The 60,948-nt window shown below is 52.2% G+C and overlaps 1 protein-coding gene across 1 annotated transcript; it reads left to right on the forward strand.

Annotated features, from left to right (window-relative positions):
- The first annotated feature begins 26,111 nt into the window (after positions 1 to 26,111).
- Positions 26,112 to 57,752, forward strand: BEND4 (BEN domain containing 4). Its single transcript, XM_075997852.1, has 5 exons — positions 26,112 to 26,541; positions 34,646 to 35,227; positions 45,787 to 45,878; positions 53,263 to 53,503; positions 57,501 to 57,752. Exons 1-5 carry the CDS (start codon positions 26,112 to 26,114, stop codon positions 57,719 to 57,721), a joined length of 1,566 nt encoding a protein of 521 aa, XP_075853967.1. The 3' UTR covers positions 57,722 to 57,752.
- The last annotated feature ends 3,196 nt before the right edge of the window (positions 57,753 to 60,948 follow it).

Here is a 60,948-nt window from a genome sequence, read left to right on the forward strand (position 1 = left end):
CACTTATCAGAGGCTGCTGTCATGGGAGAGCTCTCTGAGCATCCGGTGGGGCTGTTTTCCAGGAAGGCTTCCTGGTATCTCAAAATCTGCGAGCTTCCCTGTGTCTTGAAAGGCAAGACAAAGGCAAACGTGGCCCACAGGATGGGAGCCGGGGACAGTGAGTGTGCTTTGCCCAGAGATGCGCCCCGGTGGTTATAAACAACCTGTTTTATTACAGATGGGCTTCCTGCTCTCTCCTGTCTGTCTACCTTGAAGTCCACCATAACTAATCAAAGAAATATAGAGAGTCACTATATCTCTTTTGTTATACCTTTGTTAATTGACAACTACCTCTTAGAACTTAGAAGTTAGCCCCTGAAAGACTTCGTACCTGTTTGTTCGCCTAGATGGATCAGAAGCCCCCCTTGAGAGGAATTTTGACCCCAACCCACTACCCGTCTCCCCTAGCAACTGCATTCCCTGGTATGCGAATGTGTTACCCTGACAACTGGTAATTGATGTCTGTGATCATGAAAACCTGTGTGAATCTAACCATATTGCTGGACGTTCATGGGTATATGTCCAGTCTCCTGAGTAACCCCTGCTGTGACTATATCTGACCTTTTTTATATAAAACTATAAACCGGGTTTATATAAAACTATAAACTATAGGCCAGGCGAGGTGGCTCACTCCTGTAATCCTAGCACTCTGGGAGGCCGAGGCGGGCGGATCGCTCGAGGTCAGCAGTTCGAGACCAGCCTGAGCAAGAAGCGAGACCCCCTTCTCTACTATAAATAGAAAGAAATTAATTGGCCAACTAATATATATAGAAAAAACAATTAGCCGGGCATGGTGGCGCATGCCTGTAGTCCCAGCTACTTGGGAGGAGGCTGAGGCAGGAGGATCGCTGGAGCCCAGGAGTTGGAGGTTGCTGTGAGCTAGGCTGACGCCACGGCACTCACTCTAGCCCAGGTGACTGAGTGAGACTCTGTCTCAAAAAATATAATAAATAAATAAAATAAAACTATAAACTATACGTGAGTCTCCGTGTATTCTTTTATTTCTCTCTGTCGACTGTCGATTTCCCTGTCCTCTGTGGCGACCCCTATCTTAGGGACTTGGCTTTGCCGGGGAGAAGCAGCCGATCTCCTCTGGGGGCCTGCCTCCACTACTCCCCCCCGGGCATTCCCTCCTCCCTGTGCCATCGATCCTGGCCGGGGGCCTGTGGTCCCACTGCTCAGCCCCAGGAACCAAGGGAGAGGGGGGGGCGCACTTTTCCGAGAACTTTGCCCCCCCAGCCCCCTAACCTGGCTCGAGCACCTCCACAGCTCGGCCACTCCCGAGTCCCACCCCCCACCCCACCCCCGGGCAGGCTTGACCCTCCGAAGTCGAAAGGCCAGAAGAGATCCCCGGAGGCGTCCCCAGTCCACGCTCGGTCTCCAAAGGGAACATGCGGACAGACTGCCGGGGGCAGAGGTCCAGCGCTCAGTGGGAGGACCGGGCCCTAACGGGGACTAGAGAAGGGGGTGGTGACAGCTGCCTCCTCGCCTAACAACGCCAGCGCCCCGGGCCCTACACCCTTGGTCCTGGGCCTCATTTCCCCGGAGCCTGGCCTGCGTTTCGAGCTGTCTGCACCTGTTCCCTCTGTTGGATAAGGTATCTGCCCCCTCCGTCAAAATATCAGGGAGAAAAGACCGCAATCAAGGAACCCGCTCTAAGTCGTCAGAGACTCGAAACAGGTTAATATTGTTCACTCACGGCCCTTATTAAAGACTCGCCCATGGCAGGGAAGGGGGTGTTGGGGGAGAGAGAACGGCTGCCTATCAAGGACACCAAATAGGCCCGTTGAGGAAGGGAAGGGAAGAAGGACACAACAAAGTGATTTTTTTGTTGTTGTTGTTTTTGGGGTTGTTTTTGTTTTTTTGAGACAGAGTCTCGCTTTGTCGCCCAGGCTAGAGTGAGTGCCGTGGCGTCAGCCTCGCTCACAGCAACCTCAGACTCCTGGGCTCAAGCGATCCTCCTGCCTCAGCCTCCCGAGTAGCTGGGACTACAGGCATGCGCCACCACGCCCGGCTAATTTTTTCTATATGTATATTTTTTTAGTTGGCCAATTTATTTCTTTCTATTTTTTAGTAGAGACGGGGGTCTCACTCTTGCTCAGGCTGGTTTCGAACTCCTGACCTTGAGTGATCCACCTGCCTCGGCCTCCCAGAGTGTTAGGATGACAGGCGTGAGCCACGGCACCTGGCCAAGAAAGTGATTTTTTTTTATTTCGGCATATTATGGGGGTACAAATTTTAAGGTTTCAAAAAATGCCCTTTCCCCCCTTTCCCCCACAAGTCTGAGTCTCCATCGTGACCATCCCCCAGATGGTGCACATCTCACTCATTATGTATGTATGTACCCGCCCCCCTCCCCCCTCCCACCTGCCCAATACCCTATTACTGTAGTACCTATGTGTCCACTTAGGTGCTGCTCAGTTAATACCAGTTTGCTGGTGAGTCCATGTGGTGCTTGTTTTTCCATTCTTGGGAAAAGAAAGTGATTTTTGATGGACGCACTTGAAGCTCTGACTCGAGGGGGGGGGAATGGGCAATATACGTAACCTTAACATTTGTACCCCCACAATGTGCTGGGAAAAAAATAAAAATAAAATAAATAAATAAAAGAAAATAAAAGAAAGTGATTTTTTAAAACTTTTTATGGACATATATAAGAAAACTGTGCATATGCTAAGTATACAGGTGGACGAGATTTTTAAACCCTGAGCACGCCCATGTCCTCAGCGCTGAGATGAAGAATTTGAGTGTGCCTAGCACACACCCCGGTCCTACCCCTTCCTGTCACCCTGCCCTCCCAGGTGCTGCCACTTTCCCAAAGCCTCTAACGCCATTGATGAGTGTTGCCTGTTTTTGACCCTTACGTAAACGAATCATGGCGTGTGCTCTTTTGTTTGTCTATTTATTTATTTTGAGACAGAATCTCGCTCTGTTGCCCAGGCTAGAGTGAGTGCCGTGGCGTCAGCCTAGCTCACAGCAACCTCAAACTCCTGGGCTCAAGCGATCCTCCTGCCTCAGCCTCCCTAGTAGCTGGGACTACAGGCATGCGCCACCATGCCCGGCTAATTTTTTCTATATATAATAGTTGGCCAATTAATTTTCTTTCTATTTTTAGTAGAGATGACAGGGTCTCGCTCTTGCTCAGGCTGGTCTCAAACTCCTGCCCTTGAGCCATCCTCCCGCCTCGGCCTCCCAGAGTGCTGGGACGACGGGCGTGAGCCACCGCCCCCGGACCACGTGTGCTCTTTTGCATCTGGCCGCTTTGGCTTGGCGTTAGGAGCGTGAGATTTGCCGGTGCTCCTGGGGGCCGTTACAGTCACTCGTTGTCATTGCCGCCCAGGGTCAGAAGTCATCCCGTAAATGTCGATATTCGACCCTCAGGACTGAACCTCAAGCCTGCTCAAAGAGAGGAGAAAAAAAAAAAAGAAAAAAGAAAAAGAAAAAAAAATATATATATATATATAAACTCATCCCCAGAGTAAAATGAACTCCCTCGGCTGAAGTCATTTCTATTTTGCTCGTTGAGCAGTGAGCTCCTCCTGCACTCTCTTAAGACTTTCTCATTTAATTTGAAATTTGCGTCTGAGCTGCTCCCCAGCGTCAGGGACACAGACAGATGAGTTCGAGTCGCGACCCTTTTCTCAGTACCAGAGGAACGAAGCCAAGCTTGTTCCCTCGCTCCAGTTTCATTTCTTCTGTCACAAGTGAGGGCGCTTGAAGACACTCCAGGAGCAGCTGCCAGACACCCCTGCCCCGGGGGGCTCACCCAGCGCAGCACAGCCAGCCGGTTGCTGGCATTTGTTCTCGGGCGGCAACGACGGAAAGTGCTTGCCACCAGCATCTAGGCGGCTGCAAGCCTGGCAGATGCATGCACACAGAGGCGCGGGCTCCTGCCGTTGTTCCCTGACTCCCGAGTGTGCGCGCTGTCTGTCTGTCTGTCCGGCAGCCTGCCTCTCCGGAATAACGTGCCTCTCTCTCTCTCTCTCTCTCTCTCTCTCTCTCTCTCTCTCTCTCTCTCTCTCTCTCTCTCTCGCATCACACACGCCGACGGGAATGCTGGCCTGGGACCCAGAGGCTCCCGGTTCTGCCTGGACTGCAAGCCATGCCTAATTCTTGCTCGCATGACAGTAGAATGTAGAAGGAGACGACAGGTCAGACGTTGGTATCGGTTTGCCGGGTCTTGCAGGGCGTGGCCGTGGCCAGCCTGTTCACTCTGTATTTCCAAGACCAGAGGTTGCAACACAGCAGAACGTTTTCAGGGTTGTGTGATACCTTGTTTCCCCGAAAATGAGACAGGGTCTTATATGTATTTTTCCTCAAGAAGACACTCCTAGGGCTTATTTTCAGGGGATGTGTTTTTTTGTTTGTTTGTTTCTTTTTAAGCACGGTACAACCATCTCCATTGATTCAGATAGAGTGAAGTCGTCTTCTTCTGGAACATCATCCTCACTCTCCAAACCCCGAATCCCACCCTGAATGTCTTGCGACTCTGTTTCCTCTAGAACCACTGGCCCCGATCTCTCCTGTGGAGCACTAGAGCTCTCACGGGGCAGATGAGAAGGGCTGCGCGTGTTCTTTCCCGCTCCGCGACTACACGCATGGGTTGTGCAGATGCGATGCGCAGCCACGCCCGTCACTAGGGCTGATTTTCATAGCCACGCCCATCACTAGGGCTGACTTTCATAGCCACACCCATCATTAGGGCTGATTTCCATAGCCACACCCACCACTAGGGCTGATTTTCATAGCCACGCCCATCATTAGGGCTGATTTTCATAGCCATGCCCATCATTAGGGCTGATTTCCATAGCCACGCCCATCACTAGGGCTGATTTTTCATGGCCACGCCCATCATTAGGGTTGATTTCCATAGCCACGCCCATCACTAGGGCTGATTTTCATAGCCACGCCCATCACTAGGGCTGATTTTTAATAGCCACGCCCATCACTAGGGCTTATTTTCGGGATAGGGCTTCTATGGCGCACATGCTCAGAAATCCTGCTAGGGCTTGTTTTATGGGAAGGTCTTATTTTCGGGGAAACACGGTACCTATTATTTACTTTTCTCATCTTTCTGCATTAGCTAGTACCTTCAAATCAATGTAAATAATTATGGTCACAGAGGGAAGCCCTGTTTCATTACTGGTTGAAAACAAAGTAACTTCCTCATCTGATTGCTTCTTATACTTCCTAAAAGAATTTGATAATCTCTTCATGTTTAAGTAAAATTCCCTATATTACCACTTTGCTTACAGTTTTATCAAGGATGGCTACTTAATTTCACAAAATTATATTATGGCATCTAATGATTTAGTCCTATGATTTTCCCCCCCTCTTTTAGCTTGTTAATTTAAGGAATTATCTTGTAGATTCTCTGATATTAAAATAGCTCTATTTACAACAATAAATCCTACTTAGCTATGGTGTGTCATTTATTTTATACAGTGCAAGGTTTCAGTAAACCAATGTTTCAGTTGGGCTTTCTGCATCTATATTTGTAAGTGAAATCAATATATAATTATCAGATTTCCCTCGCTTCATAAAATGAATGAAGGAAATGTCCTTTCTTTTCCTATGGTCTGACATGATTTAAAGAATACAAGAATTTTCATTTTACTTTATAATAATTTAGAGAGGCATTATTAGATATTATTTGAGAAGATGTTATTTGTGTGCACCATTTTTTTTTTTTTGAGACAGAGTCTCACCGTGTTGCCCGGGCTAGAGTGAGTGCCGTGGGGTCAGCCTCGCTCACAGCAACCTCAGACTCCTGGGCTCAAGCTATCCTCCTGCCTCAGCCTCCCGAGTAGCTGGGACTACAGGCATGCGCCACCATGCCCGGCTCATTTTTTCTATATATTTTTAGTTGTCCAGTTAATTCCTGTCTATTTTTAGTAGAGACAGGGTCTGGCTCTTGCTCAGGCTAGTTTCCAACCCCTGACTTTGAGCCATCCGCCCGCCTCGGCCTCCCAGAGTGCTAGGATTACAGGTGTGAGCCACCGCACCCGGCCTTGTGTGAACCTTTGCAGCACAACTAGGAGCTGATGGTCAAAAAAGTGTGTAACTGGACTAAAGTCAGGCAACTGCAGCGGGGCAAAGCTGGAGCAGAACTCTGGGCTTGTGAATCTAGGCAGGGCGCTCAGGCTACTACCGTGTTTCCCCGAAAATAAGACCCACCCATAAAGTAAGCCCTAGCAGGATATCTAAGCATGTGCACAATAGAAGCCCTACCCCGAAAATCAGCCCTAGTGCTGGGCGTGGCTATGAAAATCAGCCCTAGTGCTGGGCGTGGCTGCGCAGAGCGTCTGCACAACCCATGCGTGTCGTCGCGGAGCGGGAAAGAACACGAGCAGCCCTTCTCATCCGCCCCGTGAGAGCTCTAGTGCTCCACAGGAGAGATCGGGGCCGGTGGTTCTAAAGGAAACAGAGTCGCAAGACATTCAGGATGGGATTTGGGGTTTGGAGAGTGAGGATGATGTTCCAGAAGAAGACGACTTCACTCTATTTGAATCGATGTGGGTTGTTGTACCATACTTTAAAAAAAATAACACATCCCCTGAAAACAAGCCCTAGGGTGTCTTCTCGAGGAAAAATAAATATAAGACCCCGTCTTATTTTCCGGGAAACACGGTATTTACCACATCATCTCTCCCAGGATGATCCCGTAATCCTGAGCTAAACACAGGTTCTCGTGTTCTTTCCCGCTCCGCGACGACACGCATGGGTTGTGCAGATGCGCTGCGCAGCCACACCCGTCACTAGGCCTGATTTTCGGGGTAGGGCTTCTATGGCGCACATGCTCAGAAATCCTGCTGGGGCTTATTTTATGGGTAGGGCTTATTTTCGGGGAAATACGGTATACCTTAAATGCTCCCCGCTTGAATGCTAGGTAGAGAGGACACCCTCTTTCCCTCGGGGTGGTGGGTCCCGTGGCCCACAGATCAGTCATCTCGCCGTCTGCGGCTGCCCCTCTAAATACAAACCGGGCCGTACGTTGAAGTCCGAGGTCTCCAGTATCAATCTTGCACAATCACTTTATTTGACAGCGACATTCTTTTTAGAGGCAAATCAGTGTGAACTCCCGATATCCCAAATTAGATCAAGCGCACACGTTCGAATGAGTTGGACATTAATTACTCACCACCGCCGGCCTAAGTTTGAAGCCACCAGCTCTCATTTTTCACGGGGCCGACATCCTGAAAGGCACCATTTGTCAGGAGCCCTGCCTTGTATTTTGCCTTTTTCCTCCATTGTGTCGCCGGATTAACCAAAGCAATATTAAATAAGTTGCTAAATACCGATATTAGTTCATTTGTAGCTAATTATGATAGGTAAATGGTGCAGTAAAATGAAGCACCCTGCACCCTCCCTCCTGGCTTTCTTTTCTTTTCTTTTTTTTTTTTTTTTTCAAGCTTTTGTGATGTTCCCCAGGTAAACCCATGCATAATGTAAGAGTGGCAATGTTGTTTGCATAATAAGCTATTTTCTACCACAGAAGCAGAAACATTTTATCGCTATAGAGAAAGCTCAAATTATGAATACATTTTCATATAAGTTGATTTATGTGAAAATTACAAATAAATGCAAAGCCAGGCTGCGAGTGAATTGTTCGTTCCCAGTTCAAGGAGTGGCGTTATTTGAAATTAAAAAAGAAAACAACCCCACCACCGCATCCTGCTAAGAGAAATATTTTTAATGTCATTCAGTCCGAAGCGCGTACACACCACGCGGTCCAAGACGGAAGAGACCGACCCGGCCTGGCCGTGGGATTTGAGGTTGCAGAGACTCACACGAGCTTGTCCGCCGATCTCTGAAACCGTTTTATCTGCGCTATCGTATACGTATTTTTACTGGGACTTGGACTGCACAGATTCTCAGCAAACCATATAATTATTGCTTTCATTCGTCGAGGGAAGTTGAGAGAATAAATGGTGGCCCATGATCAATCGCCTCTGCAAGGGTAGGAGCTAAATGTGTGCTACAGACACGGACATGGTTTTGTGCAGGACTCAAAGCTTCTCAGGCTCCTGTGATATTCTCAAAACGCGGGATGCACGTGTCTAACTCCAGGCAGAAGCACTGGGAATAGAGAAATTACCTTGCTAGGACCCCCCTAACTAAGCACACCAGGGACGCTGTTTGGCAACTAGATGGTTGATCTACAGCAAGGGTTTCCAGCTGGCCACAGAGCTCGGGCCAGTGTCTAAGACGTGGAGGAAGCAGGTTTGGGGGAAAGGAGATAGCACCACTGTGGATAGTCTACACCAGGTGGCCTCAAACTTTTAAAACGGGGGGGCCAGTTCACTGTCCCTCAGACTGTTGGAGGGCCGGACTATAGTTTAAGAAAAACTATGAACAAATTCCTATGCACACTGCACATGTCTTGTTTTGAAGTAAAAAAAAACAAACTGGCAAAAACGCCCACATGTGGCCCGCGGGCCGTAGTTTGAGGACGCCTGGACTCTACACAGTCAAATAAATGCAATCTGTTTAGCCATTTGCACGGTACGTGTCTGTTGCATTTCTAGCCCTTTAACCCTGCCCCGATCACCCACCCCTGGGCCGTGATCGCAAGCTATTGCCCCAGACTTCTGCCTTCTTGTGCTTGAGCTGCTGCTTGCGAATCTCTTGTCTTTCAGATTCTCAGTTCTATCACGTTTCCCTGAAAATAAGACAGGGTCTTATATTTATTTTTCCTCAAGAAGACACCCTAGGGCTCATTTTCAGGAAATGTGTTATTTTTTTTTTTTTAAGGACGGTACAACCATCTAAATGTATTCAAATAGAGTGAAGTCGTCTTCTTCTGGAACATCATCCTCACTCTCCAAACCCCGAATCCGATCCTGAATGTCTTGCGACTCTGTTTCCTTTAGAACCACCGGCCCCGATCTCTCCTGTGGAGCACTAGAGCTCTCACGGGGCGGATGAGAAGGGCTGCTCGTGTTCTTTCCCGCTCCGCGACGACACGCATGGGTTGTGCAGATGCTCTGCGCAGCCACGCCCACCACTAGGGCTGATTTCCATAGCCAGGCCCATCACCAGGGCTGATTTTCATAGCCACGCCCATCACTAGGGCTGATTTTCATAGCCACGCCCATCACTAGGGCTGATTTTCATAGCCACGCCCACCACTAGGGCTGATTTTTATAGCCACGCCCACCACCAGGGCTGATTTTCATAGCCACGCCCATCACTAGGGCTGATTTTCATAGCCACGCCCATCACCAGGGCTGATTTTCATAGCCACGCCCACCACCAGGGCTGATTTTCATAGCCACGCCCACCACCAGGGCTGATTTTCATAGCCACGCCCATCACTAGGGCTGATTTTCATAGCCACGCCCATCACTAGGGCTGATTTTCGGGGTGGGGCTTCTATTGTGCACATGCTCAGAAATCCTGCTGGGGCTTATTTTATGGGTAGGTCTTATTTTCGGGGAAACACAGTAATAAAGATCTCTATTCCCATCTCAAAGTCTGCACCTCCTTCACATGTCCCAGACTAGTTTACCGGACTTTGGGGTTTTCTTCAGCTCTGTTCTCTGTAGGCTGCCCAGAATCTGGTGATGCTCAGAGCCTCAGGCGTTAGGGTTAGGGTTCTAGCCCTGACCCAGATTGCTGAGCGCCCGCCGAACACCTCTCCCTCCCTCCTCTTGCCCAACCCCCACAGGGGACTGCCATTTGAGTGGTATAGACAGCTAATCTGAATATCTGTCTCGAAAGTCTGATCTTTACTGGCTATGTGTTGTCAAGTCCCTGACCTGTCAAGAGACGTTGCATTTGTGGACCTGACTTGTCACGAGACTTCTCTGTCATCTCTAAATCGGCAAGATCTATTGTAGGTTTTTTTCTTTTTTTTTTTTGCAAGTTTCTTCCAGTGAAAGCAGAGAAAGAAATCATGTAACTCGACCAGGCTCATCAGATGGGAAACCAGAGCCGGTCCCTCCACTGTGACCTGGATCCAGGTGCTAAACGGCCATCCCAGGGTCCCTGTCACATCCGTCCTATTTATATTCCTCATTTGCATGTGGCGGGGCGATTCTGTGCTTTCCCTCAATGCTTTGCTGGCAGCCTGTGTAAAACGTGAAAACAAATAATGTTTGGGCAGAACACCGTCTTAATTACATTGTCTTGGATTTTCGACAGACAGGGAGGAAATACGGGGTCCACCGTTTGAATCTCAGCCTGGCAACAAATCTTATACTTAGGGCTTAAAAGTCAGGAGCCTGAAGCAGATGATCTGTTGCATCTCTTCCTACTTCTATTAGTCTCTGATTCTATAAATATAAATAGGCCAAGAATAATCATATTTCTCTTTGAATTAGATGGGGGGAAAAAAAACCCTCACTTGAACAAATACTACCACGTAAGTTTGTGTCACTTGCTATTTCAGAAAGATAAAAGAAAAAGGCCTTTTTAAGGGACAAATAAATACAGTACGATTCCACTCATATTCCATACCTAGAGTCGTCAAATCCATAGAGACGGAAAGGAGAATGGTGGTGGCCAGGGTCTTAGGGGAGAGGGAAATGGAGAGCTATTTTTTAACAGATACAAAGTCACAGAGATACAAACGGATACAAAGTAACAAAGATGCAAAGGGATACAAAGTCACAGGGATACAAACGGATACAAAGTCACAGAGATACAAGTGGATACAAAGTCACAAAGATACAAATGGATACAAAGTCACAGAGATACACAGTCACAAAGATACAAACAGATACAAAGTCACAGAGATACACATGGATACAAAGTCACAGAGATACATAGTCACAAAGATACAAATGGATACAAAGTCACAGAGATACAAATGGATACAAAGTCACAGAGATACATGGTCACAAAGATACACACGGATACAAAGTCACAGAGATACAAATGGATACAAAGTCACAGAGATAGAAATGGATACAAAGTCACAGAGATACACACGGATACAAAGTCACAAAGGAGAATGGTGGTGGCCATTCTTGGGGTCTTAGGGGAGAGGGAAATGGAGAGTTATTTTTTTTAACAGATACAGAGTCACAATTTTACACCACAAAAAAGTTCTGTTTATGGCTGGTGGTGATGGCAGCACATTCAACATCGTGAATGTACTTAATGCCACTGAAATGCGTGCTTAAAATTGGTTAAAATGGTAAATTTTATGTTATGCGTATTTTACCACATACAAAAATAATAATAATAACAAAAGAGATGATTTCCCCCACGCGCTGTGATTTTCCTTCTCTGTGGCTTTTTAAATGCCACAAGTCCGTTCTTTGACTCCAACAAGGACCGTGACGAACGCATCTGAACGGGGACCCCACAGCCCTGCTTGGCTCCGTGTGAGAGCTCGGGTGCCGCCCTGTTCTTCGTTTCCTTCCTCTTCTCCTCCCCACACGCCGTGGTCCCGCCGGGCGAGCCAGACTCACATCAAAGTCGATTTGAATTCATTCCGTACGATCTCGACACATCCCAGTTCAAAAGGCTCTGCTAACTTCAAAAATAATATTCATTACCTGGCTGTTGGCGGAAACGGCTCTCAGGATAGCGCACCCCGCCATCCCTTAATTTGGTAATTCTATCAGGAAAAGCAATTAAGTTTGTCTGACATGACTTGTTTTTTTATAAATCCGTGATGCTTACTGCTCTTAATTTAATTCTCCTCTTACCACTTATAATTTCATCCTCATCTGACAGTTCATATTTTCTCTCTGAATGATTTTTTTCCCCCTTTATATTACTGATCACAGAAAATGCAATGAATAGCATCGGCCCTCGGGTGGGAAGGGGACTGGAACCCGAGAATGGTGCACAGGCTTCCCTCGGGGGGAGCATGGATTTGGCTCCCTGTGGTTTCCAAGCCCCCCAGAGCAGCAGCGCTGGGCACACAGACGGCGCTCAATAAATACTTGGCATCAGGCAGCATGCTGAGCACCGCAGAGACAAAGCAGGGCCTGACCCAGGTCTTCCCCAACTTGTCACGTTAGTTGGGAAAGCACAACATTGAAAGAAATAATTACAAAGCAATCTGGGAAAAAAAAATACGGTCCTATAACAGGATTTCCAGAGGCCAGACCTCACCGGGGTTTTTTTTGTTGTTGTTGTTTGTTTGTTTGTTTTGAGACAGAGTCTCACTTGTTGCCCAGGCTAGAGTGAGTGCCGTGGCATCAGCCTCTCTCACAGCAACCTCCAACTCCTGGGCTCAAGCGATCCTCCTGCCTCAGCCTCCTGAGTAGCTGGGACTACAGGCATGCACCACCATGCCCGGCTAATTTTTTCTATATATATTAGCTGGCCAATTAATTTCTTTCTATTTATAGTAGAGACGGGGTCTCGCTCTTGCTCAGGCTGGTCTCGAACTCCTGACCTCGAGCGATCCTCCCGCCTCGGCCTCCCAGAGTGCTGGGATTACAGGCGTGAGCCACCGAGCCCGGCCCAAGACCTCACTGTTTTACTGTGTTTTCAATGACGGGGAAATCTTCCACTGACCACGCAGCCGGCAGTCTCTGCCGTGTGGGCCGGGATCGGCTGTGGCGATGTACGAGCTCCGGCAGCACAAACACGCCAGGCGCTTGGCCACCGTCCTGGAGACCCGAGGTCGGGAGGGGCACGGGAGGAGAAGCCGCGGTCGGGTCTCCAAGGGCGCTGGGGTGGGGGGCAGGCAGGCAGGAGCGCGCTGCTGTGTCTGGGTGCACAGGCAGTGGTTGAAGGAGGTGAAGGGGGTGGGTCTGGCGGGAAAGGCTGGAGGGAACAGGAGGCAGTCCCAACGGGCGGGGCGGATGGTGACAGCAGGAGTTCGAGACCAGCCTGAGCAAGAGCGAGACCCCGTCTCTACTAAAAACAGAAAGAAATTAATTGGCCAACTAATATATATAGAAAAAATTAGCCGGGCATGGTGGCGCATGCCTGTAGTCCCAGCTACTCGGGAGGCTGAGGCAGGAGGATTGCTTGAGCCCAGGAGTTTGAGGTTGCTGTGAGCGAGGCTGACGCCACAGTACTCACTCTAGCCTGGGCAACAGAGCGAGACTCTGTCTCAAAAAAAAAAAAAATGAAGGAGGCAGGATCAATATCCCTAGTGGCTGGATGTGGGGAGGTGAGAGAGCGAAGAAACCAGAATGCTTTACCTGTTTTGTGAGGTGTAGCTGGCAGTGAATTTTTGTTTTTTTGGGTTGTTGTTTTTTTTTTTTTTTTTTAATCAATTTGGGGAATCATGCAGGATAGAATTGGAAACTAAAAAGAAAAAAGGGAAGACTTCAGTTGGAATATTTATGGAGGGCAGGGTCAATATTATGAATTCAATTTTAGACACGGTGAATTTGAGGGGCTCCTGGGGCCATCAGGTAGAGACAGACGCCTGTCATCCTGGCACACTGGGAGGCCGAGGTGGGAGGATCGCTCGAGGTGAGGAGTTTGAAACCAGCCTGAGCGAGAGTGGGACCCCCGTCTCTACCATAAATAGAAAGCAATTAGCAAAAAAATATAAATAAATAAATAAAAATACAGAAAAATCAGCCGGGCATGGTGGCGCATGCCTGTAGTCCCAGATACTCGGGAGGAGGCTGAGGCAGGAGGATCGCTTGAGCCCGGGAGTTGGAGGTTGCTGTGAGCGAGGCTGACGCCACGGCACTCACTCTAGCCTGGGAATCAGAGGGAGGGAGGGAGGGCTTATTGACTCTGCGCTAAAGATGAGGAAACAGGTCCAGGGTCTACCCGAGACACATCCAAGATAAGAAAAGCTTAGCAAGTTGCGCCCCCCGCCCACTCCTCACTCCACCGCCGAACATTCCCGCCTCCCAAACCCACCCTTCCTAGGCAGCCCACAACACCCAATAGCCTGTCTCCTGTTCACGACATTATTTATAACCCTTGGGCACAGTTGACATCGTCAAAAATAATTCACAAAGCAAATGAGGTAGCAACGCTCTGATAATGCATTTGCTCCCCAACCCCCCGAAAAAAAAATAAATAAAAGAAGATCAAGTTAACGAGCTGAGTTTCATCTCCCCGAATCCGTCTCTAGTTCTTCCCGATGAATATAGTTTTTTTTTTACCGGATCGACTCACCAATCTCACCCTAAAGATTCACCTGGCCTTCTGCAAAGAGGCCAAGAGTTAATATTCAGCCAAGATGGGAATCTTTTTTTCACTTTCGTCTTAGCGGAAATCAAGCTGTTAAACTATCGCCGGGCGTGGTTCGTTGCTTATTCGCTCCCCGTTTTTCTGCCCAAGCCGAGGAATTTGGAAGTCTCTGCATAAACACTTTCTGCCGATACCGTCAAGATTTATATGTCGCCTCCTTACTGGAACTGTTATCTCCGGAGCTCTGTGAATCATGCCTTGCGGTGTTAGATTTTATTGAACTTATGTAATGGAGAAGTGATCAATTAAAACAAAAAAACAAAAAAAAACCCACAATGCTTTCTGTCTCCAGCAGGCGGTATATACAGATGGAAAAGTCTACACTGAAGAGATGCAACCGGAAAACTGGGTGTGGCCCCCTGCATGGGACCTTGTCGGTTGGCAGGTTTTCCGTGTGTCCTTTTCTCTTTTTTTTAAGTTTTTTTTTTTTTTTTTTTGAGACAGAGTCTCACTCTGCTGCCCAGGCTAGAGTGAGTGCCGTGGCGTCAGCCTCGCTCACAGCAACCTCCAACTCCTGGGCTCTAGCGATCCTCCTGCCTCAGCCTCCCGAGTAGCTGGGACTACAGGCACGCACCACCACGCCCGGCTCATTTTTTTCCTATATATTTTTAGTTGTCCAGCTAATTTTTTTCTATTTTTTTTTTTTTAGTAGAGACGGGGTCTCGCTCTTGCTCAGGCTGGTCTCGAACTCCTGAGCTCAAACAATCCTCCCACCTCGGCCTCCCAGAGTGCTAGGATGACAGGCGGGAGCCACCATGCCCGGCTCATTTTTTCTATACATATTAGTTGGCCAATTAATTTCTTTCTATGTATAGTAGAGACGGGGTCTCGCTCTTGCTCAGGCTGGTCTCGAACTCCTGACCTTGAGCAATCCTCCAGCCGCCTCAGCCTCCCAGAGTGCCAGGATGACAGGCGTGAGCCTCCGCGCCCGGCCTCCCTGTGTCCTTGACACCATTTTCCTGCGGCCACGAGGCAGAACTGGGGCACTAACGACACCCCTCGGCCGAACCCCGGGAGTCGGGGTTCACTCAGCAGTGTCTGTCCTCCATCTCACTCTCTGTCTCTCGCTCTGTTAGTCTGTGCCGCTGCTGTACCAGGCCCACAGGCGGGGAGGCTGAAACGACAGCAACGTGCGGCCCCGCAGTTCCGGAGGCTTCAGGTTGGGAGTCGGGGGGGCTCGGCAGGGCCACCTCTGCAGGCGCCGGCTCCGTTCTGGGCCCCGCTCCTCGCCGCCAGGTGTGCCGGCCTCTGCCTGCTTCTCGGTCTCTCGTGTGCAAACGGATTTTCCTTCCCGACCCCCACCCGACGCCCCCCCAGGCCTTCCCCACCCCCACCCGACGCCCCCCCAGGCCGTCCCCACCCCCACCTGACACCCCCCAGGCCGTCCCAAACCCCACCTGACGCCCCCCCAGGCCGTCCCCACCCCACATGACACCCCCCAGGCCGTCCCCACCCCCACCTGACACCCCCCAGGCCATCCCAAACCCCACCCAACCCACCCAGGCCGTCCCCAACCCCACATGACACCCCCCAGGCCATCCCAAACCCCACCCAACCCCCCCAGGCCGTCCCCACCCCACATGACACCCCCCAGGCCGTCCCCACCCCCACATGACACCCCCCAGGCCATCCCAAACCCCACCCAACCCCCCCAGGCCGTCCCCACCCCACATGACACCCCCCCAGGCCGTCCCGACCCCACTCCCTTGTGGCCTCCGGCTCCCGATTCTGCGTGAGCTCACTGGGGTGCACGACTTGTTCTGCGACTACCGCCAACCCCGATAGTGCCCGGCGCATAGTAGGTGCTCAACGAACGCCTGCTGGCTGAATGAACGAATGAATGAATGAATGACACGCGTAGGTGGGATTCTCCAGGCGGCTCTAACCATCTGCGGGGAAGATGCGAGTTTAACTGTCCGAGCCCAGCCGGGCACACAGACCTCCTTTCACTGGGCTCCCCTGTGATGCGCTTCGGAGATACCAGCCCCGTTGTCACGTCTGTGCCGCGTTCTGGTGTTCCTGCACTACTTCGAGCTTTTGCACGGTTGCCGTGTCTGTCACGGGGACCTGTGGTCACCTGTGACACTCGGAGCCCTAGCATTGGAATTATTTTGGGGGTGCCAGGAACCACGCCCGTGCAGGATGGCGCGCTTAGCCGATAAACGCCCCGTGTTCCTGGCGGCTCCCCTGACCGGCTGCTCACCTGTCTCTCTCTTTCCCCGTTGGCCTCCCTATTCCTGGAGACAACAGTGCTTGAAATGAGGCTAGTTAAAACGCCATGACAGGGAGCAAGGGGAAGGCAGGTCCTCACGTCTCCCGCCTTAAGGCAAAAGCTAGAAAGGATTAAGACGAGTGGGCCGGGCGCGGTGGCTCACGCCTGTCATCCCAGCACTCTGGGAGGCCGAGGAGGGAGGATCGCTCGAGGTCAGGAGTTCGAGACCAGCCCGAGCAAGAGCGAGACCCCCGTCTCTACTAAAAATAGAAAGAAATTAGCCAAACAACTAAAAATTAGAAAAAAAAAAAATTAGCCAGGCATGGTGGTGCATGCCTGTAGTCCCAGCTACTCGGGAGGCTGAGGCAGGAGGATCGCTTGAGCCCAGGAGTTTGAGGTTGCTGTGAGCTAGGCTGACACCACGGCACTCACTCTAGCCTGGGCAACAAAGCGAGACTCTGTCTCAGAAAAACAAAGAAAAGAAGAGTCAATCAATGGAGCAAACTGCCTTGTTCTCTTTTTTCTTTTTTTTTTGAGACAGAGTCTCACTCTGTTGCCCAGGCTAGAGTGAGTGCCATGGCGTCAGCCTAGCTCACAGCAACCTCCAACTCCTGGGCTCAAGCAATCCTCCTGCCTCAGCCTCCCGAGTAGCTTGGGACTACAGGCATGCGCCGTCATGCCTGGCTAATTTTTTTTTTTTTTTGTATATATATTTTTAGTTGGCCAATTCATTTCTATTTTTAGTAGAGACGGGGTCTCGCTCTTGCTCAGGCTGGTTTCAAACTCCTGACCTCGAGCGATCCTCCCGCCTCGGCCTCCCAGAGTGCTGGGATGACAGGCGTGAGCCACCACACCCGGCCCCAGCTAATTTTTTTTGTTGTTGTTAACATTTATTAATTTAAATTTGAATGAGGATATTCGACATATCATGATCAATGTTTCAAAAATATGTTGTATATTAAATTAAAAAATAAAGTGGCTTCCAGTTAATTATTAAATACTTATGAATAGTGCAAGTGATTATAAGGATTTCTTTCTTTTTTTTTTTTTTTTCAAGAGATGGGGGTCACACGATGTTACTGGCCTTAACCTCCTGGCCTCAAGCGGCCCTCTTGCCTCAGCCTCCCAAAGTGCTGGGATCACAGCAGCCCTGACGTCCGGCGGTGGCCTTTGGTTCTAGAGATTCTAGGACAGCCACGGTCTCATAAACCGGCCCCCGCTGGCCCCACGAGCCGTCCGGGCGTCCGCGGAGACTTTCCCAGGAAGCTGCAAACAGGGGTGTCCGTCAGAGACAGGAGGAAGGGAAGGGAAGGGACGGCCGGACGGAGAGAGTTTCCACCTGGAGGAACCCACTCTCAGGGGTGACCAGGACAGGGACACAGGGAGGCCCGGGCAGGGCAGGGGCGTCCAGTCCTGGGCTGGTGCCGCTATCCCCTGCCTTCCCGGGCTGGTCATCCCGGTGGGACAAGGTGACTCCGGGCTGGTCATCCCGGTGGGACAAGGTGACTGCTACATTCTGTTTTCCATTTTCCGTTTTTGCCTGCCCACCGCGGAACACGAACGAAGAGATCGGCCACAGGACGGGGGGTGGGGGCTCCCCGAGGTGGCCAGGTTGGGGGTGGGGGGGACGGAGCCCCAGGATCGGGTGGGAGCAGCATTCCCGGGCTGCCTCGTGCCACCTGACAAATATGCAGAGTGCCGTCTCTCACCACGGAACCACCGAGGAGGCTAAAAACAGAAGCACACGCTGCATAATCTCTCGCCTGGGGGGGGGGGGGGACGGGGCAGAGAAACAGAGCCTTGCCTTGCCCATCTTATTCCCTCCTTAGGGGCCTTGTCATGAGTGGGGGCCTCCCCCCCGTCCCCACTGCCAGAGCCTTCACTCAATTCACCCGGCCCCGGCCTCTGAAATATTGAATTCCATAGTCACCTTATTTTTTGATTTTGATCTTGACTGTTTGGCTCTTTTTTCCATAAACATGAGCTGCCGAACCAACTTTTTTGTTTGTTTGTCTTTTGAGACAGAGTCTCACTCTGTCGCCCGGGCTAGAGTGAGTGCCGTGGCGTCAGCCTCGCTCACAGCAACCTCAGACTCCTGGGCTCAAGCGATCCTCCTGCCTCAGCCTCCTCCCGAGTAGCTGGGACTACAGGCGTGCGCCACCGTGCCCGGCTCATTTTTTCTATATATTTTTTTTTAGTTGGCTGATTCATTTCTTTCTATTTTTAGTAGAGACGGGGGGTCTCGCTCTTGCTCAGGCTGGTCTCGAACTCCTGACCTCGAGCGATCCACCTGCCTGGGCCTCCTCCCAGAGTGCCGGGATGACAGGCGTGAGCCACTGCGCCCGGCCTCCGAACCAACTTTAACCCTTTGCACTGGGATGTTGAGTGTGACTCGACACGGATAGCACCGGATGGAAAACTCCATACAATCACACCTCACCCTAACAGAAAACCCAAAGATCGTGTGGTTTGTTCTAACAGAAAAATCAAAGGAGGAGGAAGAGAGACGACTTATATTTTCGAAACATGTGAATGCAAACCGGGTCCTCATGTGGGCGAATGTTGCAAAAATTACCACACCGTGAAAAAATCATGGAGATTAAAATGACTCTTTGAATGTATCAAACAATTTGAAATATATATATAAAAAATCCAAATAAATACCTTTGTATGAAAAGAAACTCCAGTTTTTTATTCTACTGCCGCGCTTTGTAAAATCCGGGGCATTTAAAAAATTAGATGCCGAGTGGAATAAAGGAATCGAGAAAAAAAGCAAGCGAGGCCAAAGGGTTAAGTGAAATAGCTGAGGTCAACACCCAGGAGCCCAAGGAGGGCCTCGCTGATTATATGAGGGACAAGAATAAAAAGTTCCCAACGTCTGTCTTTGGACACCCCCGTCTAAGATTTTCTGAGGATGACCCGTGTCCTGATTTATCTCGCTGGTTTGGGAAGAGAGAGAGATTGATCCAACACAGGCAGTTCCCTGGGTGTGGATGGTAAAAGCAGTTCTCATAATGCAAATTACATTGATTAATTAAACTGATTAAATTAATTAAACTCCAGAAACGTCCTTCTTCTGTCCAAACACTGTGGTACAGGGCGTGAGGCGGGCTGGATGTCTGGCCCCTCAGAGTCTCATGGTGGGATTCGGTCCCCCGTCTTGGAGGCGGGGATGGAGGGAGGTGTAGGGGTCCCAGGGGGTGGGTCCCACACCAGCGGCCTGGGCGCCCCCAATAATGATGAGTCCAGTCGATTGAAGGACCTGGTGTCCCACAAGGGGGGGGAGGCTGAGGCGGGAGGATCGCTGGAGCCCAGGAGTTGGAGGTTGCTGTGAGCGAGGCTGACGCCACGGCACTCACTCTAGCCTGGGCAACAGAGGGAGAAAGAAAGAGAGAAAGAGGAAGGAAGGAAGGAAGGAAGGAAGGAAGGAAGGAAAGAAGAAAGGAAGGAAGGAAGGAAGGAAGGAAGGAAGGAAGGAAGGAAGGAAGGAAGGAAGGAAGGAAGGGAAAGAAAAGAAAGAAGGGAAAGAAAGGAAAAAGAAAGGGAAGGAAGGAAGGGAAGAAGGGAAAGAAAGGAAAGAAGGGGAAGAAAGAAAGAAAGAAAGAAAGAAAGAAAGAAAGAAAGAAAGAAAGAAAGAAAGAAAGAAAGAAAGAAAGAAAGAAAGAAAGAAAGGGAAAGAAAGGAAAAAGAAAGGAAAGGAAGGAAGGGAGGGAGGGAAGAGGGAGGAGGAAGGAAGGAAGGAAGGAAGGAAGGAAGGAAGGAAGGAAGGAAGGAAGGACCTGGCCCCACCTGCCCCCGTCTCTCTCCCTCTCTCCCCACGACACACCTGGTGCCCCCTGGCCCGTGCCTGGACTGGAAGCCCCTGACGGCCCCCCAGGAGCAGACGCCGGCGCCCCAGTCCCCGGGGGCCTGCAGAACCGTGACCCCACACCCCTGTCTTCTCCCTAAACCACCCGGCCTGGGGCTCTGCTTCCTCCCGGGGCAACCCATACCCCCCTACCCCCCACCCCCGGGTGGCTCGGTGGCCGGCGCTGCTGGACCCTCTGCCTCAGGGAGCCCCGCCTGTCCTTCCACTCATTTTGAGAGCGGCTGCTTCACCAGTTTGGGCAACTGAACTCTTGCCCGAAATCCAGAACCGTGAGAGCTTGGGGGTAAGACGGCGGGGTGGGTACAAAACAGGAGACTTCAGGATAGGCGGGGCGCAGGGCAGGGTGACCTCAACACAGAGACACGTAGCCGGCGGGGAGGAGAGGTGTCCCCAGGGTCTCGCTCTTGCTCAGGCTGGTCTCAAACTCCTGACTTTGAGCGATCCTCCCGCCTCGGCCTCCCAGAGTGTTAGGATGACAGGCGTGAGCCTCCGCGCCCGGCCTCCATTGCGTTTAGAATAAATCTTCAGCTTTTCCCCGGATGTACAAGGCCCTGCACTGCCTGGCCCAGCCTGGCTCTGGGGCCTCACCTGCCCGTTCTCCCACCTGTGTCTTCCAGCTCCCTGAGAACATCAAGCTTTCCCCACCTGTGGTCTCGCACCTGCCCTGCTGCTCTCGTTATTTCTCACGGATGAGCTCTTAGCCCAATTGTTCCACCGCAGAAAGACCTTCTCAGCTACTCTACCGAGAGTGGCACCCCAACCCTACTTTCTTTTTACCATAGTTATTTCTATCTGAAATAATATATATTTTTTTTTTTGACAGAGTCTCACTCTGTTGTCCAGGCTAGAGTGAGTGCCGTGGCGTCAGCCTAGCTCACAGCAACCTCAATCTCCTGGGCTCAAGCGATCCTCCTGCCTCAGCCTCCCGAGTAGCTGGGACTACAGGCATGCGCCACCATGCCCGGCTAATTTTTTATATATATATCAGTTGGCCAATTAATTTCTTTCTATTTATAGTAGAGACGGGGTCTCGCTCTTGCTCAGGCTGGTTTTGAACTCCTGACCTTGAGCAATCCGCCCGCCTCGGCCTCCCAAGAGCTAGGATTACAGGCGTGAGCCACCGCGCCCGGCTTGAAATAATATTTTTGTTAGTGACTAGTTTATTCCTTTATCTGCCCAAATTCCAAAATAGCAGGACCTTGTCCTCTGGTTCACCGTATATCCTCGGCACTTAGAAAGGTATGTAGCACGGCCGGGCTTGGTGGCTCACACCTGTCATCCTAGCACTCTGGGAGGCCGAGGCGGGAGGATGGCTCAAGGTCAGGAGTTCCAGACCAGCCTGAGCAAGAGCGAGGAACCCCGTCTCTACTAAAAATAGAAAGAAATTAATTGGCCAGCTAAAAATATATATACAAAAAATTAGCCGGGCGAGGTGGTGCATGCCTGTTAGTCCCAGCTACTCGGGAGGCTGAGGCAGGAAGATCACCTGAGCCCAGGAGTTTGAGGTTGCTGTGAGCTAGGCTGACGCCACCACACATTAGCCCAGGCGACAGATTGAGACTGTCTCAAAAATAAATAAATAAATAAATAAAAGAGAAAGGTACCTAGCACATAGTAGACACTCAATAAACATTTGTTGAATGAATATCTGGGTGAATGAAGTGTCTGGAGGTAGCATGATTCCCATCCCTGGGGGTATTTTTGTTTTGTTTTGTTTTGTTTTTTTGAGACAGAGTCTCACTCTGTCGTCCGGGCTAGAGTGCTGTGGTTTCAGCCTAGCTCACAGCAACCTCAAACTCCTGGGCTCAAGCGATCCTCCTGCCTCAGCCTCCTCCTGAGTAGCTGGGCCTACAGGCATGCGCCGGCTAATTTTTTTCTATATATTTTTAGTTGGCCAATTAATTTCTTTCTATTTTTTAGTAGAGACGGGGGGGGGGGGTCGGGGGGTCTCGCTCCTGCTCAGGCTGGTTTCGAACTCCTGACCTTGAGCAATCCGCCCGCCTCGGCCTCCCAGAGTGCTAGGATTACAGGCGTGAGCCACCGCGCCCTGCCTGTCACTGGTGGTATTGAAGCCTGGTTTGCACAGCCACTTGATGGGTTTGTCAAAAAGCAATGGGCACAGGCTCAGCCACAAGAATCAAAGACTGCTAAGGTCCCTTCTAGTCCTATGTGTCTATGATTCTACGGCCCCACACCTTTTTTCTTTTTCTTATGCAATGGGGAAAGCAAAGGCATATTCCTCACTCATTTTCCACCAAACGATAGTGTGCACACTCTTGCTCTTTGCTGCAGTATCATTTCAGCATTAAAATGTTGAAGCTAATCAGACATTTAATTTCAAAGTGGAAGGTCATTATCTTGTCACAAAATTTTATTCCAATTACTTTTTTTTTTCCTATTATACGAAATGAATTAAAAGTAGCACAAAACATTGGGAGATCAAACAGTCAATCAGAAGCTCATTAAATATCATTGAAATTGGTGCAATAAAAAGCATTTCCCATGGTGGAGTTATTATTTAAAAGCTATATACTGCATGGGCTCAAGGAATGGACAGGCTGCCAATCAAAAAATCACCCTGGCCATAAATAGTCACTTGGCTTTTTAAAAGTTCACTATTTTTTTTTTTAAGATAAGAGTAAATAGCTAAAAAGATTTAAAGCATGGGTGTAATTACCATCCTCTCTGCCCCTATGAGACCCCCCAAGAGAAGATATCGGCCAAGTCACCATCTGATTATTCATTAATAGACTATAATTTAGAGCAAAATGCTCCCAAAGTGCTACCAGTGAATTTATAAACACTTAAATACATTTACACACGACTCTCAGTTACACACAATCCCAGGTGGGGACTGCGGTCCGTTTCGATCTTAAAATTGCTTTCGACTCCACACTTGGGGCAATTGTCCATTTTGTTTTCGGAAGACTGATTATATTTGAGGACTTCGTTTCTCCGTGCACTCAGACATTGGTGACTACACCCATATGAGGGTCTAAAAGCTGATCATTTTAAAATTTCTAGTAGTTTTCTTTTGGAACCCTCCCCTCCCTTTTTTTCTTTTTTCTTTTTTTTTTTAGCTAAACCACTAATTCGAGCATTCAGTTCTATAGAAATGACCACTTTTTGATGTCAAGAGAACGACAGTTGGATTCAGTTGGTTAAAACATAATAACGGAGGCATCGTTCCCAGACTCTGAAGGGGTTTAAGTGGTGAGGATGATGCCAATTAAAAATCCGTAGTAAGGCCGGGCGCGGCGGCTCACGCCTGTCATCCCGGCACTCTGGGAGGCGGAGGCGGGAGGATTGCTCGAGGTCAGGAGTTCGAAACCAGCCTGAGCAAGAGCGAGACCCCGTCTCTGCTAAAAATAGAAAGAAATTAATTGACTAACTAAAAATATAAATATACAAAAAAAAAAATGAGCCGGGCATGGTGGCGCATGCCTGTAGTCCCAGCTACTCGGGAGGAGGCTGAGGCAGGAGGATCGCTTGAGCCCAGGAGTCTGAGGTTGCTGTGAGCTAGGCTGACGCCACGGCACTCACTCCAGCCTGGGCAACAAAAGTGAGACTCTGTCTCAAAAAAAAAAAAAAAAAAAAAAAAAAATCCGTAGTAAGCAGAAGGGAAAGCCACCAGGTACAGGAAGTTACTTCTTCGGTGGAGGATTTCTCTCCCCTGAAAACTCTCCAAGCCTCCACCACCACCCCAGTTTCTTTCTGAAAGCCAGGACGTATTGGTAAATTATCTGGGAGTGAAGAGGGAGGGAGACATTTCCATGCAAAACTCCGAACCGCTTTATGGAAGGAGAGCAGTGGGGAGGTTTGTCATCATCTATTTCCTCCGGGACGTCATCCCCTGTCAGCTGTCTCCTGTCTCAGAAGTGGCTGCCCCATTTCTCACTTCTGTGCCCAAGCAGCCTCTCCCTGGCATCTCATTCTCTCTGTCTCTCCCTCTCCCTGCCTCTCCCCTGCGTTTCATTACGGCTTAACTGCCCCTCTCTGTCTCGCCTCCCTTTTCTCCGGGCGGTCCACGCGTCCTCGTTTAGCGGTTTCCAGAAGCCAGGGAGAGACGCCGCAAATAATGTTAAATATGATTAATATCTTGAATTCCTTGAAATATGACATGCATGAGTTACAATGAAACCTCTTTTATTTCCCCATGAAATGCTTTTGCATAATGAGAAAGAAAATGTCCTCGGTGCCCTAATCAGGCCTGACAGTTCCTGGACTCCCAAATACTTTTATTTATGGCATTATTTATTTCATCTCTAATAAATGGATGCGGGGTGGGGGGTGGGTGTGGGTGCACAGAGCGTCTCTGGGAGGCAGCGGGAGGAAGAGGGGGGGAGACAGACGAGCTAGGGGCGGAGGGACGTGGTGGAAGCTGAAGGAGCAAAGGAAAGAGAGAGAAAGCTTCCAAGAAAGGAGGGAGACCTGAGAAAGGAGAGGCCCCAGACTTGAACCCCCAGAAGAAGGAAGCAAGTCGCTTTCTCGAGACCGAAAGGGAAGATCTGAAAAGGAAGCAAACTTCAGAGCGTAGAGATGAGGGTCCTACCCCCTGCGACCCAGCGACCCAGAGCTCTGGCTTGGAGAAGGAAGAGCGGAGGCTGGGAACCAAAGCTGGGAGCCAGTCTGCTGGGATCGGAGCTGGCTAGAGGGGGAGGCAGGGTCTGAGATGGGGAGGATCAGACCCTCTGCCCCAGAGAGAGGCTGAGAGAGGCCAGGCCACCTGTGCCCCAAGGGGGACCCTCCGACAACCCGCTGAGACAGATCTTCTCTCATTCCAGCAACTACCCAAACTGCGCGCCCTCCGGAGACGCTCGCCAGGCCGCGCCAGTTGCAGTGAGTAGCGACGGGCAAGGAAGCGAGTTTTTACGCACACATGCACCATTGAAAGAAGTCACCATCCCAGAGGGAGGCGTTATAGGTCATTATTCCCTCAATTGCACAGCGCGCCTGGCTGCGATGAGAAGTTGAGCTTGGAATCCAAGTGACCCGGATGCGTCGGTGCAACTGTAGCCACCGACTGACTTTGGGCAATGCGTTCCCTTCGACCGCGCAGAGCCTCGGTTTTCCCATCTGTAGAATGGGGAGAAAGGAGGGTGCCGCGCGCTTCCTCGGGGCTCCTACGTGGAGCAGATGCAATAACGTCAGAGTTGGAAGCCCTGTGCGCTGCTACGGTCCGCGTGAGCTCGGAGGCCACACGAGCGAGACCCCTCAGCGTCGCGCAAACACCAACCCCGGGCCAAGGCCTTCTTCGAGAGGGTCTTTTCAGAAGGTTGGGGGAGCAATGCTCTCCTGGCAGAAAAACTTGCCGTGACGCACACGCGCGCAATGGGGCGACCCTGTCCCCAACCACTGCCACCCCTCTCTGCGCAACCCCCGAGAGTTTGGGGTCACGCGGGGGGCGGGGGGCGCAGCCCGAGGAGCTGAAGTCTCTCAAGTCGGACCCCTCCCGCAAGCAGCAGGAGCCTCGAGTCCACCGAGCGGCGCCCCCGGGCCCTCCTCTGGTACCTGTCACCAGGGCGCGTTCCAGGTCCTCGCCCTCCTGCTCCCCCCCGCGTCGGAGGCGCAGACCCGGCGCCAGGCCCCGCCCCCGCCATCATTAGCGGAGATTACCCCAAACACTTGCTCTTTACCGCCTTTCTCCCTGCAGGCATTGGCGCGGCGGGCTGTCAATCAGCGCTCGGCGGCGGCCCCCCGCGCGGGGCTCGGCGATGCCAGCCTCGGCGACAGGCGGCGGCGGCGGCGGCGCAGACATTCGGCCGCCCCGGGGCGCGCGCGGGGGCAGAGCCGGCGGCCTGGGAGCCCGGCGCCCGGCGGGGAAGGCGCGCGCCCGGGGGCCCCGGCCCGCGGCGCCGCCGGATGGAGGGCGAGATGCAGCCGGCCGAGGAGGGGCCGAGCGGCCCCAAGATCTACAAGCAGCGCGGCCCCTACAGCGTGCTCAAGACGTTCCCGGGCAAGAGGCCCGCGCTGGCCAAGCGCTTCGAGCGCCCCGCCCTGCTGGAGCCGCCGCCCGCGCGCCCGCCGCCCTTCGCGCCGCCCGCCGCGGCGCCCCTCGGCGGCAGCGAGCCCTTCCCGGCGCCCGGCGCCCACCCCGCCGCGCCTGGCCGCGCCGCCGCCTCGTCGTCGTCGCCGTCCCGCGCGCCCCAGGGCCACCTGCGGGCCCCCGCGCCGCCGCCCGCGTCGCCCGCCGCGCCCTCGTCCTCGTCCTTCGCCGCCGTCGTCCGGTTCGGCCCAGGCCCGGCGGGCGCGGGCGCGGGCGGCGACGGCTCGAGCCTGGAGCTCAGCGCAGGTACCAACTCCGGGGCGCAACTTCGCTGCCCGCCGCGGCCGGGCGCGGGCTGGGGAGGGGGGGTGCCCGGGGAGGGCGAGCCGGGGCCACCGGCCGCGACAGCCGGGGTCGGGGCGCCCCGCGCGGACGCAACTTTGCGGGACCCGACGGCGCGCGCCTAACAGGTGGCTCCGCGGCGCCCGGGACGCGCGGCGGCGGCGGCGGGGACCGCGCGGGCCGGGGCCGGGGTGGGGGCCGCGCCCTCGGGTGACAGTCACGGCCGCGCGGGGCGGCTCCTCTTACCCTTGGCTGCTTCACGCTTTCCCTCACGCTCCGTCCCTTCCCCTCCCGCGCTCCACTGCCGTGCCCCTGGCCCCCGCCTCTCCCCGGCTGCCCGTGCGCTCGCGCCGTCGCGTCCCCGCCGGTGGCTCTCGGGCCCTCCGGTCCCTCTCTCCGTGCGCCCGTGCTCCCTGCTCGCTCGCCGCCCTTCCCCACCCGAGCCCCGGTCCGAGGATGCGACGCCAGGCCCCTCCGCGCCAGCCTCGCCAGGGCCCCTGCTCGCCCCTGCGCTGTCTTCCCGCAGGGACGGCGACACCCCACCCTCCCCTGGCCCTGGAGCCGGGCGCGCTCGCCATGCTCCCACCGACCCCCGGCCCTGTCTGTGGGTGCCAACCACAGGCCTGGCCCCCGCGCGCACCTCGGCGCGCCCTGCGGAAGCGCCCACCCGAGGGGCCGGGGCTCCCCTCCCGTACCCCGAGTCTCCGAAGCCGGCCCTCGACTGCCCGTCTGCAGGGGGAGGAGACGACGGGCAGGTGCGCTCGGGGCACAGCCTGGGCCTGCGCCCAAGAGCGCAGCCACCACCGTTGTCGCTCGGTCTCAGCCAAAAGTTCCTGCTCAGGCCTTTGATGCCACTTTGGAGACCCTCGAATTTCTGCGTGTCAGGGAGCCCCAGGCCCCTTTTGCCCCCCGAGGAAAGGAGAAGAGGCTCGTCTCTAAGTGAGTTAGAGGGGCCGCCCCCGCTAACACCCTGCTGTTTGCCAATATTTTGACACATGAAGGATTGGTTTGGAGGGAGAAAATCTAATCACAGGTTATGGCGAAGACTCGGTCTGTCAGATTCCTCCCTGATTCGTAGATGCTGGAAGCTTCTGAGTGGGGTTCTTCGGGGAGGGGGGCTTCCTTATTGGTGGTGGGGTGCGTTTTTTTCCAGTTGCTTCTTGGCCCAGTATTGCACTGTGTGTGTTTATAATCTTTGTTAGGCTGCTCCCCGACTTCATGCTCCCCCTTAGTTTTCTTGTCTTCCCCCTTCTTGATGGGGTTCGTGTGCTCTCTCTCCCGGCTGGGGGCTGGGGGTGTCTTATTTTCTCCCAAACTACTTCTTGTCCATGCCCGTGTTTGTTTATTCCCAGGCTTAGTTAGCTTTATCTCTGTTTGTTTGTTTTTGGGTTTTTTTTTTATGTTGATTTCCAGCCCTCACGTCCTTTCCCCATTTCCAATAATTTTGGTTACTCCTTTGCGTCACCCTCTGTTCGACCACTTTTCGCTGGGCTTTTTTCTTTCCCTTTATCTGCCCGGTGGTGCCTTTGCCCTCTTGCTTTCTCCTCTCAGTCTTGCTGACTGTCTTCCAACCTTTCCTCCCCTTCACACGGGGTATAACTATGCTCCTCTCATGCCAGTTTGCACCCACCGTTTTGACCTTGCCCTGTCTGCTGTGTTGCTGCTTTTTTTTTTTTTTTATCTGCACCAGGTAACTTGTTGCCTTTTCCTTGCCCCCCTCTGCCCTCCTCCTACTACGGCAGTTCTCTGCCGTCTTTCATTCACGTGGAGTTTTTTGTGTTTTTTCCCCCTCCTTTTCACCTTGTTCTAAATGTTCTCTTTCCCTGTTTCTTCTAATGTCCCGTTTATTTTGTCTCTGTGCCCAGGTGGACATTCTAACGTCACTGAATCTAAAGCAGTGGAAAGGGGTTTTGTGGATGCCCTTTCAAACTTCCCTATGTTTCCTTTTATTCTCAAGGCCTGCTTTAAAAAGAGAGAGAGAGAGAGAGAGAGAGAGAGAGAGATGATTGAGAGGGGTAAACTTGACCACGCCAAGGGCTGGATGCCTAGCGCTAGTTGGGAAGATGGGAATTGGATTATGGGGGAAATAGTCTGGGGACAAAAAACAATAATGATAATAATAATAAATTGTAGACCTTGGACATCTTGCGCTGTGGTCATCAATATTAATCACTGATGGAGAAAGCCATCTCACAACAGGCACGGGGACATGAGTGGCCGTCAGCGGGGCGGCCACCTGAAGAGCTGATTGGTTCTTTGAGAAACTAGTGGTGGCACTTGGAACCAATGAGCTGGTGTGCACAGACCCAGGGCTGTCGGCCTCAGCGCTGGGTGGGGCGGGGTGGGGCGCTTGGCCTGTTGCTTTGCTACCTTTGCCACCTTTGCCACCAAAGCACATTGTCTCGGGCCACCTGGTACACTGAGAATAGTCACAGCGTGGCTAGCCATGACCTGAGTCAAGGCTAGAAAAAGCAACTTCACTGAGCGTCCAGAATAAATTAGGCAGTGAGAAGATGAAAGGGACCGAAGCGAACCCTATTTGCCATGAAGGGCCACAAACCACCGAGAACAGAAACAGGTGATTAAAAATAGATTTTTTTTCCCCCCTAAGCATTCTTATAAAATCTTCATGTAAGAGTATAATTTTCCTTAAAAGGGGGTAAATACACCACGGTCTTTTAAAAGCGTATATTTTTTTCCCTCTGTGGGAGGCTTAGAGTTAAAACCCACGTAGATCTTGATATGCAGCCTAAATTTGGCATGAGGAAATGGGAAATTGCATCTTTAAGCAGAGTACAATCAAAAATGAATTACAATAAATCCTATATAATTGCATAGGTCATTCTCTTTAATGAGATTTTATTAACCTGACTGTCAAGCTTTTGAGTCAGGCAGATATTTTATCTTCTTCAACTGATAAAAGTGTCAGCCATAAACCACCATATAAATATTCATAAATCTACACATCTGTGGCAGCCTATCAGCATCATTCTTTTGGACATTAAAAGCATTCTAATTACTTTCTGTCTAGCAGAGCTGAAATGCTGCCTGTTATAGTATGTGCTTGGCAGGCATGATTGCTTTTGTTTGCCATCACAAATAGCAGCATCCTATTTTATATACCGATGGTCCAGAAAATATTCAGGGATTGACTGAGCAGGATGAATATTAGGAAGCACCATCTGGTTTTGATAGCACCGAGTATATTAACTCATCTGTTAATTTTTGACACATCATTGATTTATTTATTTAGAAAAATTGCATCCTGTTTCGCTGTGTTGATGTTTGCCATTATGGAAACAAAAAAAAAAAAATTGGATGGCATTTTTTTTTTTTTTTAAAAAAAGGCATAGTTCACTGGTTTCAGACAAGGGTGATGTTTTCAAAGATGCTTTCATTTTCTAACTCCTATTTTCTGTGTCATGAAGTCCTCTCTTAAAAAGAAGTGAAATTAAATGTTTTAAGGAAACCATCTATGTTGGAACTAGTTAGAAATCCATTGGTAGGGTATAATATATGGATAGATGATAGTAGGTCACTAGGAAAAAAAACTTCTGCTTCTGCATTTTTAATGTTAATATATTTCACCCTTCGCTGGGCTAAAATCAAAAGGTTACCGCTAATCTTGACTGCTGTGATCTCCTTCATAGAAACAGAATTCTCTTGGGGATGTGCTGTGATGGGCAAGTTCCATTCGAGGCTTCACTTACAAAGAAGGGCTACAAAGTAAGGGGACTGAGCTTGATTGCCTGCTTCCCATCCCTCTTCTGATTCACTTATCAGATTTAGGACGGATTAAGCCACTTAAATTCAGGAGAATCTCAAGAAATGAATTTTTTAATTAAAAAAATAATAATCATCATCATCACGGGTTTAGATTTTGGAATCGGACTAGGCAAAATTTGCAGCGTGATATATTATCTCCCAATGGGCTGCACAGCAGAGCAAAATAAATGAGAGAGAAGCGGTCATCTTGGAGTGCTTCGTGACCTACCAACAGTTGGTGGTGTTTCGTGTTAGAGAAGCTGGGGAGAAAGCAGACTGTTTTAAAACCCCTCCATCAACTGCTGCCTCTGTATTTCCCTGCCATCACTTGAGTGTGGCCTTCTTTGGCTGCAAAAAAAAAAAAAAAAAACAGTTAAAAAATCAAAATAAATGTTCACACTTTGCTCGATTAAGAATCGGGGATCAATAGCCATTCAATTGTGTTCGTATGAAAACAGAACTTTTCTCCATTCATTTGGTGATAGTGGGCCTCACACAGTACTTGCATTTCTAATTATATTCTGTCTAGAAAGCTCAAGTATTGCTGGCTGAGATAGGGTGTTCAGGGGAAAGATTTGCTGTTTTCCACTAAGTGTAACGGTAATATTTTTCATTACACTCCTCCATATATCAATGTTAAAATACACTCTCCAAATATTTCAAGATATTAAAAAGAGGGGAAAAAAATTCAACCTTAAGGGTTACAGCTGCTACTTTTGCATATTATCCATTCTGAGAACAAATTCAGAATGAAGCATTTAAGAAAACTGCAGGCAAGAACTATTTTATGATGGCAACTATTTGCTCATGTTCTGAGTGTGCTTTAATAGATTATCTTCATAATGTAGTATATTACATAATGATTTTTTTCTCAGCATGCTATGAGTTTATCCTTCAATTAAGAAAACAAATCACACTTGTCCCTAAGTCAGATATTTTTTTTTTCCCCCTTAAAAAAAATCTATGCTCTAATGTGATTTATCAATATGATTACAACTACTGAGTGTTTTGTAGGACAATGAACAAATATATTGGTGTGATTCTTTCCAGGCGCAATTTTATTTTAGTCTTTCCTTTCCATTTCGCCCTTTTTTCATCAAGGTTATGTTAAAGGTGTATGGGCTGTGGATCAATTGGCACTGTGCTGATTAAAATGCAAACAGTAAATACAACTCCAGGTCTTGAATGGGATTATAGGATTAGAATGAATGGAAACTGCTGTTGTGCTAGAACTGAAAATTCCCAATCAATATCAGCCTTTGATTTCACTTTATAAAAGAATAAAAACCAAGAAGTAAAAAAAAAAAAAAAAATATGAGAGTACAAGCTCTCGAAACTTCCCCTAGTATGGTTCAACTGTTTACTTTCTCGTTTATTTGGTTTTGGTGGTAGCAAAGCAATGACACCCCTCAAATACTTGGGGGACTCAGGACGGTCAATGCAGGCTCATATAGTATATATCAAATAATTTTAAAAAGGATAAATGGAGCTAACAAACTGTCAAGAAAGATAGGTTTTCTCCATCTACCTTGACAAGGTTGGACTTTCCCATGAAGCGTCATCTTCTGCTAGGATGGCCCCACTGACTTTGGTACAGATACCTCTAGTCTGGACTTCAGGGGCGGCACCGTGGCCTGTCCTTGGGCTGGTGGGTCCGGGAGGAGACCAGCCAGGTCCTCAAAGCAGACGGAGCAGGGGGGGCTCCTGGATCTCAGGTCCCCTCTGCAGGAAGAGCGTGGGTTGGTGGGTAGGATCGGGCAGGGGTGAGGTAGGTCCGGGCAGGGGTCCCCCTGCCTGGCTCCAAGTGCGGCCCTGCTCCTGCAGGAAGCAGGGAAATCCCACCCAAGGAGCAAAGGGTCCTGTGGACGCCCAGCCTGCCTAGGGCGGTCTTGCTGGCCCCTCCTGAGCCGAGCAAATCGGAAAACTCTCTAACCTGAGATTCCCCATGTGCGTAGGCACAGGTCCCTGCCACGGCTGAGGGAGCGGTTCTCCAGGCCCAAGCTGGCCCTCTCACCCCGGTGTGGCTTGTCACCCCTCCTGGGCAGGAGCAATCTGGCTTCCCTGCTCCGACCTGCGGTCTACACGGGGGTCAGGGGCAGCAGCGTTCGATAGATTCCAGAGAGGTGAGGGCTGGTTCTCGCGTGCAGCGCTGCAGGCTGCAGGTGCATCTTCTTACTGAAAAGTTGGAAAAGAGCACCTGGACGCTTCTGCCCCCAATACCTTACCGTGCTTCCCCGAAAATAAGACCTACCCATGAAATAAGCCCCAGCAGGATTTCTAAGCATTTGTGCCGTAGAAGCCCTACCCGAAAATAAGCCCTAGTGACAGGCGTGGCTATGAAAATAAGCCCTGCTGGTGGGCGTGGCTATGAAAATCAGCCCTAGTGATGGGCGTGGCTATGAAAATCAGCCCTAGTGATGGGCGTGGCTATGAAAATCAGCCCTAGTGATGAGTGTGGCCATGAAAATCAGCCCTAGTGATGGGTGTGGCTATGAAAATCAGCCCTAGTGATGGGCGTGGCTGTGCAGCGCATCTGCACAACCCATGCGTGTGGTCGCGGAGCGGGAAAGAACACGAGCAGCCCTTCTCATCCGCCCCGTGAGAGCTCTAGTGCTCCACAGGAGAGATCGGGGCCAGTGGTTCTAAAGGAAACAGAGTTGCAAGACATTCAGGATGGGATTTGGGGTCTGGAGAGTGAGGATGGTGTTCCAGAAGAAGACGACTTCACCCTATTTGAATCAAGGTAGATTGTTGTCCCATACTTAAAAACAATAACACACCCCCTGTAAATAAGCCCTAGGGTGTCTTCTCAAGGAAAAATAAATAGAAGACCCCGTCTCATTTTCGGGGAAACACGGTAGTCACTTCATGAAAGAACAGTCAGAAAACGGGAAACCGCGGAGCACTCACTGAGCTCGGCACGCAGGTCTCTCGGACTGCGGTCTCCTTGCTCCTGCGTCCTGGGGCTTCTCGAAGGCTCATCACTGCGTCTTTGTTGGCTCACCTTGCCCGTGAGCGCCTCGCCATTTTTTTTTTTTATTTCGAAAGTTTCTTTTTTTCTCCAGGAAAAAAAAAACAAAAAACGCAGCTGGTCCACATTTCCAGAGCGAGCTGGTGGCAAGTTGCACATCCGCTGTGGACCACAGTCGTTGGCACCTGCCATGGCCAGTGTTTTGCTTGTTGCCATGATTCTGGGTTGGTGGGGCAGGAAATAAAGGCACCCTCATGCCACTCCGTCAGCCCTGGGGAATTCTCCTCTCCTGTGTTTACAGCAGTCAGGAAAGCAGAGAGTCTGCCTCTTGACATTTACCTTTAGGGCGAGAATCTTCCAGACCCTCAGCCTGTGAAATCCTATTTCCACAATTTGGGTTTCTTTTTCTTCTTTTTTTTTTTTTTTTTTTTTGTCCTTTCTCCTTTGTTTGTTTCTGCAGAGAGTTGATTGCTTTCTCTTTGCTCTTTGCTTTTCACTGCTTGAAGGTTGATATGCGTTCGAGTCCAGGGGTGTGGGCTGGGGGCTCTGTTTTTTTTTTTGTTTGTTTTTTTTTTGGAGACCTGGCGGTCTCGGGCAAGACCTGCTGCTGCTGCTGCTGCTGCTCCCAGGAGCCTGGTGCGGGTCAGCCGGAGCCTGGCCAGGACAGGACAGCCGAGTTCGCAGAGACGTGAGAGGCAAGAAGCGCTGGCACGGGCGGCAGACAGCTCGCACGGCTGTGTTAGACGGCTCGTCCTTTGCCTGTAGCCCTACTCTTTTGTTTTTCCCCCATTAGATTTCTAGCGAGCTCTTGGGGGAAAGACTTATCTCTTCTTCCCCGGTTTGCAGCAGGGACGGGATCGGCTGATTAATAGCAAGGGCGTGAGGGCGCTCCAGAAATAGCAGTAACGATTGCTCTAAGCCCTCCCGTCAAGGAGGAACGGAGTCTGCGGGCTGGCGTCGCCGTTAGGGTACAGATATTAATGAAGCCCGAGGTGCGAGCTCAGGCTCCTGCAGGCCAGTTAATGCCACGGGGAAGGGGTTGGGGGATCCCTGTACGATGACGCCCATAGTCGAGGTCCAGCTGTTTCTTAGCGTAAGGGACCAGGGCAGCCCCCCGCCCCCCCCCCCAAGTTGCAGGACAGCAGGGAGCTGCGAGTTCTATGGACGGTGGAGTCTCCGTGTCGGTCTTGGTTCAGGACGGGGAGTAGAAACACACACGTTTTTGTTTGTTTTTGTTTTTTAACGCGTTCGAGTGTTAAAAAATCTCGGCCCTGGTTCACCCCTTGCCTTTGGCTTGTGGGTGACGGGTGTGCCCTCTCGTTTGTGTTCCAGAGAGCCGGATGATCCTGGACGCCTTCGCCCAGCAGTGCAGCCGGGTCCTCAGCCTCCTAAACTGCGGAGGGAAGCTTCTGGACTCCAGCCACCCTCCGTCTCTGGTGTCTTGTGTCAAGCAGGAAGGCTCAGGCTACGGCGAAAGGCAGGAGCAGCAGCACTGCCACCTGGGGAAAGGGCTGCACAGCCAGAGCCCGGACGGCCCGGACGCGGAGATGCAATACGTGCAAAGGAAGCAGAGGACTTCCGCCTTCCTGAGGGTTTTCACCGACTCTCTGCAGAGCTACCTGCTCTCGGGGAGCTTCCCGGCCCCCAGCGCCTCCTCGGCCGGCGAGTACGGCCACCTGGCCGACGTGGACCCTCTCTCCACCTCCCCTGTGCACACCCTCGGGGGCTGGGCCTCCCCGGCAACCTCTGAGTCCCACGGCCACCCGTCCTCGTCTACGCTGCCGGAGGAGGAGGAAGAGGAGGAGGAGGAGGAGGAGGAAGGCTACTGTCCCCGGTGCCAGGAGCTGGAGCAGGAGGTCATTTCCCTGCAGCAAGAGAACGAAGAGCTCAGAAGGAAACTGGAGAGCATCCCAGGTACCCTGCCTGCCGCCGGGGCGCTGCTTGCAAGACAGCCGCGGCGGCGCCCATTCCTTTCGGTTGCGTGAGGCGTCTGCGTGTCTGCACTTAGCGTGTGCGTAGATGTGTGTGCATGGGTTTTTTTTGTTTTTTGTTTTTTTTTCAGGCAGCGAGATGCAGAAAAAGCTGAAAAACAGGTGTGCACAAAAAAGGTCCTTGGCCTGCCCAGGGCCGGACAGAAATGTCAGGCTGGGCGGCCGGCCGGCCCTGTTTGATCGAGCTCCAGTGCTCTTGGGTCTGGGCGTGAGGGCGCCGGTCCCACGGGGAGGTGTCTCTGGCAACGTAAAGGTGATTCCCAGGCGTGGCCCAGTGACATCCAAACAGGTGCAGAGCGACAGGCTCGAGTTCCCTTCGGAAAGTGGTCTCGTGCCTTTGACGGGGCTTCGTGTTTTCGAACCCTTGATGCACAGGTTGTATTAGTCAGTGGCAGAAATTAAAATGAAACGGCACTTTCGGAGGCAGGACTCAGGCAGTGCTGAACGCGTGAATGGTCTCCTCCGTTCCACTAATTTCCCTCGCCGTTCTTGTTAAGTTTCTCAACAGGTGTAGCCCCTCTTTAAGCCTGCAGATTCCCCTTTAAGAACCTATAAACTTCTAAAGCTCTGTCAGTTTAAAAAGAAAAAAAAAAAAAAAAAGAACCTATAAACTTGGCCTGGCACGGGGTGGCTCACGCCTGTCATCCCAGCACTCTGGGAGGCCGAGGTGGGAGGATCGCTGAAGGTCAGGAGTTCCAGACCAGCCTGAGCAAGAGCGAGACCCTTACTCTACTAAAAAAAAAAAAAAAAAAAAAAAATAGAAAGAAATTAATGGGCCAACTAAAAATATATATAGAAAAAAAAATGAGCCGGGCATGGTGGAGGCACGTGCCTGTAATCCCAGCACTCTGGGAGGCCGAGGCGGGAGGATTGCTCGAGGTCAAGAGTTCCAGACCAGCCTGAGCAAGAGCGAGACCCCGTCTCTACTAAAAAAAAAATAGAAAGAAATTAATGGGCCAACTAAAAATATATATAGAAAAAAAAAATGAGCCGGGCATGGTGGAGGCACGTGCCTGTAATCCCAGCACTCTGGGAGGCCGAGGCGGGAGGATTGCTCGAGGTCAAGAGTTCCAGACCAGCCTGAGCAAGAGCGAGACCCCTGTCTCTACTAAAAAAAAAATAGAAAGAAATTAATGGGCCAACTAAAAATATAGAGAAAAAAATGAGCCGGGCACGGTGGCGCACGCCTGTCATCCTAGCACTCTGGGAGGCCGAGGCGGGAGGATTGCTCGAGGTCAGGAGTTTGAAACCAGCCTGAGCAAGAGCGAGACCCTGTCTCTACTATAAATAGAAAGAAATTAATTGACCAACTAATATACATAGAAAAAAAATGAGCCAGGCATAGTGGTGCATGCCTGTAGTCCCAGCTACTTGGGAGGCTGAGGCAGGAGGATCGCTTGAGCCCAGGAGTTTGAGGTTGCTGTGAGCTAGGCTGACGCCACGGCACTCACTCTAGCCCAGGGCAACCGAATGAGACTCTGTCTCAAAAAAAAAAAAAAATGACTGCCAAATCAGAAGTTAATCTTCTTGCCCTCCTTTCCTTTAAAAGAACTGCCAAAAGAGAGCCCAGGTTTGGGTGAGAACGTTTTGGAATTGGATCAAGCCTGGCTGTCTGGTGCACGAGGAGAAGCCGGAGTGGCGGTAGCTCCATTTTCTCTTTCTGCCTTGGCGCCCTGGGCTGGGAGGCTGCGGCTTTTCCCCCCTGGCAGACCCGGGAGGGACACAGGGGAGCCAGGGCGCCAGGCCTGGCTGGTCGCCCGAGTCAGAGAGGCAGGTGCAGGTGCACGCTGGGACTCACGGCTCTGCAGCCCACGGTCCGCTCGCCCTGGCTTTGCCTCCAAGGGGCATTTCCTGCACTTCCTCCCGATCCTCTTCAATCTCTGGGGAGAAAATAGCGACCTAGAGGCCACCCAGCCCCAGAGACTCACGTCAGCCCCTCGGAACCACGAGCACGGGAGCCCAGCGCTGGAGTGCTCACTCAGCAGTGCTCCTCGGTCTCGTCTTGGCCGGGAGTTGCAGGCTGCAAAGGCAGGGGGCACGAATGTCCAGGTGGATCGCTACTGCCTGATTCCCGGTCCTAAATCTTTGGCACGCTGGGTGTCCTTACTGTGTCCCCGAGCAGAGTGTGTGTGTGTGGGGGGGGGGTTCGGTCTGCCTCCCTTTCCCCCCCCCCCCCGCACCTGTCCCGGGGGTCAGGTGTCCCTTCTCCGCGACACCCCGCCTTGTCCCGCCACCGCTCACCGTCCCTGCCTCCCAGGGAGAGACAGAGTAGCCGCCGTTTCTCGAGCCCCCCCAGACGATCCGACATTGAAGGACTGTTTAGGCTCAGATTAGGCTAGTGGCCACTGCCGTCACTGTAAAATTCCCCCGCCCTGTTGACGGTCCCTTCCACGGACCCGAACCCATAGCCATGTCGCAACGGAGAACCACGGCCGCGTAGAGAAATACCGGCGGGAACCCAAAGCCGGCGTATCCGTGGTGGGTAGGAAAAAACTCACAGGAAACGGAGGGAGTATTGGCAGATCTGTGCTTAAGGGTCACCTGCACCCGTGACCGAGGGGCACGTGGGTTGACGTGCCACCCGCAGGGGGAGGAGACGTGGCCACAGAGGGACGCCGCCGTGCCCTCCCGCCCTCACCGAGACCCCCTGCCAGCCTCTCTCTCTCTCTCTCTCTCTCTCTCTCTCTCTCTCTCTCTCTCTCTCTCTCTCTCTCTCTCGTTTTCTTTTTTTTTTTTTTTTTTCAGAGTCGCCTGCGGGTGTCCGCAGTTCAGAGTCTCACCCCAGGGAGACAGACAGCCTTCTCGCGGGTTTTCTTTTCTGGTGGGTCAGCGTCACATGAGAAAATAGTGAGGAAGTCTGTTTAAAAAGTGACATTATTTTTTTTTTTAAGAGAGAGTGAAAATAGGTTAAAAGGAAAAAAAAAAAAAACAAAAAAGCCACAAGAGGACAAGACACTAGGGGACCAGGAACAGGAAGGGCTGAGAGGCTGGGGAAGGAGGAAGAGGGCGGGCAGCGTTTCTCTGTGCAGGGACTGCCCACTCAGAGGGACACTCCGCGTTTATCTGGAAGCTGCCTGTGGCCGGCACTCGGTCCGGAGAACTGGCCGAGGAGGGCGGAGAGAAAACACCAGATTCCATCCCACCCGAGACGCCGGTAGACGTCAGACACACGCCGATCTCTCTGTTCCGCCGAGGAGGAAGAACTCACAACTGCACGCGACAATTATCTTTGAACGCAGAGTCCGTAGATACTGAACTACGGACAACCGTGAGCCTTAGAATCAGAGATTCTATGTGCCAATGTTTCAAAAGTTCCCAAAGTATTAATAGAGTTATTATTAACAGAGTAATTAACAGAGTAATAGAGTAATTATTAATAGAGTAATTTTTTTTTTTTTGAGACAGGGTCTCGCTTTGTTGCCCAGGCTAGAGTGAGTGCCGTGGCGTCAGCCTCGCTCACAGCAACCTCAGACTCCTGGGCTCAAGCGATCCTCCTGCCTCAGCCTCCTGAGTAGCTGGGACTACAGGCATGCGCCACCATGCCCGGCTAATTTTTTCTATATATATTAGTTGGACAATTAATTTCTTTCTATTTATTGTAGAGACAGGGGGGTCTCGCTCTTGCTGAGGCTGGTCTCGAACTCCTGACCTCGAGCGATCCGCCCGCCTCGGCCTCCCAGAGTGCTAGGATGACAGTCGTGAGCCACCACGCCCGGCCTTAATAGAGTAATTATAACATTAAAATACCTTGAAATTTTCCGGGTGCCAAAAAATAGAGAAAGACGTACGATGATTAATATTTTTAGTAAGTTTTCTTTTTTTTTATTTAAAGTTTACAACATGATGTTGTAGGGTACATAGATAGTAAAATAGGTCGATGCAGTAAAAGCTAATTCATATATCCATCATCACACAGTTACCCGGTTTTTTGTTGTTGTTGTTTTGTTTGAGTGGCAAGAGTCGCTAAAAATCTGCTCATTTTGCCCGAGTCCCCAATACGGCACAGCTCTTATGTTGTACCTGAGGTCTCTAGACCTGCAGGTCTCTAGACCTGTACCTTATGTCGTACCTGAGGTCTCTAGACCTGTACCTTATGTCGTACCTGAGGTCTCTAGACCTGTACCTTATGTCGTACCTGAGGTCTCTAGACCTGCAGGTCTCTAGACCTGTACCTTATGTTGTACCTGAGGTCTCTAGACCTGCAGGACCCACATACCCGCTACTTTGTATCCCCACCTGTATCTCCCCATTTTCCCCGATCCCCGGTAGGCGTTGTTTTGTTCTCTCTCTGTATATGTGGACGTTTGCTTTTTTAAGGTTCTGTATGTAGGTGAGATCTTGTGATATTTTTTTTTTTCTGTGTTTGGCTTACGTCACCTAACATAATGTCCTCCCTGGTGGGTGGCAAGATCTCATTCTTCACTCATTCTTTTTTAGGTCTGACCAATCTTCCTGCACACGGGCATAAGTATCACAGTCTGTGTATCCATTTATCTCGTTGATGGTCGCTTAGGTTGCCCCACATCCTGGCTATTTGGGACAACACTGCAATGAAAATGGTAGCACAGATAACCTTTTATGGGAGGGATATAGTGATTTCACTTCCTTTGGGTATTTACCGAAAAGGATTGCCAGGTCATGGGGTAGTTCTGTTTTCAATTTTTTTTTTTAGAAACTTTCGTACGATTTCCCATAATGGGTGTATCGATCTACATTCCCACTGTTTCCCCTTTTCTCCACGCCTGTGCCAACACTTGCTACCTTTTATTCGAAGATATATCTTTTATTTGTTATTCATTTGACTTTCTGATATGTCACCAAAGAGCCATCCCGGCAGGTGCGAGGTGGTGTCTCACAGTGGTTTGGGGTCCAAGTTCCCTGGTGAGGATGGTGTTTGCCCATATACCTGTTGGCAAGTTTTATGTCGTCTTTGGAGAAATGTCTCTTCAGATCTTTTGCCCGTTTTTGAAACTGGGCTGTTTTTCTGCTATGAGAACTCATATATATATATATATTATACATATATATATATATATATATATAAAGAACTCATATAATTTGAGTTGTGTGGGATCTTTATATACTTTGGATATTAACCCCTTATGAAATGCATGGTTTGCAAGTGTTTTCTAGCGATCCGCAGGTGGCTGTTTTCGTTTTGTTGACTGCTGTGCGGATGGGGTTTTTAGTCGTGATGTAGTGCCCTTTATTTATTTTTGCTTTTATGGCCTGAGCTTTTGGTGTGATATCCAAGTAATTATTGTCAGGGCCAATGTCCAGAAGCTTTCCCCCCCCCCTTTGTTTTGTCTCTTCCGGGAATTTTATAGTTTCTGGTCTTACATTTCGGCCTTTTATCCATTTTGAATTAATTTTTGTGTGTGGTGTAAGAGGAGGCTCTAGTTTCATTCTTTTGCATGTGGAAATCCATTATTTCCCATATCATTAATTGAAGAGTATTGTTGATGTTTTTATAGGACCTTCTATTTTCTAAAAAGTACAGGTTTTTGGGTTTGTTTTTTGTTTTTTTGAGACAGAGTCTCACTCTGTTGCCCCGGCTAGAGTGAGTGCCGTGGCGTCAGCCTCGCTCACAGCAACCTCAGACTCCTGGGCTCAGGCGATCCTCCTGCCTCAGCCTCCCGAGTAGCTGGGACTACAGGCATGCGCCACCACGCCCGGCTTCATTTTTCTATATACTTTTAGTTGGCCAATTTATTTCTTTCTATTTTTAGTAGGGACGGGAGGTCTCGCTCTTGCTCAGGCTGGTTTCGAACTCCTGACCTCGAGCGATCCTCCCAACACCACCTCCCAGAGAGCAGGGATGACAGGCGTGAGCCACCGCGCCTCATTAGCACCATGGGGACACAACAGATATTGATACTTTTGTTCCCATTTTACAGGCAAGGAGATTGAGACCTGCCCAGCCGAGGTCACTTGCAGAGCTAGGGCAGTGACTCAAGCCTTCTGACCCCGTATCTAGTCTATTAACCTCCCCTCAAGATACACCCGATTCCCAATCACCGTAGTGGTCATGTTTACAAAGTCACTGCGGACACCGAATTGGCGAATATCGAAACAGAGCTCCTAGAGGAAACAGAGAGCTAGGTTGCTGAGAGAGCCTCTGCTCACGACGTTTTCATCGGCGACGGCACACAGCCTCGTTTTACGTTCGTTCACGGAGACCCTATTTGATGTTCATTGCTGGCCGGTGAACACTGAACTCGGGGCCGGCAGCTTCGTAACTCATCCCGGATGCAGCTTAACACCCCTGTGCTCCGTGTCAGGCACTCCGCAGCCCTTCCTTCCCTTGGGGACAGGAGACGGCAGTTCAGCTGCACAACTGGGGCCATTTGAAACAGTGAAATCACCCACAAAAATACAAAAAAAAAAAAAATATATGCAGCACTACGTAGGCCATGCTGAGGACACTTGTTTGCAGCCTGAGAAGCCGAAACAGAAAGACAGAGCTTCGCCGGTTCGGCCTCAGCTGGGAGCCTGAGCAAGTCTGGAGACTCAGATTCCCGGATGCTCTGCGTGGGTGTCTGTGAATCCCCGGGAAGGCACAAGGAATGCCGACTTAAGGTCACCAATACACTTTAAGATGTAAGGAAATTTGCAAATATCGAACCCATAAGCAATGAGCACGGACTCTACTAACTCAAGAGGCAACAAACTTGGAGAACTAACATTGCATTATGCAGTTCTGATCCGATCAGTCTACTATTGTCATTTTCTCTTTTTTTTTTTTTTTTTGAAACAGAGTCTTACTCTGTCGCCCGGGCTAGAGTGAGTCCCGTGGCGTCAGCCAAGCTCGCAGCAACCTCCAACTCCTGGGCTCAAGCGATCCTCCTGCCTCAGCCTCCCGAGTAGCTGGGACTACCACAGACATGCGCCACTGTGCCCGGCTAATTTTCTCTATATGTTTTTAGCTGACCAATTAATTTCTTTATATTTTTTTTAGTAGAGACAGAGAGGGTCTCGCTCTTGCTCAGGCTGGTTTCGAACTCCTGACCTCGAGCGATCCTCCTGCCTCGGCCTCCCAGAGTGCTGGGATGACAGGCGTGAGCCGCCGTGCCCGGCCTTGATTTTTTTTTTTTTTTTAACAGAAAATATTTCACTGCAGCTTCCCTGCGTGCATCCAGGCAACCACCCCAAGGGCCCTCGGTCCAGAGTGATGGGATCGGGGTGTGGGGGAGGGGGGCGGGCTCAGGGGAGGGGCCCGAGAGAGGAGGGGACCCGGGATACCTGTGGCAGTGGCTGCTTCAGGTGTGTTTAACATGTGGCCCACTGTGAGCCTGGTCCTCTGTCTTCCGGATCATCAGCCTTGTGGCCCCGACATCAACGAACAAGACACAGTGGCCTTAGACGGAGTCTCGTACAGCACAGAGATGCACATGGAGCTCTGGTTTTCCCCAACACTCGCCTCGGCTGGGTCCATCACAGCCGAGCGCAGAGACTCGAGGCCGAGCGTGCACAGAGCGGAGGGCTGACCTCTGGACCCCTTCAGGGCCATCCAGTCCCCACTAAGGGTCCACAAGCAAGGGGAGACACCATCGCGTAGACGTCTTAAAAAACAACGTTTAGGCCGGGCACCAGTGGCTCACGCCTGTCATCCTCGCCCTCTGGGAGGCTGAGGCGGGAGGATCGCTCGAGGTCAGGAGTTCGAGACCAGCCTGAGCGAGAGCGAGACCCTCGTCTCTACTAAAAAAAAAAAAAAATAGAAAGAAATGAATTGGCCAACTAAAAACACATAGAAAAAAAAATGAGCCGGGCATGGTGGCGCGTGCATGCCTGTGGTCCCAGCTACTCAGGAGGCTGAGGCAGGAGGATCGCTTGAGCCCGGGAGTTGGAGGTTGCTGTGAGTGAGGCCGACGTCACGGCACTCACTCTAGCCCAGGCGACAGAGCGAGACTCTGTCTCAAAAATAAATCAATCAATAAAAAATAAAGACAATGTTTAAATTGTGAAAGTATCACACCCACTGTCTACCCGCAGAGCAGAACCTTCTTACGGTCCTGGTTTTTATAGGGAGGACAGAAGGGTCGAGGTCATCACAAGGAGCCCGACCCCAGGGCTGAAGCATGGTCACTGCTAACATATTATCCTCGTTAACGCGTCGGCTCGTCCCTCTCCTCTCTCTTTTCTTCGTGCACGGCCGTTCTTTGCACGACTGCGTCTTAGCACGCCGAGCGTCCGGCTTTGCCCGCTGCCCTGCAAGCGGTTCTGTGCTTCAGTTTAAGCATTTTTCCCCCCTTAAAAGCGTCCTTATGACTGAAATGTAGGTAAGGGCTCGAAAGAGGTCCCAGTCTTAGTGAGTGATTCCTGGCAGATTTCACGGAAACCTGCAAGGCGACGCCTTGTGCCTGCTGCCCCAGCCCTGAGTAAGAGTCTCGGGACGCAGAACTCAAGTGAAGTCCCAAAGGTCAGCCGGAGGGTGGAAAAAAAAAACCCCGGAACCGGGGTGTGGACCTGTCTCCCGTGTCCGCTGGCTTCTCGAGTCTTCGTTGGCTTGGCAGCCGCTGACGCCGGCGTCAGAAATTGTGTTCTCACTCTCGGTGGCACTCAGAGAAGTAGGCTGCACTTCCAAAGGGCCGAGGGGCACGAGGGGCCCATGGCAGGTGCTAGCACACTCTGGTTCAGCGGCAGGCCTCCTTCCAACACTGGTACATGTGGGACCTCTTGGGTGAGCTCGGATTTTTTCAGCAAATGCATCTCCGGGTTGAAGAGCAGGCCCGGACACAGCTCTGTGAGGGTGGTTATTTAAGAAAACACTTTTCTTGGCAGAGAAGAATTTTTTCCCTAGCCTACTTCTAACTCCCTGCCATTCCAACCCTTCAGAAGGACGTTGATGTGGTTTTCTGGTTTGTCATGTTACAATGCAAGGATGTCTGCTAAAAAAAAAAGCCCAAAGCGATTAGCAGCGCATAAAGATGATGATTTCTGCTTGCTATTCTAGCAAAAAAAAAAAAAATGGTGAGAAAAGGAAGTGAGCTCAGTGGTGATGCTTTAAAATTGGGGCTTAAGTTAAATATTTATTGTTTTCTTTAAAGCTGCCAATGCATGGTTAAGAAAACATAGCTAAGAAAGGTAGTGGTCGGGGTGGGAGGGGGTGTAAAAAATAAAAATAAAAGAAAGATAGTGGCGACAATTTTCATCACGACCTTTAAAAGCAATTCATTGGTACTCCTAAAAGGGCTCTGTAATGTAAATCTTAAGCTGTAGGCCAGGCACAGTGGCTCATGCCTGTAATCCCAGCACTTTGGGAGCCCAACGTGGGAGGATCACTTGAGGCCAGGGGTTCGAGACCCGCCTTGGCAACAGAGGTAGTGAGACTCCCGTGTCTTAAGAAAAATTTTAAAAATATGTGTAGGCATTATTCATGCAACAGCACAAAAAAAAAAAAGGTCATGCTCTCTGTCGGATTGACATCTATTCATTTTTATCTTAATTATTTGATGAGTCCGTAAGACTAAGCCTCCAAAAAAAGAAAAAAAAAATAGTGCCGTAGTTAATGAAATATATAGCCACGGGGATCAGAATCAATGGAGCATCCTAAGAAGTGAAAATAAATGGGAGACTCAGAGGAAGAGCCATGTGGCCAAGTGCATTCCTGCTGAGAAGTCTAAATCGTATGGAACTCCTGCTTACCGCAGACCTGGGAATGAATCTGTCTCTTAAAAAGGAGTATTAGAGTATTGATTAAAAGCTATTACAACATGAGTTTTCGGTACTTTGATTTCAAAAAGCATCATCGAGGCCGGGCGCTGTGGCTCACGCCTGTAATCCTAGCTCTTGGGAGGCCGAGGCGGGCGGATTGCTCAAGGTCAGGAGTTCGAAACCAGCCTGAGCAAGAGCGAGACCCCATCTCTACTATGAATAGAAAGAAATTAATTGGCCAACTAATATATATAGAAAAAAAATTAGCCGGGCATGGTGGCGCATGCCTGTAGTCCCAGCTACTCGGGAGGCTGAGGCAGAAGGATCGCTTGAGCCCAGGAGTCTGAGGTTGCTGTGAGCTAGGCTGACGCCACGGCACTCACTCTAGCCTGGGCAACAAAGCGAGACTCTGTCTCAAAAAAAAAAAAAAAAAAAAAAAGCATCATCGGCCGCTAATGCAGCCACCTGCATTAGCAGGTAAGACAAGGCCCGTCTCTTCCGAGAGTCGCCCCCGCCCAATTACCGTTGACCCAAATTCATCCTGGAGCCAGTTCGACTTCAAAGTTCCCAGCGAATTGTGCTGAGCCCAAACATTCTCCCTAAAGCATAGCATCTGTTCTGTATTTACAAACTGAAATAACTACGGATGTCAAATGAGAGAAGATTCTATTTCCTTTAGGAACATAAAATCTCTCTCTCTTTTTGTTTTTTTTTTTTTTTTTTTTTTTTTAGAAGTTTACATCAAAAATCTTTTTAGACACCAAAGTTTTTTTTATTTTCATGTCGCGGAATAGCTCACGTGCAACCGTTGCGGTTTCTCCCTCCCAGTGCCCTGCCAGACGGTTCTCGATTACTTGAAGACGGTCCTGCAGCACCACAACCAGCTCCTCGCCCCGCAGCCAGCCGACCAGCCGACCGAGGTAGGTCTCTCGGGAGAAGGGGCGTGTTGTTCCCCTCGGGATGTCCTTAAGACGGAGCCTCTGGATACCTACGCACTTGTTCCCCCATGTCTGCCAGAACAGACTGGCCAGCAAAATGTGCTTGTGCGTGCGTGTCTGAGGTTTATGGGTCTGTGAGCTGTGAGTGCCCAATCTTTCTGCAGAACGATCGTGCATGCATGCAACCCATGCAACCCATGCAAGCATGCAACCCACAGACTGTCAGCTCTGCATCCCGACTGGCCAAAGAAAGAGAAAATGGCAAGTTAGAGAGCATGGGCACCGGGTGCGGTGGCTCACGCCTGTACTCCCGGCACTCTGGGAGGCCCAGGCGGGAGGATCGCTCGAGGTCAGGAGTTCGAGAACAGCCTGAGCAAGAGCAAGAACCCTGTCTCTACTATAAAATAGAAAGAAATGAATTGGCCAACTAAAATATATAGAGAAAAAAAAACTAGCCGGGCGTGGTGGCGCATGCCTGTTAGTCCCAGCTACTCGGGGAGGCTGAGGCAGGAGGATCGCTGGAGCCCAGGAGTCGGAGGTTGCTGTGAGCTAGGCTGACGCCACGGCACTCACTCTAGCCTGGGCGACAGAGCGAGACTCTGTCTCAAAAAAAAAAAAAAAAGAGCATGGGCAATTCTTCCACCGTTCTTTTGGCACAGAGAGGCCCGAATGGGAGACGGGGACCTGTCACTCCCCCGGGCAGAGCCGGTCCCTGTCGCCCCTTGCTCCTCACCTTGCCAGCCCAGCAGGGCTCTGCTGCGGCCAGCTGGTTCCAGGCTTCTTTGGGGGCTGGAGCTGGGCCTCGCCTCCCTCCTTGGAGAAGTTTGCCCCCCCCATGGGCAGACGGAGGGGTGCGTTTGGTGGTGAGGGTGTGCCGGGGTGCACCGTGCATTTTCACGGGGTGTTTGGGGCTCAGTTCCAAGTGCCGTCTTCACCCCAGGAGCCACGGCCGCTGCAGGGAGTGTGGGACACTCTCACTTCTCCGCCCTGGACACAGGCCTGCCTTTGAGTCCCCCCTCCTCCCTCCGTCCCTGTCCCCTTCCCGCCAGCACCCCCTCCCATGCCAGCCCACGGCTGGGCCAGGCCCGTCCCCAGCCTGTTCCAGGGGCGCTCGGCTCGCTCTGCCTATGGGACTTTGCCTTTTTTTTTTTTTTATAGTGACTATTTTCATTTTCTTTTCTTTTTTTTTTTTTTTTGAGACAGAGTCTCCTTTGTCGCCCAGGCTAGAGTGAGTGCCGTGGCGTCAGCCTCGCTCACAGCAACCTCCAACTCCTGGGCTCAAGCCATCCTCCTGCCTCAGCCTCCCGAGTGGCTGGGACTACAGGCATGCGCCACCATGCCCGGCTAATTTTTTCTATATATATTAGTTGGCCAATTAATTTTCTTTCTATTTATAGTAGAGACGGGGTCTCGCTCTTGCTCAGGCTGGTCTCGAACTGCTGACCTGGAGCAATCCGCCCTGTCGGCCTCCCAGTATTTTCATATTTATTTTTGAGAATACCTTTAGCACCATTGTAATATATCATTTTAATTACTATTTCAGGTTAATTTTTTTAGATTGTTTTAGAGTTTGTTAAAATGCAGTCCCATGCCGCGTAATGACATCTTGGTCGATGACAGACCGCATATGTGACGGTGGTCCCATGAGGTCACAATTGCGCAGAGAATTTCCTGTTGCCCGGTGACATGGCAGCCATGGCTGTGCAGTGAGTCATTCGCATATTTGCGATGATGCTGGCGTAAACAGACCTACTGTGCTGACAGTTGTTTAAAAGTACAGCGCACGCTAGCCGGGCGTGGTGGCGCGTGCCTGTAGTCCCAGCTACTCGGGAGGCTGAGGCAGGAGGATCGCCTGAGCCCAGGAGTTTGAGGTTGCTGTGAGCTAGGCTGACGCCACGGCACTCACTCTAGTCTGGGCAACAAAGTGAGACTCTGTCTCAAAAAAAAAAAAACAAACAAAATAACAACAATAAAAGCATAGCACATGAAACCGTGGGCAGCATATAATACCCGATAAGGGGATCTTGCTCTTTTGACGATGGCCACACCCCGAGGGCCGGTGGGGTGCATCACTGTCCCCTCTTTCCTGGTCCCCGAACCCGGCTGCAGCTCTGCCGTCCCAGGGACATCGGCCAGAGGCCCCCGGGGACGTTCCCGGCTTCTCCGGCCCGCCGCCCCAGGCTGTCCCTGTCCCCGGCTCTCTTGTCCTGGGCCTCGGCGCCCTCCCCGGCCTCCCCCTGCGCTCCCACCGGCCCCCCGGCGTTTCCTGCTGCACCTTCTCCTCTCACTCTGCACTGTCCTCCTCTGGCCGGTCACCTGCCTCCGTCCCCGAACGTCCCCCCGCGTGCAGGGGGCGATGAATCCCGCATGTATGTGCGCTGCCCACGCCCGCCGTCCTCACCCCTGCTTCCTCTCTGGGAAAGGCCCCGCCAAGCCCCGGGTGGAAGCTCCTGGCGCCTCCCCGACTCTTCCCCCTCCCTCCTCTCCCGCACCCGGCACTCCCACGGCCGGCCGCCCCGCGCTGTCCCCACTCTGGTGAGCAGTGGGTTCTTTCCCCTCCTCGCTCCCCCCCGGAAAGTTCCCTTCCTCAGTTGCAGACCCGGATGGAACGCCATAGACAGGTGCAAGACCCTTTTGCTCCCGAGAGTGAAGTCCGCGTCTCCTAACCTGGCATTCCTCTCCTGCGGAGAGCACTAAATACAGGGCCGAAAAGCCCCCTTCCTCCAGGAAGCACTCCTCGACTGCCACCCTCTCTGCTCTGTGCTCTCCGGCGGCAGGTGGCCCGGCCCGTCTCCTCCGGAACAGGCCTTGCTTACTGGCGAACGCGCACCTGTGTCTTCCGGGCGCTCGTGAGCCTGCGAACACGCGAACTGTGCGTTGTTCATCTTGGTTTTTTTAAAGAGTGACTCGACACAAGTTGAGAGTTTAATGGCCTGTCCGTGGCTACGTGAAGAGACCACGTGCAAATCATGATGTTACAGAAATATATAAATAAGGGAAATATCTCCATTCCCTCCGGACAGGAGACTGTCTGAGCCTTTATTGCACACCATCTTCACCATCGTGATTCCTGTGCTGCTTTTATTGTCACTGCAGGCACGTGAGCGTTTTATCATTTGTCATATTTTATTTCTATCAAGGAGGATGCTAAACCAGGATCATAAAGCCCGTCCGCAGCCCAGAGAGCATTCTGAGTTGCATTTTGGGGATGCAAATTCCTTTTTCTCCCTTTTTTTTTTTTTTTGTTCCTTTTGCTTGATGACGGTCTCCCCGCGTTTTACGAGACCCACATTTCATGCCGAGCCGCTGCCCTCAGTGGACTTTTTCAAGGGCTTTGAGGAAACTTCCTTCTTGAACCGCCAGCCCCCTGCCCGCGAGTGCCCCCGCCCCGTCCCTCCCCGACCTGCGCCGAGGTCAGGGCCCAAGCACGCTGTCCCGTGTGTGCGGGGTGAGCTCTGAGCCCAGGGACAGGGCTCCCCAGCTCTTCCCCCGTGAGCTGCCGGCCGGTGGGGAGTGACTTAAGCTCTTTGGTGAGACAGGGCCGCAATCCTGGTCCACCCGGTGAGCTCACACCCTATAGCCTTTAACAAACAGCTTCAAAACCAGCTAGACAGGGCTGGGCTCGGGGTGGCTCATGCCTGTCATCCTCGCACTCTGGGAGGCCGAGGCGGGAGGATCGCTCGAGGTCAGGAGTTCGAAACGAGCATGAGCAAGAGTGAGAGACCCCGACTCTACTATAAATAGAAATTAATTGGCCAACTAATATATATGTGTGTATATATATATATATATATATATATATATATATATATTAGCCGGGCATGTTTGCGCATGCCTGTAGTCCCAGCTACTCGGGAGGCTGAGGCAGGAGGATCGCTTGAGCCCAGGAGTTTGAGGTTGCTGTGAACGAGGCTGACGCCACGGCACTCACTCTAGCCTGGGCAACAAGGCGAGACTCTGTCTCAAATTTAAAAAACACCAGCTAGAAGTCTCTTTGCTCTGACAGACAAGGGTGGACTTGCAGGGACCATCGCGAAGAGGATGGTTTCACATTAAGGATGCCGGACGTCCCCTCCGTAATGCCTCACATCCGTGGTCTTCTGGAACGTTCCGTGGTGTTGCCAAGCGACACCTACCAGAAGCTCTTCAGGTGTCCCAGGGCCTCCGCGGTGGCGGGTGTGGCCTTGCACGGGGCGCTGGCTGGCCCCGAGCCCGCCTGGCCCTGGGGCGCTGGGTGCATGGGATGCAGGACGGCCCCCGCCCTCCTGAGCTTCCCCTCCTGGCAGGAGACAGGTGGGCCCGCCACTACCCAGCAAGCTGGGCTCTTTAGTGACATCGTCACCTGCTCCGGGGCCGGACCCAGAGCCCCGGCTGGGGACGGCGCTGCCCGTGGGGACAGGGGAGGTGGGTGTGCAGAGTGCGGGGTGCCTGCCGTGGGCTGGCGCCGGAGAGACGGTGACAGTTGTCACGAACTGAGGCTCTTCCACACAGGCCCTGCAGACAGATAGGAGGTTCTAGGAGCACAAAGCCGGCAGCCCAGGCCCCGCCGGGTGTCCTGAGGCCGAGGGTCGGCCCGTCGGAGCCCTGAGAGGTCCCCCAGCCCCCGCCCCGCGCCAGGGCTCTGGCAGCCGTGGGACCTGCTCCCTGCTGCTCCTCCCTGCTCCCCGCTGCTCTTCCCTGCTCCCCGCTGCTCCTCCCTGCTCCCCGCTGCTCCTCCCTGCTCCCCGCTGCTCCTCCCTGCTCCCAGCAGCCTGGGCTGCTGCTCCTCCCCTTTGGGGGGGACCCGCTGTTCCACCCAGGAGTCCTCCTGCCTGCCTGTCTCCCACCGCCTGGCCCGCCCTGGGCCCTGGCTCCCAGCCCTGCCGGGCCGGCCCCTCCACGCTCCCCCCTTACCCCACCCCTGCAGCAGCGGCAGCCTGGCGACCCCTGGTCCCCTGCCCACCGTCTGATCGTGCTGCTCGCCCACAGGGTCCTGCCCGGAGCACGGAGCCCAGGGACGGCTTCTCTTGCTCCCTTCTCTTGCCCCCGCCCTGACAGCTGAGTGCTTCGCGTCTTACAGAATGGGGGGACTTGCTTGGGTCTAGCAACTTGGGGCGGCCGGCCCCATCTAGTAAGGCAGGGAACCCCCACTCAGTGCAAACCCAGCTTGACTCTGCACTCAAAGCAGGAACCGCGTGCCTCAACTGCCCCCCCGTCCCCCGTACAGTACAGAAGGGAACCAGAGCGCGCTGTTGCCCCTTCCAGAAAGGACGACTGTCGTCGTGGTGACGAGCCACTTCCAGGGACAAGTTGTCCCGGCCAGACCAGTGGGGGTTTCCTGTTGGCCCCTACGCCGTTTGCCCTTCCCGGTGATTAACTAAACAGAGCGCTGAGACAGGACCCCGTCAGCCCCAGATGCTGCCCAGTTTATATAACCTGCAGCAAATTCGCAGAGTTGGAAAACGGGATGAGTTTTCCCGTCTTTGTTGCGTGCACCTTAATCACTGGGGAAGGAGTTCGTTAAAACCGGGATCCCGGGTTCCTTACTTTGCTCCGGACTGCAGAACTTCACCAATCACCAGAACTAAAGTAAGGTCGCGTGGGCGCCGAGGGTCAAATGTGGCTTATGAATGTCACAGAGATTCCCGTAATTAGCCCCGCCGCAGCCGTTTAGGGTGGGAATTTCACAGCAGGTGTAAATTAGGAAGGTGAAAAGTTAAGAAAAATGTTGAGTTGACGCAGTGCCATTTGCAGAAGCTATGATTTGAGGAAACCTGTTTCACAGGATTATTAATGTTTTGTTTTTTTTTGTTTTTTGTTTTGTTTTTTTTTCATTTCTCACGATTCCCCCTTTTGACAATTTGCTTTTCAGTGGTTTCCATCGTCAAGCAATGACTATCAAGGGTCAGGCGCATGAGACGCGAGTAATACCTCATTAACACAGAGCCCCGGCATCTCTTCTAAAGGACTTAAAAGTGGCCGGGCGCGGTGGCTCACGCCTGTCATCCTGGCACTCTGGGAGGCCGAGGCGGGTGGATTGCTCAAGGTCAGGAGTTCGAAACCAGCCTGAGCAAGAGCGAGACCCCGTCTCTACTATAAATAGAAAGACATTAATTGGCCCGCTAATAGATATAGAAAAAATGACCCGGGCATGGTGGCGCACGCCTGTAGTCCCAGCTACTCGGGAGGCTGAGGCAGGAGGATCGCTTGAGCCCAGGAGTCTGAGGTTGCTGTGAGCTAGGCTGACGCCACGGCACTCACTCTAGCCTGGGCAACAAAGTGAGACTCTGTCTCAAAAAAAAAAAAAAAAAAAAAAAAGTACTTAAAAGTAAAACTAAAGAAGGAAGAGACCTGTTTGATCACACTCTTCAAAGTCATCTTTTCGTACCTTAATAGATTGCAGAGGCAAGCTGCAGGTCGGATTTAAATAGCGCTCCCTGTCATTGGCTCTTGACACATTGCAACCTACCTGTTAAAATGCAAGTTTTATAAATAGCTCCTCTCTCAAAGGTGTTCATGATACCTCATTGGCTCTTGTCACAGAAAATGCAAATGTTAGTTTGAAAACTGCCCGGCCGGGCTCGGTGGCTCACGCCCGTCATCCTAGCACTCTGGGAGGCTGAGGCGGGAGGATCGCACAAGGTCAGGAGTTTGAAACCAGCCTGAGCAAGAGCCAGACCCCCCCCCCCCCGTCTCTACTAAAAAATAGAAAGAAATTAATTGGCCAACTAAAAATATATAGAGAAAAAATTAGCCGGGCATGGTGGTGCATGCCTGTAGTCCCAGCCACTCGGGAGGCTGAGGCAGGAGGATCACTTGAGCCCAGGAGTTGGAGGTTGCTGTGAGCGAGGCTGACGCCACAGCACTCTAACCTGGGCAACAGAGTGAGACTCTGTCTCAAAACAAAAAAAATTTTTTTAAAAAGTGCTCGTTCTTTTTTTTTTTTTTTGAGACAGAGTCTCGCTTTGTTGCCCGGGCTAGAGTGAGTGCCGTGGCGTCAGCCTAGCTCACAGCAACCTCAAACTCCTGGGCTCAAGCGATCCTCCTGCCTCAGCCTCCCCAGTAGCTGGGACTACAGGCATGCGCCACCACGCCCGGCTAATTTTTTCTATATATATTTTAGTTGGCCAATTAATTTCTTTCTATTTATAGTAGAGACGGGGGTCTCGCTCTTGCTCAGGCTGGTCTCGAACTCCTGACCCCAAACGATCCTCCCGCCTCGGCCTCCCAAAAACTGCCGGTTCTGAGCGTGAGCCCTGCCCGGGCTCCTGCAGGCCGGGTGGGTCCACTGCCGTCATCAAGGCCACTTGGCATTTGAGACGGAGACCGCTCGGGCTTCCAGGCGGCCTCGGCCGCACGTAACGAGGGCATGTCTTGCTTTCCCCAGGGGAGCAAGCAGCTGCTGAGCAACTACCCCGTGTACATCACGAGCAAACAGTGGGACGAGGCCGTGAACTCCTCCAAGAAGGACGGCAGGCGGCTGCTGCGGTACCTCATCCGATTTGTCTTCACCACCGACGAGCTTAAGTACTCATGCGGCCTCGGGAAAAGGAAAAGGTCAGTGCAGTCAGGAGAGCCGGGTCCGGAAAGACGCCCTCTGGATCCAGTTAAAGTAACATGCCTCCGAGGTACTGCACCCTTCCGCCCAGCGTGTGCCATCCCTGCTCTCATTTCACCGCATTGGCCGCGGCCCCCGCGCCGGGGCTCGGCCCTCCCGCGATGTGGTTTCTTCCCACTAGCAGCCGTCGGGCTCCAAGCGGCCCATCCACCCGGTGTCCAGAAGCTCTTTTTTTTAAAAAGAGCCTCCGTTGGCTGTAGCCTCCTTGCCCTGTCCCCCGGCGACACATAAGCATCGCGTAGCACCTCATGTCTCATGCTTCGAATCCAGCTTCCCTTGGCTCCGTCCCCCCGAGCCGGGCCGGAGCACGGGGGTGGCAGTGAGGGGGGGGGGGACGCACAGAGGAAGGGAGGACGTGGACTTTCCTTTTCAAGTCCTAAAAGGGTGCCTCGGGCCTGCTTCCCACCCGCGCACCTGCTCGGGAATCCCCGGCCCAACTCCTTACATTCGTTTAGGCTTCGTTTCCCTTAGTGCCTAGAACATGCCTTGCCCAGTAGGACTTTTTTCTATTCGGTTAGCAAGGAAGACAACAAAAAAGTCTTTGCATTAAAAATAGTGCTTGGGGGGAGGGGGGGAAAATGGGCATTTATTGAAACCTTAAAATCTGTACCCCCATAATATGCCGAAATAAAAAAAAAAGAAAAATTGTGCTTAGGCCGGGTGCCGGTGGCTCGCACCTGTCATCCTAGCACTCTGGGAGGCCGAGGCGGGAGGATCGCTCCAGGTCGGGAGTTTGAGACCAGCCTGAGCAAGAGTGAGACACCCCCCCCCGTCTCTGCTAAAAAAATAGAAAGAAATGAATTGGCCAACTACAAATATATAGAGAAAAAATTAGCTGGGCATGGTGGCGCATGCCTGTAGTGCCAGCTACTCGGGAGGCTGAGGCAGGAGGATCGCTTGAGCCCAGGAATTTGAGGTTGCTGTGAGCTAGGCTAACACCATGGCAGTCTAGCCCAGGTGACAGAGTGAGACTCTGTCTCAAATATATATATATATACACACACTGCTTAGATAATGTCGTCGAATCAGCATCAAGAGCAGTGGGTGACTGTGCAGCTGGTCTGAACCGGGAGAGGCAGCCAGAGGGCGGGGAGGGATATCCAGAGGGACACAGTTGACTCGGAAGATGCATGCACGCACACACACACACACACACACACACACACAGAGGAGTGCACACACACACACACACAGAGGAGTGCACGTGTACACACACACACACAGAGGAGTGCATGCACACACACACAGAGGAGTGTACACACACACACAGAGGAGTGCACACACACACACAGGAGTGCACGTGCACACACACACACAGAGGAGTGCACACACACACACAGGAGTGCACGTGCACACACACACACAGAGGAGTGCACACACACACACAGAGGAGTGCACACACACACAGAGGAGTGCACACACACACACACAAAGGAGTGCACGTGCACACACACACAGAGGAGTGCATGCACACACACACAGAGGAGTGCACACACACACACAGAGGAGTGCATGCACACACACACACAAAGGAGTGCATGCACACACACACACAGAGGAATGCATGCACACACACACACACACACAGGAGTGCATGAGCACACACACAGAGGAGTGCATGTGTACACACACACACACAGGAGTGCATGAGCACACACACAGAGGAGTGCATGCACACACACACAGAGGAGTGCACGTGCACACACACACAGAGGAGTGCATGCACACACACACACAGAGGAGTGCATGCACACACACACAGAGGAGTGCATGCACACACACACACAGAGGAGTGCATGCACACACACACAGAGGAGTGCATGCACACACACACAGAGGAGTGCATGCACACACACACACAGAGGAGTGCATGCACACACACACAGAGGAGTGCATGCACACACACACACAGAGGAATGCATGCACACACACACAGAGGAGTGCACGTGCACACACACAGAGGAGTGCACACACACACAGAGGATTGCACGTGCACACACACAGAGGAGTGCACGTGCACACACACACAGAGGAGTGCACGTGCACACACACACAGAAGAGTGCACACACACACACAGATGTAGACGAGCAGGAAGGCTACAGGGCCACCAGAAACACGGGGTGCACGTGTGACGCCCAGGGCCCCGACACTCGTCTCTGCAGTGCGACAGCAGGGTTATGGGTTGGAGAGACTTCGTGCTGATCCGCCCAGGCCAGGGATCAGAGCTCTCCCTGGTGAGGAAATCGCAGTTAACAAAGAACAGACTCCCGGAAGAGGAAGAGGCCTTGGTTACTGGGAAGGAGGCTGTGATTCCGTGCTCCCTCCTGGGGCGCCCGCACGCATTCTGCATGGCACACACCTGAGATCGCGTGAGGGATCTGTCAGCAGCTGAGACCCCCCCCTGCCGCCCGTGCACCCCAGGGTCTGACCCTGCAGGGCGGGGGGAGGCGCACACGTGTGCCTTGTTCCTCCCCACGACCGAGCGCCCCAAGTGGCCCCGGCTGGAGGAAACCACCGGGAACAAAAGTGCCAGTGCTCGCTGGGCACGGGTGCTCCGGAGCACCCTCTGCCGGCCAGCCCGAGAACTCCGTGTCCCCAGGGTCTGTCTGAGCCACATTCATCTTTACTCCCTGCAGGGACAGAGACCGGGGAGTGTTGAGCAGGGACTGTGTGCTCAGGGAAGTTGCCCTTAGGGCTACAAAGGACCCACACTAAGGGGTCTCGCCACTGCATTATTCTCTAGAAACCTTTACCCGACCCTCTACATTTTAACAGCAAGTCAGTGGAACTGAGGGATTAAAATACATCCCAAAGAAACAGGGTCGGGCCGGGCGGGGCGGCTCACGCCTGTCATCCTAGCACTCTGGGAGGCCGAGGCGGGCAGATCTCTCAAGGTCAGGAGTTCGAGACCAGCCTGAGCAAGAGCGAGACCCCCGTCCCTACTAAAAATAGAAAGAAATAAATTGGCCAACTAAAAAATATATATAGCAAAAATTAGCCGGGCGTGGTGGCGCATGCCTGTAGTCCCAGCTACTGGGGAGGCTGAGGCAGGAGGATCGCTTGAGCCCAGGAGTTGGAGGTTGCTGTGAGCTATGCTGACGCCACGGCACTCACTCTAGCCTGGGCGACAGAGTGAGACTCTGTCTCAAAAAAAAAAAAAAAAAAAAAGAGCCGGGGTCACTGCTCTGGGAACAGTGGGGGGCTCAGCGGCCACTGTCAGCCACGCTGATGCCTGGCGCAGCCCTGGCTGCCCACGCAGAGCCCGGGTCTCCCTGGGGCCACAGCCGTGTCCGGTCCTGGGGCAGGGGGCAGAACACACAGGCAAGAAATGGCGATCGGCCGTGCCAGAGGCAGCCGGAACTATTCCCTTTCTCCAGGCCTGCTCATTGCTTTTTTTTGGTACAGTCAAATATTTAGAGATCTCATTTAAAAAGAAATACATGCCAACGCCACCATGCATAGAAACGACAGAAGAAATAAGCATAGCGTATCGTGCAACATTTCGTTAGGAATCTGGATAGCTTTTCTGGAGTGCACCAAGTCTCTCACGCCCCCCGGAGACCCCGTTAGTTCGTTGCCCCCCGATGTCTGAGTCAGCAGCCGGGGGAGCGATGCCATGCTCAGGGCACGGGCCATGCTCCTGAGAGACAGGTGACCGGGGTCTTGAGGTCCACTCCCCGACTTCCACCGGCCACAGGGCGTTCCGCGTCTCACGGCGAATCGAACGCACCTGTCCCTCCGACACCATCGAACGTCCCCGGGGGAGATTTCTTTCTCCCGCGTGATTTTTTTTTTTTTTTTTGCTTTCGCCCGTGAGAGGGAAGTCCGTGCGGAGAAAGCTGGGTGGCACCATGGCATGGTCGTGGCATCGCGCCGGGTCTCCCGTACACGCGGCGTTTCCGGGAGGGCTTCCGTCAAAGCTAGAGCGTTTCGAGCGGCCGTGTCCTGCAAAATCCAGCTGCTGTTCTGTCTCTCTCCCCCCGCCGTTGTCTGTGTGTCCCCGCAGAGTTCATCAGGATGCACTGCACCTCCAACCCCGACTGGTGGATGCCCTCGGAGGAGCAGATAAACAAGGTGTTCAGCGACGCCGTGGGCCACGCCCGGCAGGGCCGCGCCGTGGGCACCTTCCTGCACAACGGAGGCGCGTTCTACGAAGGGGCCGACCACCCGTCCCCGCAGGAGGAGGCCTTCGGTAAGGGTCCCCAGGACGAGACCGCTTCCCTGTAGCCACCGGTCTCCTCGGGAACCCCGGCTGCGATGTCCTCCTAGGACTGTCGCCGGATGTCCTAGGACTGTCGCCGGATGTCCTGGCACTGTCACCGAATGTCCGGGGACTGTCGCCTGTCCTGGGACTGTCACCGGATGTCCTGGGACTGTCACCTGTCCTGGGACTGTCGCCGAATGTCCGGGGACTGTCACCGAATGTCCTGGGACTGTCGCCGAATGTCCTGGGACTGTCACAAAATGCTGGTACTGTCACTGAATGTCCTGGGACTGTCACCGAATGCTGGTACTGTCACCGAATGTACTGGGACTGTCACCGAATGTCCTGAGACTGTCACTGAATGTCCTGGGACTGTCGTCAGATGTCCTGGGACTGTCACTGAATGCTGGTACTGTCACCCAATGTCCTGGGACTGTGGCCGAATGTCCTGGCACTGTCACCGAATGTCCTGGCACTGTCGCCAGATGTCCTGGGACTGTCACTGAATGCTGGTACTGTCACCGAATGTCCTGGTACTGTCACCGAATGTCCTGAGACTGTCACCGAATGTCCTGGGACTGTGGCCGAATGTCCTGGGACTGTCACCGAATGTCCTGAGACTGTCACTGAATGTCCTGGGACTGTCACCGAATGTCCTGGCACTGTCGCCAGATGTCCTGGGACTGTCACTGAATGCTGGTACTGTCACCCAATGTCCTGGGACTGTGGCCGGATGTCCTGGTATTGTCGCCAAATGTCCTGGGGCTGTCACCGAATGTCCTGGGGCTGTCACCGAATGTCCTGGGACTGTCGCCAAATGTCCTGGGACTGTCACCGGATGTCCTGGGACTGTCACCGAATGTCCTGGGACTGTCGCCAAATGTCCTGGGACTGTCACCGGATGTCCTGGGACTGTCACCGGATGTCCTGGGACTGTCGCCGGATGTCCTGGGACTGTCGCCGGATGTCCTGGGACTGTCGCCGGATGTCCTGGGACTGTCGCCGGATGTCCTGGGACTGTCGCCGGATGTCCTGGGACTGTCACCGGATGTCCTGGGACTGTCACCAAATGTCCTGGGGCTGTCACCAAATGTCCTGGGACTGTCACCGGATGTCCTGGGGCTGTCACCAAATGTCCTGGGGCTGTCACCAAATGTCCTGGGACTGTCACCGGATGTCCTGGGACTGTCACCGGATGTCCTGGGACTGTCACCGGATGTCCTGGGACTGTCGCCGAATGTCCTGGGACTGTCGCCGGATGTCCTGGTATTGTCGCCAAATGTCCTGGGGCTGTCACCGGATGTCCTGGGACTGTCACCGAATGTCCTGGGACTGTCGCCAAATGTCCTGGGACTGTCACCGGATGTCCTGGGACTGTCGCCGGATGTCCTGGTATTGTCGCCAAATGTCCTGGCACTGTCACCGGATGTCCTGGGACTGTCACTGAATGCTGGTACTGTCACCGAATGACCTGGGACTGTGGCTAAATGCTGGTACTGTCACCGAATGCTGGGACTGTCACCGAATGTCCTGGGACTGTCGCCGAATGTCCTGGGACTGTCACCGAATGTCCCGGTACTGTCACCGAATGTCCTGGGACTATTGTCGAATGCTGATACTGTCACCGAATGACCTGGGACTGTGGCTGAATGCTGGTACTGTCACCGAATGTCCTGGGACTGTCACCGAATGTCCTGGGACTGTCACCGAATGCTGGTACTGTCACCGAATGTCCTGGGACTGTCACCGAATGCTGGTACTGTCACCGAATGTCCTGGGACTGTCACCGAATGCTGGTACTGTCACCGAATGTCCCAGGACTGTCACCGAATGCTGGGACTGTCACCGAATGTCCCGGGACTGTCACCGAATGTCCCGGGACTGTCACCGAATGTCCCGGGACTGTCACCGAATGTCCTGGGACTGTCACCGAATGCTGGGACTGTCACCGAATGTCCTGCAACTGTCACCGAATGTCCTGGGACTGTCACTGAATGTCCTGGGACTGTCACCGAATGCTGGGACTGTCACCGAATGCTGGTACTGTCACCGAATGTCCCGGGACTGTCACCGAATGCTGGTACTGTCACCGAATGTCCTGGGACTGTCACCGAATGCTGGTACTGTCACCGAATGTCCCGGCACTGTCACTGCAGGGAGTCCGGAGCCTGTCCCTCTCGTCACACTGTACGCACAGTCCCGGCTGCCACGGCTCCCAAATAGAAATCCATTTTCGTGTTGTTTGGGAAGTTTTTTAAATGGCGCCTGTAAACAGACTTTTGGAACAGCGTGTTATAAAAAAGAGAAGACTACATTTGATCTTAAATGATTTGCTCAGCCAGACGGTGAGGAGGGGGGCGCGGGGCGGGGGGTGAAAAACAGAAATGGGTGAGCTCCTGATCTGTCCGGAACCTGCACGCTCTGCTTCCTGGGCAGAGGCGATCCCCAAGGAAGGCTGGGCTAGCAGTCCTGCCCGTGAGAGGATGGTGCAGCCATGGAGCTACGCTAAGGGACAAGATTTCTCTCAACTCAGATACGCTGTCGTTCTGTTCCCCGAAGGCTTGAATTCGCAGTTCTCAGCAGAGACGCGGGAGAGACGGTAGCCGGCGCGTCACGTGCTGCCTGCCCCCACGTTAACAGCCTCAGAACAGTTAGGCCACCGTAACAGAGAGTGATTAATTGGAACGGTTATGTTTATGGCAAAAAAAAAAAAATTCTACCGCATTGATCAAGAAGGCACTCACTATTGGATCTCTGGAGTTCACAAAAACAGTTAATAGTTCATGTCAGTCAAGAAACATCCAAAGACCCAAAACCATTTCCAAACGCACAGTTTTGTGGGTTCACAGATAGACCCAGAATCTCCACGGCCTTAAATCAGGCTTTGTCGACACAACGCCAGAGCGATGGGCTGAACCGCGAGAATCTCGATCAGTGAGCTGTTCGGAGCACTGAAGCCCAAACGAGAGGCGTGAGTTGCCGGCCTTCCTCTGCACGGACCAGATGTTCCGGCCTTGTAGACACGCACAGCCTCGGGCCCATCCCGATGGCTATGCCATGGGCTTTTGTCCGTGGTTTCTCTTGAAATCTGAAGGTCTTTCTGTGCTGAGCTGATTTTCAGAATCTGTTTGGAACTCACTTCCCTCCGTCACTGATGGAAATATTTCACACCGCCCCCCCGGGGGCGTGCGCCTCCTTTTCCCGAAAATTGCCCCCCGAGCTACGAGCTCTGGCCACTAAAGTTGACACT

Source organism: Microcebus murinus, chromosome 26, assembly GCF_040939455.1.
Source record: "Microcebus murinus isolate Inina chromosome 26, M.murinus_Inina_mat1.0, whole genome shotgun sequence".
Lineage (NCBI taxonomy): Eukaryota > Metazoa > Chordata > Mammalia > Primates > Cheirogaleidae > Microcebus > Microcebus murinus.

Coding starts and splice junctions, on each gene's coding strand:
- BEND4 (XM_075997852.1), top strand. CDS start 26,112: ATGGAGGGCGAGATGCAGCCGGCCGAGGAGGGGCCGAGCGGCCCCAAG. Junction 35,228..45,786: donor GAAACTGGAGAGCATCCCAG/GTACCCTGCCTG, acceptor TCTCCCTCCCAG/TGCCCTGCCAGACGGTTCTC. Junction 45,879..53,262: donor CAGCCGACCAGCCGACCGAG/GTAGGTCTCTCG, acceptor TGCTTTCCCCAG/GGGAGCAAGCAGCTGCTGAG.